The sequence below is a fragment of the Plectropomus leopardus genome, chromosome 1 (genome assembly GCF_008729295.1).
Source record: "Plectropomus leopardus isolate mb chromosome 1, YSFRI_Pleo_2.0, whole genome shotgun sequence".
Lineage (NCBI taxonomy): Eukaryota > Metazoa > Chordata > Actinopteri > Perciformes > Serranidae > Plectropomus > Plectropomus leopardus.
Genome location: NC_056463.1, coordinates 4,704,651 through 4,776,739, shown reverse-complemented (window position 1 = coordinate 4,776,739; position 72,089 = coordinate 4,704,651). Strand labels below are relative to the sequence as shown.

General features: G+C 37.6%; 1 protein-coding gene across 2 annotated transcripts; it reads right to left on the bottom strand.

Moving 5' to 3' along the window:
* Positions 1 to 41,874: 41,874 nt before the first annotated feature.
* On the bottom strand, positions 41,875 to 67,555 carry hsd17b12b (hydroxysteroid (17-beta) dehydrogenase 12b). Of its 2 annotated transcripts, none has more exons than XM_042490729.1 (11): positions 67,238 to 67,555; positions 57,637 to 57,683; positions 55,873 to 55,948; positions 55,031 to 55,138; positions 54,658 to 54,722; positions 53,869 to 53,913; positions 53,027 to 53,061; positions 51,235 to 51,316; positions 49,542 to 49,607; positions 48,185 to 48,344; positions 41,875 to 43,976 (listed from the first exon to the last, which is right to left on the bottom strand). In XM_042490729.1, the coding sequence occupies exons 1-11, from the start codon at positions 67,413 to 67,415 to the stop codon at positions 43,888 to 43,890; spliced, it is 951 nt and encodes a 316-aa protein (XP_042346663.1). In that variant the 5' UTR covers positions 67,416 to 67,555; the 3' UTR covers positions 41,875 to 43,887. The 2 variants fall into 2 exon arrangements, with proteins under 2 accessions (XP_042346663.1, XP_042346655.1); XM_042490721.1 differs by having other exon boundaries at positions 48,195 to 48,344; positions 67,238 to 67,554.
* Between the last annotated feature and the right edge of the window lie 4,534 nt (positions 67,556 to 72,089).

Genomic DNA, 72,089 nt, shown 5'->3' with positions numbered 1-72,089 from the left:
CACCTTTCACATACGCCTAGTCATTTAAAGAGTTGAGCCAAACACAAAGTAAAAAGTATTTATTTGTGCAAAACAAAAACTTTGAACAACTGATTTCAGGCCTATAGGTTTTTTACTTAGAATTTGTACATAATTCATTTAAAGAACATAATTTTATGCCCACTTTAGAAGCCTGCAGGAGGTAATGGTTACTAAAGAGATTATCTGGATCTGTGTCTAAAAATGAAACTCAGTCAGAGCAAAGCAAATTCATTTTTCATCAAAATTAAATGAACACAGCGATTCAAAACATTAGGCTAATCGTCTCATTATTGCAATTTACTCTCTACTCTCTTCTTATTGTACTTACACAGTGCATAGGCATTATTTAAGGATGAGCAGTTACCACAATCAAGCTTAAAGCACTGAAGCATCTCTATATTCATATACTTGACCCACGGGTCGTGCAATTTGTAATTCCGATCATACAGTATATTAAAACAGAAAAACGTTTGGGTGCATATTTTCCAAAAACACATCACAATAACTGACACCGGCGCTGTACGAATGACAAAGAGCTTCATTGGTCAGACAAACTTAACTTTTTTATATCATTACAAACATATAGATGTAAACTGAGAGTTTTCTTTTTAACTCTGAGTCAATTTATGAGATTTTGATTAAAGTTTATTCCCATCTTTCACACCCAAATTACACTTCTCTCAGACCACAGTGATTTCTTTGAATCTGTTTTTAGCACAGTAAATCTATTTCTCTTGGTGAATGTTCTGGCCTTGAGGTGCTCATGCGTAAAATTATCACTGCTGAACCCGCTCTTTGTGGTTATCTTCCAACCCGCCCAAATTCCCTTAGATATTATTCACACTAAATTCCTCAAAGAGGTTATAGGGGCTGTGGGCTCTCGGTTGCTCTCTATTGTGAATGTCTTCCTCTCCACTGATGGCATTCCTGATTATTTGAGGAAGACAAGGGTTCAGACTCTCATGCAGCAAAAGCAGCATCCCCCGATCCAAGACCTTGTGATCAGTATACAGCATTTTCAAAGCTGCATGTATTATCTTAAAAGCTTTGGACAAAGGCAATGGCAAATGTATTTATATAACACATTTCATTGCACGAAAAAGTCAAAGTGCTTTACTTTGGAAGACAAAAAGCTCGGACAGAAAATGGAAAAAGGGCTTTTGGGTACTCTGCACCCTCAGCCTGGAATTTGTTGCAGAATCACTTGAAACGTCCTTTTGTAATATATGTTGGTTTTTCCAAAGCAGGACGTGTTGATAAATACTTAAATGAGCTATATGTAAAATCTGGGCATAATTTTAGTCATAATTATATTGTGACAATATTGCACAGCCAATGACATAGAAACTGTTGAGCTGCGTAATTCTCAAACACTGTACTGTTAACCAGATTGTTGAACTTTTAAGGTTTTACTTGTCTTAAAAAAAGGCGATTGCTAACAAGTGGCTAAATGGGACTACAGTGTTTGTTGGGAACATTAGTCGTCATCACACCAGACACAGAAACACATTAAATAATCCAGCTTTACAGCTTTACAGTAACAGTTACACTCAAACTTGTAGATTTAACTGTTTAACACGTTTTTACAGTGTTTGTAGTTGTGAAGTGTAAGTCGTGCAACCACGATGTAGTTCCTGTAAAGCCTTACAACAGCTTTTTACTTCTGGCGATTTCATTTAAGTTTCGAAACACATAAAAATGGTCTTTATCTGTGAAGATTATAATGCTGAACAAAACATGTAAGTCTCATAAATGTGTTAATCAGAGAGCTTATTTTTGGCGATAATCGAAAATCCCATTCAAAAATCCCTTAAGGTTTTTGACGAGGGAACCATGCAATGCTAACTTCCTGGTTGGCCGACAAAAATACGTCATCCCTTCACCACTCTATAGGACCCACGTGACTCGAAAATGATTAATTTTCAGGTTTTGAAAAAAAGCGGAACTGGGTCCTCAATAGAAACAGGCTTCAATCCCCACCACTCTCTCACCGAGCGAGACGAGTGACAAGGATAACTAAGTTTATAAAAAATGAAAGGCAGTGATGATACAGATTTGTCATATACCAAACGTATATAAAGCAGACCTGCTGATGCGCATTCAACCCACGCCGGACAGTTCATATGAGTCAGCCATCCCATCACTCTGTTTGCTGTGAGTAGAAAACTCAGTCTGCAGTGTAGCTCCTACACTTCACTGATACACCGGAGATTTATACACTAACATTCATAAGAAACTAGCACGTAACACTCTGTGCATAGAGCACCGAGTTGCTTTTGAATGTGAACGCTGTTGTGATGGATTTCAACTCAGCAGGCAGCTTGTTCCAGAGAGCAGGACCACGGACACTGAAGGCACCGACAGGATCTAATTCTGGGTACAGAGAGAGGACCTTTGCCTGATTACCTGAGAGGCCTGATTGGGTTATAATCAGCGAGCCAGCCAGACATGTACCGAGGAGCCAAACCATTTAGTGCTTTAAAGACTATTAGCAGGGTTTTGAAGGTGATTTTGTATTGTAGCTGGAGAATGTATTACAAAGCAATGTCGAGAGGTGATGGAATGAAATAACTATTGAAGAGTGGCTCTTCACTTCATTTTCCCTGTCAAGAAGATAAAACGTCTGAGTCTCCAATGTAAAATCGGGTTTTCTTTTCTATTTCAGCGTGTGTGATGTCTCCAGATTTCCTTTTCAAAGTGCAAATCACCTTCAGACCATTAAACAGTAGCTTTTATCTCCTCTGGCTAAATTTAAAACTGCTTGTATGATATTTACGGGCTTTAAACACAACAAATGCAGCTCTTCCCTCCACGTGATGACTCACCACATAATATCTAGGATGGAAGAAGAGAAGATTGGTCTTAATAAATGTTTAACCCTTTATAACCCAACCTGGTTTGTTTTCTTTCAGAAACACGGTGAAAGGCGATGACCAATTTAACAAGCTTGACCCAAAAATTAGCAAGAAATTAGTAAAAAGGTACTGGAAATTACCTGAGAAGAAATCCAAAAAAGTAAGAAATATGAAAATGACCCCAAAAAATTCTGAAATGCTACACATGCATGTAAAGCACTTTGAGCTGCATTTTATATATGAAAGGTGCTATACAAATAAAGATTATTATTGTTATTAATATTATTACTGTTTTGAATTGCGGCGATAAGTAAATTCGGCAAACTTGTTTACTTCTATTGTCATTTTCAGCTACGTTATGACTCACTACATAATATCAAGGATGGAAGAAGAGAAGGTTGGTCTTGATAAATGTTTAACCCTTCATGGACTAACAAAATTGGTTTAATTTCTTTCAAAAACATGGGGAGAAGGTGACGACCAACTTAACAAGCGTCAAGTTTTTCCTTAGATAATGTGAGGGTCTAAGGGCAGAGGGATGCCATATGTCCTAACGCCCTTTGTTTTGAGATAATGGGCTTTATAAATAAAACTGAATTGAAATTGAATTGAATCTCTGTTGGTAAGGGCTGACTTACAGCAAGGTTAAGCAGTGAAAAAAATTCTAAACCATACATAAACTTATACTGATAGAGATTTTTTTTTGGTTGACCTTTTCTTATTTGATTTAAAACTTATCAATTAAGGCAGAATTTGTCCAGTGCTGTTTAATTACAGGTACGTGACGCAGCGATTTTGTACCCAGAAGTCACTGTAAATAAAAATAAATAAATAAATAAATTCTGTCAAAGAATCATATTTGAATTTTTATCCTTCATTTTATAGTCTGTTAGTATAGCTGATGTGGCCTAGATTAATGTCCTTCACTGGACAATTAAGTCCAGCCATCCATCTATCCTCTTCTCTGTGAAAAGGCCCCAGCCTCTCATCTCTGCATTTCTGTGCTCTGAATCTGCATGTGCACTATAGTCGGCTAATAACGATGAACCTACTCAGCCCTATAGAGTCTGCCTCTATAATAGAATCTCAACAACACCGCTCCCCCTCCACTTTTCTATAGCTCAGAACAAAGATTGCATAGTCAAGGATGACTTTGTGGAAACTCGCTCGTCATTGACTTGCTCATCCTCTCTAACCTTCACTGGGTTGATTGGATCCCCAGCGCCTCCGCTTCATGTGGCTCAACTCTGAGCACTAACGTGGTCCACCTAATATTGAGCTTCAAAAGGCTCCATATTCACTCTAGCATATCTATGCCTCACAAAGTCAGGTGAGGAAAATTAGTCTTTAACTTACAGGATCCCCTTCAATACTTTGTTCCTCAGAGAAATCTCTCCGCTGATATCATTTAAAGGTTTAAACTCATGTTCAATTAAATTTAAGGATCCAGACGGCTCTTTCTGAATACCAAGTGGCTGCTAAACCTCGGTGACAGTCATCTGCTGCAGACTCACCTACTTAATTGCACTAGCCTCACTCAGTACATTTACATGATGTTAGAAAAAAGCTAACTATTGTGTTAGTCCGAATACAAATTGACTTTTAAACGGACATGTTAGTCTGACTAAAATCATACTAAATCAAATTTCTCAAAGTCAGATTAATACACCAGGACCATGTGACTCGAAGTTGATTTCCTCCATTATGTTAACACCTTAGTCTGACTTCCACTGGACTAGGTGTTGTGCGCATGCTTCTTGTCACTGCGACGGCCTCCCTTGGTGGTTAGGGATAGGAAATGTTGGTTTTTTTATGAGAGGAAAAGGGGTGCTGCAAAAAAGATAAAAACAAATTTTTAATTTATTTTAAATGAAAAAGTCGACCCCTGAGAAATAAAGTACACTCCCACAACACCGGCACGGGAGCTAAGCGATGGGGCTGCAGCAAAACATGTTTTAGCCACATAAAAAAAAGAAAATCGATATATAACACTGCAGTAGACGAGCAACTCCACCGTTCCGTGGAGTTTTGAGTAGGCCCAGTTCTCCTAAAGCTGCCAACAGACTGCCAACATTCCCAGTTAGAGAAAGATCGAAAATAAGGCAAAGTGCCTGTGGCCCCAGACCCCCAAATCACTACATCTGCCCCTGGTAATTATAATGAGAGGGGAAAAGATTAACTGAATTAAACAACAAAAAAAATAAGATTAAGTCAGTTAGAGGTTATGAATATTGGTTTCGATTAATTTTCAATTAACTGCCCAGCCCTAGCTGGAGTCATTTAACATATAGCTGATCAAAATCTGATTCTTTCTTCACTGAACTTCACTCAGCCTGTTAGTGTTGCAGCACTGCCCTCTTTAATGACCGCCGCGCTCTGCACTGCATGCATTTAGCTCCATATGGGAGTGAAAATTAGTTTTAGAGTTTGTGTGTCGTGAAAAAGTGGGCCTTTTTATATGAAAGGGTAGGACCTTATATGTGAAAAGAACAAAATGAACAAGTCACATAGAGCACTTAAGGCAATGGACATGGTATGAATTCCTCTCAGTGTTCATTATATAACTCCTGCAGTGTTTATCAATGTGTTATCGTGATCCTGTAAAATAACCTCATATTCCCTGGCATTATCTACCCATACAGAAAGAAATTATTCCACATAATAATGACCCAAGCTGGATGACTGCCCATATAAAAACTATTACATATCCAACAGCATGTATTAATAGCTGGCAAGATACACCATAGACTAAATGAATTCTTCGGCTTTCTCCCAGTGTGAACCCTTTCTTAGTCGCCTCATATAACACTTTAAAAAGGAAACGAAGAAACATATAAATGTAGCAATAATCAGAATGTTAATGGATACTTTTTACATTCCTTTTGCTCCCATTCATACCCGCACAAATATCAGTCTGGATTCCAACATGCTGTTTTGATTGTGATAAAGATTGTGTTGCTGAAGGAAAAAGATCTTAACTATGACATGACAATATGTGCCAAAGTCAAGGGCTTCACAAACTTTTGAGGATATATGCAGCTTAAAATATTGTCATTAGCAAGAGACCATCTTTCCACCGGAAAAATTACAGTGGCCAAGTTTTACTGACCAAATTGCTACATGATAACATGATAAAACATAAAAGTGATGTAATAAGAAATATTATACAAGTAGTTCTGACCATCAACCTGATTAATCAACAAGTTATTTGAAATGTGCTCAAATCAACACAGCAGCACAGCTTCCTCATCACTAAAAAAATATTACTCCACCATTTCTGAACCACTGCACTTGCAGAAATTCTACAATCATGGTAATGTTTATCAGACATGGACAAGGAGAGCTTCAGAGCATGTTAATGATTTTAAGTTGCACGATGTCAGAAAAAAACAGCTCCATGTGACGCTGCTGAAATACAGCTGATATCATGAAAATTAACAGCCAACTCACTTATGATGTAAACTCTGAAAGTCACTATGCCAGATAAGCAACTTTGGAGTCATGAAAGCTTGCTGTGACGTGGCTGACAGACATGTCAACACGTTGGTCCATAAACAATCATTGATGGTCATCTCTTAACATGTGCGTGATGTCAACGGATTATTATTGTCCCGTCCTTCATTATTATTATTATTATTTCAGTCAATGTGTATGTTCATGCCCCAGCTGAAATGGGGCATAAACATCTAAAGACCTATTTTTTCCACATGACCCACAGGGTTTTCAGCAAAAACAGACGGTAAAAATGGTCTTTTGATAATTATATTGACTCTGTACAACCTTTTACTACAGTTTCAATGTCCTCATCTGTCACAGTCTCAAACTTTCCTGTTTCTGTTTCAAAATAAAAGCCCTCTGATAACATTTATGCCCTTCAGTTGTTGACACAAGGAATTTACCTTCAAACACTTTTCCATTACTTTTTTTTTGACATGCAGTAGCTTGAACAGCTTCATAAATGAGTAGCTGCTTTTAATTGTGGAAATATAGTAGTTATAACAGCATGCAGCTCTGCAGCAACAAATGCTGCCAATGTGAACACACACTGCTTCTGCATGCAGTGTGGGATGGGCATAACCTCCACGCAAATCATTCTCAGATACAGCCTCTCCAGTATGAAGTTAATAGAAAATGAGGGTCCATATTTTTGACGGTATTTTAAATCGCACCATAGGGATTTCTAAATACTCTAGTAAACCCTAATACCATGATATCATCCATGCCTAGACCTGACTGCATCGCTGTCGTGCCACAAGTGATGTTAAAACACACCTTCAAGTGTAACATTGCCTAACAGAAAAACCTCAAACCCTTCTCCAACAGAAAACGTAACGTAAAATAAATAGAGATAAGAAGCCAACACCAATAAACTGGACTATAGAAACCATATGACAATAGAATGCAGCACATGTACGTTTGTTATGACAAAAATAAATTGCAAAAAAATGGCTGGTAAGAGAGGTTAAATAGAGTTGAAAACCCCTGGTGCAGAAAATGAAATCAGAGGGTATGTGATATGACTGTGTGTTTGCAAGTGTGTATTTGTAAGTATAGGTGGCTGAGTGTGTTTCTTATAATTTAATCTCCTATCAAATTCATTTGCATTTTGTGTTTATCTAGGAGTCTTTCATTAGTTTCCACATTTTTTTCATGGTGATGTGCTTTTATAAGCCCTGTAGGATTTCACACACACTTGATGGAAACCAGGCGCTGCAGAAAAACTCCCTTCCTTTGTATTTGCAGTTTGCACCACGGTCACGACACACAGGTGAATGAAACAACAACAGATGAGTGTGAATGAGCTTTATAAAAGACATTATCATGAAGGTGGGCGTCTGGAGAGGAGCTAAGACACTGGAGCTGTTTGGTTTTTCAAGGCGGCTGTCTCAGAAGGTGTTCAATCAAAAGGACCAGAACAAAACAAGACACCTCATCAAAACATTTGCTTAGTGGGAGGTAGCCATGGGTACATGAATGGGGGAAATGCCGAAATGGCTCGAGACACAACAAGTAATTGCAAGTCCACAACAAAAACCCACATTTTTGTATTCCCTCTGGTCGATGCACAACACACGGCAGCCTCAACCAGAAAATGCAAACTTTACTAGGAGGGAATCTGACTACATGATTTAAGTGGCGATTTATAAAATTTAGAGGGATCTGTTATCTTGATAACTGCTCATTTATCCTTTCAGTGTTGTGCACATTTATCAAAATATTACAGAACAAATGACCCCCATAGGGTTTTTATCATTTTAAAAATTACGATTACAGTACCAATATCAGTACCCTTAAAGGGATAGTTCACCCAAAAATGAAAATTTAGTCATTATCTACTCACACCCATGCCGACGTAAAGTCGGGTGAAGTTTTATAGTCTACAAAACACTGCCGGAGGTTCATGGGGAAAACAACTGAAACAATTGGAGACCAGGATTCAAATGTTTAAAAAACTATATAGTAAAACCACAAAATGTCTCCATACTGCTTGTCCGGTGCAATCCAAGGGTCCTGAAGCCCCAGCATGCCGAGCTGTTTTGAAAAATGTTACTGGCGCCTCAAAATCTGCACTTTTGAAAAAAGTTTTACGGTTGGAAAATAGAAAAAAACACAGAAAATGACGTTTTAAATACGACAAAAGTACTCGTTGCTTGCTGCTAACTCCAGAAGTCTCTGTCTCTGTGTGGCGGAGGCTTCCAGGTTGCATGTAAACACTGGCGTGCAGATACCGTGAGCTCTCGTTGGTTTCATGTCAGCATGTATGCGTGAAGCAGCTCCCACACTAGGAGCTATAGGCTACACCAAGACTAAAAACATGACGCCAGTGACGTTTTTCAAAACAACTTGTCACGTCGGATTACTTCAGACGAGCACTGTAGAGACATTTTGGGTTTTATGATGTATTTTTTTAATGTTTGAAGTCTGGTCAACATTTGCTTCAATTGTTTGGGAGATGGGTGCAACACCAGTGTTTTGGGGACTATAAAACTTAATCTGGCTTTCCACCTGCATGATGGTGAGATAATAATGACTGAATTTTCATTTTTGGGTGAACTATCCCTTCAAAATACCTATACCAGTAGAGTGCTTTATGTGATACCTTTATTCCTTCTTTATTTGAATACACTTTACCAAAAAGTGTTTTGATTGTAACTGCTGTCAATCACATGTTGCAATAAATGGAAGTACTCTTGTGGTAACAGACTGAGTAAAAATGACAAAGAAATTCTGTTTTTCCAGATCTGAGCACAAAAAAGGGTTGAATGGAGGTATCCTTTGACCGGCGAAGTACATATTATAGAATTTATTTTCACAAATATCATGTTGGGGGTTATTCTCACTAGCACAGCGGCAAAAAAAATCTTCTTGGTCAAGTGGTCTCATCAGCATTCATGGTTTGTGAGCTTGTTGGCATTGCTATTGTTGAAAACCTATTAATAATGGCTGAAATCAGGATTGGTTTAATTATGATCATAATAATAATACAATAAACCAACGTTAAATGTAGGGCTGGGCGATATGGCTTTTAAATAATGTTGTGATGTTTTAAGGCTATATCGTGATACAGAATATATATCACCATATTTTTAGATGTCCTTTAAACTAATGTTAACTGCTAATTTAAAAAAGGAATAAACTGAAGTTACAGTTAAGTTAAATAAAGTACAATACAGTTAAATTAACTACTGTCAAATAATACAGTTGAATACACTACTGTTAAAATAACATTTAATAAAATATAGTTATAAGGAAATTAAATAAAGGACTTTTATAGTAGTGCTCCAAAATGTGTGTGTCTGTGAGAGGCAGAGGAGGAAATGAAAAATGTCAATGCAATGGGTGAATTGAAAACTACAACAGAGCAGTACAAGACGTAAGTGCAGTGTCAGGAGCAAGGTACAGTGTAACTCATTAAATTAAAAAAAATAAAAAGAGAAACAAAAAATGATGAGAAATTATAGGAAAGCCTTTAATTGGAGATTACTCTTCAAAAGTGAATAAAAAGAAGATACTGATGTAGTGAGAGGGATTTCTTTAGGCAGCTCATTACACAGCCGAGGAGCTAAAACAGCAAACGCGTTCCCTTCAGTCTGTAATCGTGAGGTGGGACCAGGTATTAATTGATCTGCTGATTATTTTAAGATAGGAGAATCCTTATTTGTCTTGCAGTGGCAACATTTTCTTGATTAATCCGCTATTAGTATATAATGTGCAAAAACAGAATTAAACCAAAATTTACACTAAACGTACCTTCATACATGGCGACTTGGGGATAAATATTCTATAACTATGACAGCCTTAAAGAACACCTCAATTTTGAGGTAGATTTAATGATTTTGTGTTAGAAATTTAACTAGAACAGCAGCTTTCTTTGTTAGTTTTTGTCTACAGCGTTGTCAGTGTGGACATTTTTCCACAGTCTTTAAAATATTCATATGGAAAAGGTCACCGTTTTTCTAAAAATGCACACATTCTCCCACCAGGTTTCTTTATGAAATCAAATCTTTTACATTGAAAGGAAAATCATGTATATCAACTCATTTTTGTGCACACATATTGTTTGAGGCCCCTGGCCATTAAAAAAACCCTGATATGTATCTATTCCCTTTGGGATGCACTCAAACACAGAAAGGCTGCATCGTCTGTTTTAACCCTTGACTCTGCAGGTCCCTTGTGAAGTCGCTGCCATAATTCGCACCAGCTGTTATCCAACATGGGCTTAAACAAGGGTTGTTTTTTGTTGTTTTTTTTTATATGGTGCAAACAAAAATGTAAAGACGGCTTTGAACTAATAAATACATTTCTTACTTTTGGCTTTAACTCCTATTTACATATTTCAAACATACAAATTCATGTCAGTCTTGTTAGTCTGACTCACAAAATGTAGACTGCAAGTGGAGGACTACTACTGACAGAATTTTCCCCTTCCGCTGTCTCCGGACACTATTTTGTCAAGCACAATTGCTGCATACTGGCCTTTGTGGCACCCAAGACAACTGACCTATTGCTAAGGCCCGCCCTCAAACGCCATGAGCCAATCACAATTTTGTGCAGATACACAATGCACTCGGACATCCTGCTCGTAGATCTCTCTATAAAAAAGCATCAGAAATATTGATTTTCCTGCTGTTTTATTTAAGTTTATGCAGTTAAAACTTAAGGATGTGCATGGGGTAACATTCGGAGACACCGGCAGAGACACCATCTGAGACACCAGTGGAGAATGAGAGCGGAGCGGACATTCGGAGACACTGGCAGAGAAACTGCCGGAGGATGAGAGCGGAGACACCAGCAGCGACACACAGCCCGAGGGTTGACAGGAATCATAAATAAGATTTCTTTTTCCATGTTTTATTGGTTTATTGGACATTATTTTGATAAAAATTGTTCATCTTCCTAGGATTTATGAAATTTTCTACTGTTACTTTCTACTGTAAATAACAGTATAAACTACAATATGGTCTCTAACTTTTACTCAAGAGCAAAAAACAACCTTTAACCCTTTGAAACATGAGCAAATGGGCTTTGACTTATTTTAAAACTATGAATGGCAATAAGAAACTAAATGAGAAATGGCCCAAAAAATAGCAACTAAATAGAAAAAAGTTACAAGAAGATCAGCTGAAAATAAGAAAGAAAAAGAAAACACAAAAAGAGACAAGAAAATGACCTTAAAAAAGTGTGAAAAATAAAAAAATAAAATAAAATTTTAAAAAATCTGTAACATAATTTTAAATTTATACTTATAAGAATTATAAATATAGTTTTCTGGACATGTTTTTTTTCTTTTTTTTAATATAATATCTAATAATGTCCCCACACCTTATTTCAAGTTTTACCTTTTTTTTTTGTTTTGTTTTTTTTTTCAGGTTCTTTCAGGTGCTTCTGAATACAGCAAAAGAAAACTGATGTCATTCCAGGTTCTTAGGGGTTAAACCTGATAATTATCCATATTGACTGATACGAGAAATTTTAATTTTTATAGCATTTTTAGCAATATCTTAGCCCTATATAGGTCAGGCTATGCAAGACTGCACAAAAATACCAATACAATAGATAATAGTTGTAAACAATATGTGGGTTTATCACTAATCAACTATTTAGTGGCTTAATTCCCATCAATTATCTAATCCCTTTGATAAAAATGCTGAATACCAGAGCCAGCGTTAACTGAGGAAGCAATACTGCATCCATCACTTCCTCCATGATAATCCGCTCCCCACATGTTAGAGTGGATTTAAACTCAAATAACTTCACTGCTGTTCTCTCTGTCCCTAGTCTGTGCATCACCATTAGGGTAATGGTGTTCAGCTCATATGCACGCTAAAAAATGGATTTAGGATCCATTAGCTTATTAGGCGCAAAATGACATTATCTCCCCTCAATGTGAACCCCGTAGCAGCCACTCGAAGATAAATTATGCCGTAGTAACACCCCCTGATCTGTCAATCAATCCTCTTATCAGTTTGTCTCCCCCAGGGATTGCAATCACCCATTCACAGCATGCTTTAAACGAATGTAAGTGCACTGGCTGATCCATGCAGCATGTTTGTAGAAGGATTAATCTAACTGAGAAAGATATTCTCAAGTATTGGAAATGCTTGAATAGAGATAAAAGCCTTGTCGAGGGTGCATGGACTAGACTACATTTTTGTCAAGTGCTTACAGAGTTCAGTTTAACCAGTTATCAGACATTGAACTTATAAAGCATCATTATTCTTGAGTGCAAATACTAGGGCTTCAGCTAATAATTATTCTCATTAACAGTTAATCTGTTGCGTATTATCTAGCTGTTAATTAGTCTAAGCCCAAAATGCAGTGTTTATACACTGCACGTTTAGTCTGACCCAATATTCACTTGTATTTAATTTAAAATGAAAAGAGAGCAGTTATTGCTCTTTCATGGAAACAGGTCTGCAAGCCGAGTATGGGTAAATGGATTTCTGAATTAACTGCAATTCTGCCCTTTGAAAAAAAAAAAAAAATACGCTATCAGAGGGAACCAATCACTCTCTCACAATATCTGGGGGCCCCTCATGTGTTATCTATCAAGGACAGACTTAGCCCACATGATGGAAGCAAAGCAAAGGGGGCACATACCATAATTTAGCCTCTGCTATATCCAGATCTGATTTAATATTTCATTTCATCCATTTATTTATTTATTTATTTATTTTATGTATTTATTTATTCTGTTTATTTATTTATTTATTGTGTTTATTTATTTATTTATTTATTTATTTATTTATTTATTATTTATTTATTTATTTATTTATTTATTTTGTTTGTTTTCAATCTTATTTATTCATTATTTATTTATCTATCTATTTATTTTTAATGTACCTTTTTGGGCTGGAGGCAGAGGTGGATTATACACGTGTTGAATCTTCAGTCATCGCACTGAGATTTTGTTAATATGTCCAATTTTTTGGTTTTCTTTGTGTATTTGTACATGTATACATGTACTGGACTGGTATGTTTATATGTGTATGTCCTTGTTTACTGTTGTTAAAATCAACAGACATTGTTGGGGGGGGGCATAGTGTTATTCAACACCTGATATTCAGTTTTAGTCTTTGCCTTCAGATGAAAATTTACTTTAGTTTTATTCAACTTTAGGTCTGTTGATTTCTGTTGCTTGTTTACTCGTTCACAAACAATGTCCATGTCACTGTGCACTGCTAAAACAACAGACTGACCCTCCTCAGTAAATCCAGCCATCATTATAAACTCCGGCTGTTAAAATAAACCACTGTCCTTCCTGCTCACATAATATCAGCATTCCCATTACTGCAAAATACTCTTCACTGTCTGGGTTTAGTATACTGCTGAACTTCATATTTTTCAACCTGGACCAATTTTTTTCCATGTTTCTGTGTCTAAGTGACTAATGGAGACAACAATTTTTGAAAATGGTTCAGTATTTAGAGAGTGCTGCAGCCGAAAGCCACAAAAACGTCTGCAATGTAACCACTTGGGGCAATTATGTACCGTCAATGTGCACATTTTTGCCACTAACAGGCCCAGATTGCTATTATAAGTATCCAACAACAAAAAGGGAAAGAGAAAGATACATATAGCTTTTTTCTTCATCTTTCGCTTGATCTGTCTGTTATTGTTATATAGTGTCACAGTATATAATTTAGTATATAATGTCCCCTACTTCCAAAGCGTATGAAGAAGGGAAAAAATCACAAGTGGTCCAAAGAACAACTTTAATTCAACACCAATGCAATTAAGCTTGCAGCTCTATATTAGTTTTGTTTAGTTTAGTTCAGTTCAACTGCACACAATCCAAAAAACTGCATAAAATAAAAGACAAATAAAAAACTAAATGTGTCAGAAAAGGTCAAGAAGCTAGAGGCTCATACAAAAGCAAAAGTTTGTGGCCCTGACGAAGGCCACATGCTGAAACGCTTTGCACTTTGTCAAAAAAGAGCTTAATAATCAGCCATGACATCAAAAATCTTTTACATATAACCAAGCTACATTTTCTGGACTCCAAAATATCTCTGATTAACGTTTCCACTGTTGTCCTTCTGCAATGAGTCATCTCTAGCAAGATTTCAAAATGAGACTTTTATCTTTTATCTTTGTAGGATCCTTTCCATGACTTTTGTCAGACACTTAAAATAACAATCTAAGCCTGTCAGTGGCAAAAACAAGCACTTTTGGTGGATGTACATTGACGATGCGTTGTTACATAGCTGCTCTTTGGCTGCTGTCAGCTGCAGTGCTCTCTCTAAACACTGGATCAATTTTAAAAATTGTTTCCATTAGTCACTTAGACACAAAAACATGGGAAAATAGGGTCCAAGTTGAAAAATGCCAATGTTTTCTTTAGAGAGGAGAGGTTAAAACATCAGATAATATGGTGATACTTCTTTAGAGGAAGATTTATGGTTAACAGCCAACATTAATCCTGGAATTTAGCAATTTGCTCAGATCGCAATACAAAAGATATTAACAATAACCGTCTGACACCTGAGCACATTGGCTTGATTTCTTTAAAAAACTTGGGAAGAATGTATGAGCAATGTAAGCAATGGCTCAAGAAAAATAAAAATATTAAAAAAAAGAAAAGTAAAAAAAAAACAGAGAAAGAAAATTACCTTCAAAGTGATATATATATATTTATATATTTATATATATATATATATATATATACTTCTCAGAGGCAGTTATGTCAGACGACTTTGTCGACAGAGACAGAATGTCTTATATGTTTCTATTTATTTATTTTATTTTATTTTTTCGATGACATAAATTTAATTATACAATCAGAAGAACTACGTAAATTGTTTTTTGGACATTTTTTTCCTAGCTTTTTGATAATATCTTAAAATGCCCGCTAGCTAATGTTCAGGTTTTTGTCACCTGTTACTTTTTTTTTTTCTTTTTTTAAAATAATTTGCAGAACATTTCTTACAAGGTTGCTCATTTTCTTTGCTCCCATGTTTTTGAAAGAAATCAAACCGATTTTCTCAGGTTTCACAAGTTTAAATGTTTGTGAAATGCGTCCAAACACGGTACTGATGTCGATGCAGGTGTTAAAGGGTTAATGTTACATACCTGCTAACGTTACATTGGTTTACCTTTTAAGTCAGCATGCCACCTGCATGTTATCATAGTTTGTCTCTGCTGTTTTTTTTCTTCAAATCAAATTTTAAATCAGTTTCTTCTCAGAGGCAGTTATGTCAGACGACTTTGTCGACAGAGACAGAATGTCTTTGAATGCAAAATGCTTCTTATTAACCAAAGTGCAACACGTCAAAAAGGCTAAATTATCTTCTAAGCAAGAGATATTTTTGGCAGCGGGAGATACTGTTTTACTAATCAGGAGCTACGGTTTGTGATTTTTCAGATGGATGCAGGTTGATGGATAAGCATCTGCACTGAAACAAAAAAAAAATGTTCAATTGAGATTATTGTTTTGTTTTTTATTCTTTGACGAAAAAGAAAACATATTATGTCAGTTTTCAAGCAATTTACTTTTGGTCATGACAAATAGGTTGACAACAAATACTTGTCATCATTTTTTTTATTTTTTACGAAATGACTCACTGTTACAGAGGAAAGCATCCCATCTTCACATTTCAGAAACTGAAATTAGTAATTATTTGGGATTTTTGTTGTTTTGGATTAAATTTCTGTTGATCAACTACTTTGTTTCAGCATTAGCATACTATAAAAACCTTCCGTATATTTAGTGCTTTCAGAATTGTTTTACCCCAGTCAGTAATCTTTGTAAATATGGTATTTTGTGGCTGCAGATTTACTATATAAATCCGTACATTCGGAGGTGGTTAAACCAAAACTTCCAGTGTGGCCTTGGAAGGATAAATTAGGAATGAAATTGTGTGCCTCTGAAGGGTTAGCCGTACTCCAAATTGGAATCTCTCGTCTCCTTGCTTCATTATCACAACTTTCTCTTTGTGTATGCTCGGAGGCTAATTAAGGGGGGACGGAGAGAGCGAGAGAACAAGACCTCACTGATGGAAATCAAATGAGAAGGACAGGAATGGGAGAGTAGAGGAATAATCGCCTGATGAACACTTACGGTGCCCTTGATGAACAGCGCCAACGCCTTCCTAAAACGGACAAGAGGCAAGCGAGACAAGTACCAGGGACAAACTGGACTTTGTTTTTGTAAATAAAAAGAGCAGTGAGCCGAGTGTAGGAAGAGACCAGAGTAAATAGAAACAGCTTAATTCACTGGTTTGAGTCTTAATTATGTATCTTACCCCCTCACAGACAAACAACACAGCAAAATAGCGTATTTTTCCTTTTTTCTTAATTTACACTGCTGTTCTTACACAGAGTAAACATGCAATTTACTGTAAGTTATACATGCAGAGCTGCAACTAACAATTTATTTCAATGCTTATAAATTTGCTCTCCTTTTTTAGCTGCCTTATACTTATATTTTAAAAACAGTGTTGCAGGGGGATGTTTTCAGATATGTATTTAATTTTATCATGATTCAAACATTTTAAAAAAATAAATAATCATATTTGAGAAGCTCAAATCATGCAGAGAAAATTTGGCTTTTTCAGCTTGAAAAACAAATACATGCAATTATGAAAACAGTTGCTGTCAGTCAACTAATTGTTTATCTAAAATCATATAACAGACAAAAAATCAAAAAACACTCAAGCAAAAAACAGCAAGTCTTTTGTCTGATAAATGGCAAAAAAATGTGGTTTTGTTTTGCAGAATCTAACAACTGACAGGCTGTTACATGTTTTTTGGTCTGAAAAAATAATTATTTTCATTAATCTCATGATTATTTTCTTAATAACTGGTAAAATACAAGATTTAAGTAAAATCCAAATCAGCCCCTCAAAAAATGGAAAAATGCAATCATATTTTTCTAAAGGATAACATGATGTCTTCTCATGCTTTCTTCTGTTTGTTCATTTTTCCCACCAACAGTCCAAAACCCAGAAAAATGTTGACTTTATTTTACACTTAACACAGTGAAAAGCAGCAAATCCTCATGACTGAGAGGCTAGAACCAGGAAAAGTTTCACTTTTTTGGTTTTGAAAATGATCAGGCCGAGTCAATAATCAAAGTATCTAATGATTCATTTTGTTAATTGACAAATAGCTAAATAATTTCATTTCATTTCTGCATGTTTTGACAGTTGGTTCGACATTAAAAACAGAAGAGCTGTGTGTGCCTCTCTCTCTCTTTCTTTCTCCCTCCACTGACTCCGGGAAGTCAATCAGTTACTTTGAGTTTTCCTTTAAATCTTTTATGACAAGTGACCTTGCAAAATGGCTTTTGTCAACATCTCTGCATTGTAATTCATGCTAAACGGCACAGCCATGACTGTGCCAGTGCAGCATCATTTAAATTGCTCATCTAATCTAATACAAAAGTCCACTTTATTAAATAAACCATGTCTCATGCCATGGTTGAATGGAATCAAGTCTCTAAAACAAAAAAAGAAAGTCAGATAAGTGGGAGAACTCTTTTTAGTTTGAGGTCACTGCTTTAAATGCACAGCGGAGCGTGTAAACTTCCCCGGGATGGCTATAAATTTCAGAGCATGCTCCCATTTGATTAACATGTAGATGGATGTGCCTGTTGTCTCTATTCCTCTTAGCATTCACAGACATGATAAAAACTCAATCATGCCAAGAGCCCGGGAAGTCCGTCTCAAAATCTCAATTCACTCAGCCTCCGCTCTGATAATTAAGGGGATGCGCATGAAAACGAAGAGTCAAAAGGTTGTGCACACGTCGCTGGGTTTTCTGTGACTGACAAGACACAATGGCTGTGTACTGGGGAGTAAATGGTCACATTTACATTTCCTACATGAACTACAGGGAGTAGAAAGGGTTATTTGTTACTGACAGAAAGCAGAAAGAGCAAAAGAAGGGGAAAAACAAAGCAGTGGCTTTTGTCCGTCGACACAAATGTTCCCTCTTCAGAGACAAACCTGGCAAGCCGGGGAGAGTGCTATTTGAATGGCATTACAGTTTGTTTACTGCCTCCGTACAAACACACTATCAGTAGATGTTCTTTGTAGGTATTATTCTAATCTCTTTGAAACACAATTCTACAGAAACACACAATCTCTGATGAATAGACGGCTGTCATGTAGATACAAAGAGCTGCTGCACTTTGTATGGTAAAAAAAAAAAAAAAAAAAGGGGGGTTTTAAATGAAGGCAAGACAATTCACACTGTCACATGATGTTTAAAACACCACGCTGGCTGACAGGAAAATGTGTAAGATGATGCTGAACACACACACACACACACAAACACACACATCCCATTTTAAAACGGTTATGCAATGACGCAGCTAATAAAAATAGCAGCTCAGGTTTGGGAACACTCTTTATAGACATATTTCAAGCAAAGTAACAAAAGTAGTGGGAAGCAACAGAATATGTAGTTCAGATTAAAATAGAAATGTAATTGTCCCACAGGGAATGTGTTTTTTGTTGGGTTTTTTTTTTAAACTTGAGAAAACAAGACAAGACCAAGGTGTGCAAACTGTTTTTGCATCCCATGAAAACAAACAAAATGCTTAAGATAGGTCTAAGGATGGTATACAGGTCTTGACAGCCAAGCGTTTTGCAATATACATTTTGAATGATGCATTATGCAATTATGTTGCTCTTTTTTTACCAAATTGGAGGAAGAAATTAAAACAGCTGTTGTGAGATTTCTTGCCAAGTGTGGGGCTCGGGCATGTTGTGTGATTCATATCAGTTTGGCAGGTGGACGACCATCTCTGCAGCATATTGTTATGTAATCCCTAAAATCATGGAAAGGGGTTTTAAATGTATATCTGACTGCACCATAATGCACACAATGGTTTTCTTTTTAGTATATGAAAAAGGAACAAGAAAAACTACAGCATTTGTTGTTTCTTCCACTTCTCAAAAAAAAATAATGTATATGTTTACGTGACAAGAAGCCAAACTACATTTTGTTAGAGTTTTGAAAAAATACATGACTCTACAATAATCCAACAAAGCATTAAGTTGTTCTTCAAGCTTTAAGGTTCGGGTGGCTGGAGGGGACAGCAAAATGCATGAGTTGAACATAAGAGAGGGCCGTTAGTTTATCGTGTCCCTCCCACGGTAAACACGTTTATCTTCTGAGCAAGATCACAATCTTCCCATAACTTTTCCCCAATACGGCTTTCACCCAAAATCCAGTTTTCCCACACATTCATTTGTGTCAGACCGCCACAATTAAACCACTTGCTCATCATGCACTCTAAATTTAATTCTCAAAAACACTGAAACCACAATCATTTTCTAGGCTTCATGAAGTAGCCCAGATCACAACAGGTCAGATGAATTATTTACAGGGTTTCCCACACATTCATTTATTTGTAGCAGCCTGCCGTGATATCATTTGGAGCTGGGGCTGTTCATTATGTGCACACAAAATTCAGGGTACTCGGTGCGGCTTAATGCGGGAACTCTGAGCTGCAAACGCCACCGCCTCGGCGCACAGAGCAGAGAGCCGGGGATGACGGCGGGCGGAAAGGTGTCAGATCTGTGCAGAGTGAAAACACAGACCATCACGGACAGTCTGATAGAACATCCGAAACGCAGCAAGATGCATACCGAGCAAAATAACTGTCAGAGGACAAGAAAAACATTAAGACCTGTGTAAACAAAATGTAAGGCCCCGCGGTCTTACGTTTGCTCTGGTTCGCTTTTCTAGCAGCTTGAACTGATCTGATCAGATCAACTGATCAATTATCCACACAGTGACTCAAATTCCACACCTGCAAAAAAACTCAGAATTTAGAGGACGACGCAGAATGAGAAAAAGGGACAAAGACACTCAAACGCAGGTTCTAATTCTGCGGAAATCACAGATTTAGTTATGATCGTCTGTAATAGTTTTGGAAGGCACTGGCAAATGCCGATATACTGCTGATAGGGGCATGAGATCAGGGAAGGGTTGTTTTGCAAAGCAATGACAAACAGTGTATTTTCTTTTTCTGTTTTCAGGCCAAACAGACAAGAGACAGGAGTCAGAGTGTCCCGTTTCCAAATATTAAAAACTAATAAAGGGCACTTTGTGAATTAACATTTGTCCAGCCAATGAGCTGAGACCACTTTGCCTTGGGCGGCCCAATCAGGTGCTTGTGCTGAAAACAACTATGCTTTTAGGGTCACTGAAGCACGAACCCCTCCACCAGGATGAGATTTCAATTCGTTGCAACACCACTTTGATTTGAACAAAAAGGTACTTTGATGTATACATCAAAATAAAACACTTTGAAGGGGAGCATCCGGAGTTACGAGGGGGTCTTTTTAAACATTACATCAAATTTCATCAAAAAATCCAGACAGCTGATACGTACCCAGATGTAAGGATATACAGGATCAAATACAGGCTGCCAAATTGTAATAATCAGCTCTCCAGAGTGTGACTATTTTAGGCGCACATGCGAAAACCTTTCAAGTGCGACTAAACATTTTTTCATTGGTCACGCTGGTGCACCTGACATTTATCACACTGATGGACATAATGCGGAACAGAGTTTACATGAGCGACGTCCAGAAACCTTTGGTCATACGTCATTAGCAACATGTGCTGAGGTTAGGAGGAGGAAGAAGCAGGTTGGCGTGTGAACGCAGATGAAATGGCAAAGCCAGAAGAGTGTGGATTCCCGGTCAGCTACAACAGCGACGGAGAGAGATGTGTGTCGGCATTGCTCCACCACTAAAGAGCGTGTGAATGTAACCGCACAATCAACGTTAGCAACTGAATGCACCGATCACAGGAGCAAGGAAAAAAGTAAACCAGAGCCCATCTTTTTATTCCTTCTACTTTCATGTAGGGCTGCTCGATTGTGGCAAAAATAATAATCACGATTATTTTGATTGATAATGAAATCACGATTATATAACGTGATTACTCACCGGCCTCCAGAACATCATGCAGTTACTGAACATTAACTGATGTTTATTGTTTAACACTGGATGTCCTTTAACTTTAAATACAAGTGAACTGAAAATCAATGAAGGTTTTGTGGTGCAGTTTGTATCAATAACAGCAAAATAAATTTTGAAGTGGGATTAATGTTTCACTAACTCAGGAGAAACTCAGCAGACGGATATTTCTCCATTAACTGTTCAGAAGCAGGTGGGAGTGTCACTACAATGAGAAAAGCTGGTCCACCTTAACAGTCCACCTTAAGGAAGACTGGTCAGTTTTTCTGCCAAACAGCCTCAACTGTTTGACACATCACACCGCCACGTTTCACGTCACACTCTCCGCTCCCCTCGCTGCAGCCTCACTGTCACCATCACCGGCACATACACGCTGCTCTCCCCGCTCATGCTCGCTGTCGCTCGCGCTCTCTCTCTCGCTGCACGCACCGTCTGGATCCAAAATGAGACAGCAAAGTTTCAAAACAACCAGAGAGGCACGAGGAAAGGGTGCGCTTGATTTACAAAATAAAAGACAAAATGGGAGCAACAACGTAAGACTCATCATGCTGCACATAATCTCGATTATCAAGGGAAGCCAAAATCGTAATCGAAATTAAAAGCCAATTAATCGCCCAGCCCTACCTTCAAGCAGCCTTTAGACACAAAAGCAAACAAAATTTTGAAAAAACACTTAATTGGTCTTCACATTAGCATATAGCCAAAGTGGAACTAGTTGAAACACTAATGCACAAGTTTAAATTTGTATTAATCTATTTATTATTTACTGTAAAATGTCATTATATAAGATATGATTTTGAGTTTTATTGTGACCTTTTGGGAAAGTGTTCGTGCAGTGTTCTTACGGTTTAAAATGGAAAAGTTCGAAATGTTCCCTATTTTTATATAGACCATAGTTTACCAATGTTTCCACTGAACAGGAGGCACTCTCAGTCTCAAGCAACAAGATTTTGTCTGTCACCTGCAGGACAGTCTGTTCTAAATAAATAAAAAGAAATGGTTCCTTATGCATTTACTTTTTCCCACTCTAACAAACTTGCACTGAATCACAACTTTTAAACCATTAAGGTGTGAACCAAACCATGACTTCTGTATACTGTTACAGCACTAGATAATAAATGACCAATGTGTATGGAAACTGGCAAAAAGGTAACGGTGAAAACGTTTGGGTGCACCTAAAGTATGTGCTGGTGCACCTAACTGTTTAAGTGTAAAAAAAAATAAAATAAAATGTACCACTTAAAAAGGTTACTCTGGAGCAGTGCTGTCACCATACTGGAGTTTCTAACTTTGATACAACACATTGAAAAGTATCGATATTTGATACAGTTTTAGATATCACAGAGAAAATGTGACACTGATCGTGTGAAATATAAAATTTAAATAAAATCAGAAATATAACAATCGTGTAACATGATAATGATGGTGATGGTGACCATTTTTTCCTGGTTAGTAGCAGACAGCAGCAGAGCGACTGTAGTAAACATTTACCCCAAATTTGAATCGACAGTGTTCTTGTGCTGCTTTTAAATGCATTTTGCTAGCATTTTTATTTCTGAAACCTGAGAAAATTGGTTTGATTTCCTTCAACAACACGGGCAAAAACAAAAAACAAAAAAAGAAATATCCTCCAAACTGCAAAAATAAATTAATAAAAAGGTGACTAGAACAATTTATTAGATATTATCCAAAAACAAGAGAAAAATGTCCAGAATACTACGTTTATAATTCTCTTACTTGTGTTAATATTTAAAATTATAATTAATTCAAATTAAAATAATTGGTTAATTTTAATGTTTTGCTTTTTTGTTTTTTGTTTTTTACTTTTTTCTTATTTTCAGATAATTTTTTTCTAACTTTTTAGTAATTTCTTGCTGATTTTTGGCCCATTCCCTTGTTATGCTGCTTGTCATCTTCTTCCCATGTTTCTGAAAGATATCAAACAAACTTGCTCAGTTTTCAAAGGGTTACCAATAAGAGGGAGCAAGAAAGTGCAAATGGTACCAGTGCATTGATGCTGTGGAATAAAAATATTGAAACTGTTTCAAATATTCAGAAAAAATGATAAGTAAATTCCTTTATTTTTTTCACAACACCTGTCTGAAGCCTTGAATAATCAATAATCAGTATGATTTATCTGGGAGTTAATAACAGGGTTAATCAGCATTATTTATATTGTGGTTTCCTCCCCAGAAATTTAGATTTCTGCTTTTGAAGCTCAATTTCCAACCTGTGCTGCCTGTAGTTAAGTGAAAACTACCGATCTCTGAGGGGGCGTTGCAAAACAAGCGTGAATTAGTGTGTATAAGGAAACAGAGCCAGGAGGCAACTAGTGGGAAATAAAACAATAGACTATAACGAGGTTAATAAACTAACACAGCCCACAATTTCAACATGTTACGAAGACTAAAATGGGAAAACAGTCGTTAGCGTTTATGTTGCTCTCTCAAGACGCACAGAGTAAAGAAACATAGACATAGAATCGTTCCAAGGGCGCAAACACTAGAGAATAACACTCTCTATGCTACTGAGGCAAACAAAGATTACTAGAGGTGAACTGCAGATAATGTGGATGCATAAATAAACGGTGTGCTCTTTCAGTAAAGCTCAGTGGGTATACTTTTTCATTGATACAGCACTTTGTCATCACATTGAAGCTCTAACGATTTTCTATCTACAAAGTTGGCTCTGTGCTGAGGTAATGGGAGCGTTTGCTTCAATTTCTCTCGGGAATCCAATGAACGAGTCCCGGCACACTCAATACGCACCAGTCTCTTCCATTCATTATCGGTAACAATAGCCAACTAATGTAAGTTACCTGCTGTTCGCTCTGAGATCTCTTTTATGGCCAAAATGTGGAAAACAGCCCAGAAGCGCAGTGAAGATACATTATCTCGGATGTAGAAATATATCATTACAGGCCTTTTCATTGGTATTCTGTTGCGAGCGGAACAGTTTGTCCCTTGTTTATTTGCTGTCAGCTACTGCATTAACAAACATTATAACAGGAAATACAAAAAGGCCCATTTAGAACGTTTATGTTGTCAAGTTAGAAACGATCTATGGGAAGCAAAGTGACTCACGGGCTCCGAACACTACTGCACTTCTTCTCTGTTTCTTCTGTTTCTCGTAATCTAACAGTTGCCGGCTGATCAATTTGTTTGATTAATTTGAACAAATGTTTTTTGTTATTATAAAGACTGATACGTTGCAGTAAAGGCTATATACTACTGTATTATATACTACTATATTACTTGCTATTGTAAGTGTATTAGTGCACTCACACACACACACACACACACACACACACACACACACACAGTGCACTTATAATCCTCACAAAAGCAAAAAGGAGAGGGGGGACGGAGTGGTCTTGCCTCTGAGACAGGACAGGAGGTCGTAACGGCACCATAACGAGACAAAACGTAAGGCGGGAAAGACGTGACCACGGCCGACACGGGTGTGACGTTTTGATGATGCGTTTATGGGTGAGACCGCGGCAGATTTAAAAAGCAGCTGTTAGCATAGCACAGCACAGAGGTTTTTATTTTTATTTAGGCTGCATTATGATGCATTCAAGCTCTATTCGGTAAAAGTCAACTGGAATGTTCTCATGATGTGTTCAGTGTCATTATGTGAAATTTAGCTTTTGATGAGAAACTTGAAGAAATAAACAGTTCGAAGGAGAAATTTGTTGATGTTGCATACAAAATTTCTCCTTCGAACTGTTTATTTCTTCTAGTTATATATATATATATATATATATATATATCATATATATATATAGAGAGAGAGAGAGAGAGAGAGAGAGAGAGAGAGAGAGAGATCTATAGATAGAGATAGAGAGATCTATAGATAGATAGATAGATAGATAGATAGATAGATAGACAGATATAGCCTCGAAGGTTATTTTAAAGGCCGGGAGGAGGCTCGCCTTGTGCACCAAATATGCTAGAACCACCACTGCTTGAGAACTCATGTAACTAATTTAGAAAAGAAACATACACCTTTGCATCAAAGCCTCATGCATGTCATGTGCCACGCGCCGTGTTTTGCACAAATGATTATCTAAGTGGCACAACTGGCTTACGCTGTTGACAGCTGACGTGATTTGAAGGCACAGAATTATAAAATGGCAGAAAACAGAGAAAACAGCAGAGCGCAGAAAGAAGAAAACAACAGAAACTATCGTTTCAAAATTATTTCAAGCTGAAAAAACAACAAACTCTGTAAATTCATCAATTGTAAAACCAAACTATGGTGCCACAACAGTACAAATTCTACGCTTCACCACTTCAACAGAAAACACAAGGTAAGCAACACAAGGTGACCTTAACGTCCGCATTAAATGTAGATCAGTGTTATCACTAGTTGAGTATCGATAATACGTTGTGTAATTGTACTAACATAAGCATCTGATTTCACACACAGCACCGCAAACTGAAAATATCAGAAATTCACTGAATAAAAAATGCTTTAAGTGCACAGCAGGACCAAAGATACAGGGAGAGGGAGGGGTTTTTTTTAGAATGATTTATTAACTTTTTTATTTCAACCATTGTTGCTCTATATGCTCATAGTTAAAATGGGAAGCTCATGGTGAAACCTCCGATATAATCAGTGAGCTCACAAACTTAAGATTGGTGTGTTCTGAATTGCGGCCTCCGCTTCGTTACAGTTATCCCTGGAACATGATCTCTCGATCTGAGCGCAGACATCGGTGCAAACATCACAGAGCTACTGAAAGAAATCCAGCTGTGCAAAATCTAACAATAAACTAACTTCAACTTAATGCAGACTCTCTTATCGAACTAAATTTAGCCTGACCGGCGGTACAGCAGAGACTTTACAGCTGACTGAGCCTTTTATCTCGACTTTCCCCCCTAGTAAAAACTCTAAAGGTTTTTTGTTTTGTTTTTTTCGATCGATGTCCCCCACCGAGCGGAATCAGAGGGATCGTGACGCATCTCCTCTCATGATCAGTTTAGTTATTAGCGACAGTCTAAACAGCCATTCAAAGCTTTAATACGTGGCTGTTTGAACTCGTATCTCTGCCCATTTTCCCTAAAGCTGAATATATTTCTTCTTTTTTTTCCTCCGGACATTAGCGTAAGTGCTCTTTAATTTAAGAGAGGCTGAGAGTCTGTACTACAAAGCTCTGCAGGAAATGTTGTTTTTAAAATGGAAGCATATCTGTCCAGTGAGGCAAACAACTGACATGTATCAAAAACACTTTAATGTTTCATAAGAATATTTTGCAAAATACATTTTTTGTATTGTCCTGTTTAGGGCTGCACAATTAATTATTAATCACAATAACAATTTTGGCCTCCCACAATTGAATGATCAACTGCAATATTCATGTATAAAATGTATAGAAAACTCATATCAAATCACATATTCAATCAAGTGCTTCTTAATCTAACAACAAGCCTCCTTCTGCAGAGCTGTCGTGCCGCTGCGTGTGCACCCTGCAGCTGCACGCTGTGAAAAACTTCCCAAATGCTGCAACTGCAGACAAGCAAAATGAAAATAATCCATTCATCAAACGTCATCATTCAAAGTATCAGAGTAGTAGTACAACTGTCTTGTAAAAACACCACAAAGTGCAGTACGATTGATGCTGCAGGCCACTAAGAATTAACATTGCAACTGAATCTCGCTCCTTGTCCAGTGTCAGGGCATCAAAATGATGCTGTACTAGGGATGGGCAATAAAATAATATCACAATATTTCAGGGTATTTTTGCGCTAATAATTTTCTTGAAGATATGAGAAAGGATTTAAAAAAATATTATTAATTTCAAGAACATACATTCGCAACAAAAAAAATTATTTCATCATAACAGTTTGCCTTTAAATATTCAATAAAAACTAAACAAAATGATCTCTCAGTTCAGTTTTATTTGGTTGCATCCATTTAGCCTATATTTTGGGTACAATTTTAATTTAGATTTTTCATCTTGGAGATGCACTGAATTCAGGTGAAGAGCCTTATTTTAGGGGTCAAAGCAGCAACACACACTGCTGGAGCCCTATCGTTCTTGCTCTCATTGATATTCTTCTTTCTTTCTTCTTATTTTTGTCTGATGAAAGTGTTCATGCAGCAAAACCCATAAGACAAAAACTCACCAAAACTGGCAGGCTGGTTACAAATTCCACCCACGACAAAGGCACAAAAATGACACTCAATGACCTCCGGGTGGCGCTATAATAATCGATTCCATATTTCAGCAATTATCTTAAAAAAAACAGCTCGGCTCAGAGTCGAAATTCTTTCACCATATTAATCTCTTACTTCATCTACATCTTTACTCTGATGCTCTTCTGCTTAAAAACTGTCAATTTTTGCAACTTTTTCCCAATATTCTGGAAATCACACTTTTCACAAACTCATCCTGAAGTTACATCAAATATTTATGAAAGTAGATTTATATATATCAAAAGAGCATCACTGTATAGTGATGACGACCGTGAATAACTTCGAAAAGCATCAAGAGTTATGCTTCTTATTAATTAAAAACAAAACAAGCATACAAATGTTTCCAGTCTGCTCAGACCCCCATAATGCCAACTGAAGCTTTAAGTCTCGTTTTGCTGCAAAGATTTGCACACAGTAGAGAGAACCTCAAAGTGAAAGCAGTGCTCTGCTTATTTCAATGTGAAAGTGCAATAAAAATATTGTCCCTAAAATGAACGAACGATCATAAGAAATCTTGAGCTTGGTATTGATCTAAATAATCCTAATAATAATTATTAATAATTCTCTAATAATTATTTTTTTGCCGTAATATTGCAGCCCAAATCCTTCTATGAATAATTGCAAGCTGTTTGTTATGACGATCAGAGCAGAAGACAACTTTGCTCCTTTTCAGGCAGACATGAAATCATAAAAAAAAAAAATCACATGGGACCACTTGATATTTGAAGCGATGTTTTGTAGAAGTCTGAAACATTGTTAAAACATATGTTGCTTTAAAAAATAAATTCCCTTTCAGTTTTTTTTGTTTTCACTCCGCTTACAAGCCTTATAGTCCTGTTAGATTGCTTGCTTCTCTCCTCTCATCCAACAAAAAAGAATGGCTGATTGCTTTGGGGCAGACAAAGTCCCACAGAGTAGCTCAATTATTGACTTTGCTAAGTCAACCTTTAACGTACAAATCCTGCTCAGACTCTTGTCCTTGTGGTGGCCGAGGGCCCACTGAAGGCACGCATTCAGCTCACAGTCCAGCAGACATTAATTCCTCTCAATCTTCACACTCAATTTAGTCTTGAATGTTCCTGCCAATATGGCTGAGCCTTGGAATTAGAAGTGGTAAATTATACAAATAACCCCTTAATAGCATGCCGTGCCCGAACGAAGTGAACCCGCCAACGTGGCAGCGATTTGCAGCGTGGCAAGTGAAATGGAAGGGCAAGTCCAATCATGTACGTACATGTGCTCAGTGAGCACACTATGGAGGGATAATGAGGATTGGTGCCCGAAACACCCCGAGTATCCACGGCGTCTGTTTGTTTGTCATTATTTTCGGCTATCCATCCTCACAAAGCAACAATCCAGCGTCTGTGGCAAGGAAAAATCGATTTGGCGCTTCTGTTTGACCCCGTGACTGTGTCAAGACACAAGTGAGAAATATTATAGTACGAGAGCACAGATTTTCGAAAAAGGGAAATAAAATGTGGGTCAGGGTTAAACTATGAGTTGCTGCAAATACATACGAACAAGTCGGGATATGACCAGAACAGTCTGCATGAATCAGGATTTTAACAGTTGCTTCGGTCATTTAAAAAGGTCCAGCGTGTAGAATCTGGGGAGATATATACTGGCACAAATGGAGTATAATATAATGAGCAAGTTTTCGTTAGCGTATAATCACCTGGAAATAAAAATCGTTGTGTTTTGTTAACTTAGAAAGAGACATTTACACGTACATAGGGAGCAGGTCCTCGTCTACGGAGATCGCCATGTTTCTACAAAAAGTCCCGAACAGACAAACCAAACACTGACTCTCTCGCACCATTCACATTTTCGCGGCAGCCATTGTTTAGTGGCCCCTTAGAAACTGCTGTATTCAGTGTTTTGACCAGTTTAAATCCCCAGGTCTGTTTGTTTTGGAGAGGAGGTGATAATTGCAGATAATTTGGCCTCCAGTAAAAACCTCTTGAAAGTCTGGATCTTAAGTCATCAGAGATTTCAGAACCAGAAAGATTTTACTGATCCGCAGGGGTAAATTTTAATTTGTCACAGTCGCTCTAATCATCCAATAATCTGATTTCATTTCTGATTTTGTGCCGCATGACAAGTCTACCAGTGCTGCCCGCATTTTTTTTTTTTTGTCTTTTATGTTGTAAATCAAGCGCACCCTTCTCCCTAAAGTCCTACAGAAGTTGCCAACTTGGCAACTTTGTGGTTATATTTAGCAAGCAGGTAAGCAAGAAATGTATACAGGTATAAAATATCGTATTTTATTGCCATGCATGCAGCACAGGACAGTACACGGCTGAGTCTCTCCTCTCTCTGCTTTTGCACAGACGCACTACATGCACCTGCAAGCGGTGGGGAGGACGCCGCTGAATGTCCTTCGTGAGCAGGTGCTGTTTAGCAGCACATCACGTACATGCCAAACAGCACAGGAGAATCACTGATTTCTGACATGAAACTGCATTATTCAGTGTTTTTACTACTTGAAATCACCTTTAAATCTCTGTTTGTTTTGGAGAGGAAGAGACCTCTGCAGATAATTCAGTAAAAAACCTCCTAAACAATGAACACTAAAGGAATTCTAACTGGGAGAAGTTTCAGCTGGTTGCAATCTGAAATCCTCACCCATAAATCTCTTTAAATCTTACGCACTGTTCCTTTCAACTGTCCTTCAGAGTTGCTAAAGAAAAGTAAAACATTTATTCATTTTTTAGATGTATAACTACTTTCAGGCAGCCAGCTCACGTAGAACGGATTCATAATGTGAATGAAAAGCGTGCTCAGAGTTGATATGTGGTGTAAAGACTCTGAGCTCGTCATTCACAGCCAGTAAACACCAACCTCAGCACAGCAGCGACTGGGGAGCAACGATAATAAAGTGGCCTCAGGGGAACCTCGACTCTGAGCCTACAGGTGGATGCTGGGGTGAATCTGGGGTGTATGAAATGCTACAAGAGAGCAGCAGTGGTAGGAGCAAGTTTTTTGCTGCAGTGTAACAGCAGAGTTAGCAAATTGGCCAACAGCGTCAACCACCGTGTTGCCATTCTCCTGCTGGGCACCTGAGACCACGGGGGGAATACACTTTCAGTGAATTGAGATGGATGAATCTACACCCAGTAATCCAAGCGGATATGCAGCAGCAGGCTCAGACACATCAGCTATGCAGAGGATAATTATGAATTTATACATATTAAAATCACAAGACCCGCAGGCTTGGAGCAGACAATCTCTTCATATCAAATATAGTGATAAGCAGACGACCATCATGGATATAAGGTTAACAATGGAGAAGCAGCAATGTTAAATGTAAAATAGGGGCTCAGCAGTTTAGATGCAATTATGATATGAAGAGTAGTATGGAAATGTGTCACACCAACCCATTTCACTGAGTTTAAATATACTGGTGGCTGCATGTGAAAGTGCGTGGAGGAATTCATGAATACGACTACATAATTTATGCTTGTGACAACAAAAGCATGTTCAATTTTCAATGAAGCAAATATTAATTATGAAAATAGGCTGTGGCCAAAACAACAGTTATGTTTATATCCCTAAAGGCCGTAAATGTTACTCTCTACACGGAGCCCAAGTTTGCAGCGAGCACGCCATACAAAAACAACAGGAACAACTAGTATAGGGCAAAATACGTGACAAAAAAAATCACACATGAGCAGGTCTGCCACACAGAGGCAGGGGCCCAAAATGTCAAAATGAGCTGCAATGTTTTATCAATAGCACTATAACTGTAGCCCCACACACACACACACACACACACACACTGATGAATGCACTGTTTAAATGATACAAAAGACAAATACCATATATATATATATATATATATATACACACATTCTATAAAATTCATTTTTTCCCTCAAAAATAGAGTAGACCTTACACTATTTTTTTAAAGCTGTATCTTATAACCTGTTATTCTCTTTTTCATAAATAATATGGTATTTGTCTTTTGTATCATTTAAACAGTGCATTCAGCATTGCATGTGTGGGTGAAAGAGACAGAAAGAGAGCATAACATCATTTGAAAGGTAGAGTTCATTTTAAATGTTTCATTTACTGCTCGGTATTTCTCTCTATAACCACACAATATCAATTATTAATTGATTATATTTTGTCTTATTAATCAAAGTCTTTAAAGAATTTCTCTCTGAGATGTATTCAATTCAATTCTTTATATATATATATATATATATATTATATATATATATATATATATATAAAGCCCAATATAACAAATGACAACTTGCCTCAGATGGCTTTACATACATAAATACAACATCTGTCTGTGATTGGACCCTCTCAGTGGATAAGGAAAACCTCCCTCCAAAAAAGCAATTAAACTGGGGAAAAGGTATAAACATGTTAAAAGGCATATATAAGAGTATAAGTTTTGAGTAACAATAAATGGAAATAATAAGCACAAGTTGGCCACTACTCCTCAAGCCCTAAAATTCTAGAAACACACCTGACAGAGACACAATATAACAACAAAAAGTGGCCAAAGAAAAACAGAAAATGCCTCCAAAGACACACAAACCCACCAAAATAGACACAAAATTACCCCAAAGACCAACAAAACAACTACAAACAGACATAAAACTCCAAATAATATGCATAACAACTACAGAGAGACACAAAACCACCACATAGTCTGTGTGTTTTGCTCTTATGTAGGAGAGGAGCAGGGACCTTTCCATATTTGTGCCCAGGGGCCCATTTTCTCATAATTCCCCATGCCCCTAAGTCTAAAATAATTATCAATTTTTCATTGCAGAATGAGAGGACAACATGCAAAATTAAAATAAGCTCAAAACAGCAAATTCTACAATAAAAAACGATGTAAATGCTGCACAAACAGACAGGTAGCAGGCGAACAGGTATGACAGGCAGGTAACAGCAGGTAACCACTGCAGCGTGAGCAGGCACACAAACCGCGTTTGACATCAGCAAAGACAAACTTACCCTGGAGAAGTGAAGCAGAAGCAGGAAGACGCTCTTTTTGAAGAGTTGCACTGTTGTAAACTCCCCAGCAGCACATGAAAACTCCTCTTTGGTGTCGAGAAATCCGTTAAAACCGGCAGTTCAAACGCCGGAAACTGATGTTGCGATGATCGCTGGGCTTGTTTCCGCGGCTAAAAACACGATTATTCCTCCACAAAAGCGTCCTAAAGCCGCATTACCGAACACTTAGCAGGTTTATTTGTATATAATGTGCTAAAAAAACAACCGCGGTGCGCACAGCAGAGTTTGTAGGTTAACCGTTCAGCTGCCGGTGGAGCCGCGTCCCCCAGTTTGAAAAAACCGCCGCCATATTGAAAAAGGGGTGTTTAACCAACAGAGGGGGTGGTCGTCACGTGACAGGCTCCCTCCATTTTTGGGGCAGGTGTGTTTTCAGTTACCTTAAAATTGGACAATAAGGTCCACCATAGCATTAACTTGGAATTGTTTGTCTAAATTTGAATGTAACATTAACAAAAACAAACAAAAAACATGGGGTGAATTTACTCAAGTATAACCTTCACTGTACACTTTTAAAAATAAACAGTTTGTGTTGATTTCAAAAAGTAAGCATCTGGGCTGAGTTAACCATGTAAAATTAATTACTTAAATTTGTAACACATAATTAAGTTTTCTCAGCTTGATTTCCAAGAAGTTGATAACTTGATGTGAAAAGAAATGTAATATGTGTTAACAAGTAATTGCTTTGATTTAATTGCAATTATTTGAAGTGGGTTTGTCAGTGTACCTCAGTGTCATTTTTAGCAGGTTTTGCTTCATAAAGCAAAACTTTTGCTCACTTTCTCTTTTCCCTGATTTTAAATTGACCTCTAGATAGATAGATAGTTGACACAGACCTTAAACGTCCAGTGCGTATTATTTAGGGGCATATTTTGGTGGAAACCGAATATAATAGGCCTATAAGAAATAGCTTATAGGCATTAGTAAAGTGGTTTTCTTTAGTGTAAATTCACCTGAAAATAATCAAACCAAATCAATGCCATTGAGTATGGAGAAATAAGAGTTTCATGAGGGAGAAGTATGAAAAGTAAAGTGCATACATCAGTGAAGTCTGTCATGGGATATGCATAAAGATACATGTGTGCATATCTGATCAGAAAGACATATCAACTGCTCAAGAGCCACAAAATGACTACAAAGAGACACACGGTGACTACAGAGTGATGCTTTTTTTTTTTTTTTTAAGAGGCAAAACCACAAAGTCACACCAGCTGTTGGGGCCCTTTGCATATCTGTGCCCAGGGGCCCATTGTGTCATAATTCACCCATGCATACTACAATGTCCATGTCTGTTAATAAAAGAAAATTAAGTAATAGTTAAACACATCTGACACATACACAGAATAGAGACCTACAACATATAATAGCTAAAGCACTAATATTTTTCTCAGTATCCACAATTATCTTCAATAATCTGATTATGCAAAAATTGTTTTCCTAAGCCCTCTAACAAATAGTCAGCACTTTAAAAACCTTATTAAATAATATTTTTCTCACATTATGACATAAAGGAAAATATAAAACGAGGTGTATTTATTTTTTTATTTTGTAGGCTCTCACAACACAACCTTTATCTTACTTACAAGTCAATTAAACTATTAAATGTTCAATTTGTCCACAACAGACTTTAACATGGAGGCAAAGGCTCACTGTTAGCTTGCAGTATGTTTCTACTTTTGTTTATGCTCTCCTGCCATGCAAATGACCAATTATCTCAGAAAATGTAGTTTTTGCATCTTCTGTGTTTTCACAATAACCTGTTTGCAATGGCATAATCACTCCACAGAGCTTCACGGTAGGAGGGATATCCTTAATCAAAAGAGAGATTTTAGCAGTTTTCTTACAGAACCCCAATCTAGGACAGAAAGCTTAAGAAACCCTGCAGCATGCAGTGTGTTTTCAGCTCTGTGTGTGTGTGTGTGTGTGTGTGTGTGTGTGTGTGTGTGTGTGCGCCTTTAGTCCTGCAAGCAGAGATTTGGGGTAGCAGGACATCTCAGGACACTGAGCAAAATCTTTCTGAGTAATGCTTCCATAAAAATCAATATTAGTTCTGTCACCTGCCAAACCAGGATGTCCTGAATCTTAAACAAGCTTCCTCTATGTGCACCGTTTTCTCAGAGTGTGCACTTTATCTTTGCATTCTTATGTATTTTTAAACGTCTCCCTGTTTTGTGTTACTGTAGGACTCTATATGCCCCTGCAAATTGCCCCCCAGGGGAAAATAAACTGTTTTGAACTGCATGACTGTTTTGTCCAAATTTGCGTGGGTTTCTTCCTCCCACAGCCCAAATACATGCAGGTCAGCATCTCTAAATTGCCGATAGATGTCAGTGTAAGTGTGGTTGTCTGTCTGTGTTAGCCCTGTAATAGAGTAGTGACCTGTCCTGGGATACACTCCAGAAACCTCTTGCTCCTGGACAGAAATGTGCTAGTACAGAGATGGATGGTGAGCATTGGTAAAAAAATAGCACCGCTGAAAATGAGAGGCAAACTTTTTTTTTTAGATGTACAGTGCAATGTGAGAGTTACTTGAGGACAGCTGAGTCTCAAGTAACTGTCCGGTCTACCTGGACCGGACAGTAGCGCACTGCTGTTCAAGACCAACAAATTTTAACAACAGGTCGGGACATTTCTACTTGTGTTTCTAGTGACAAAAGCAGGTAGTTTTAAAGAGTTTGGGACGTTTCCAGTTGTGTTTGTAGCAACAAAAACTATTTTTCGATATTCGGTATTTTTCGACTACAGGTTGGGACGTTTCTAACCATGTTTGTAGTGACAAAAGCTGGTATTTCTGATGACAGGTTGAGAAATGTTTTGGCATATTTTCATGTCAAAAGCGAGTATTTTAATACAACAGGTTGGGACATTTTCAGCCATGATTGTAACGACAAATGCAGGTATTTTTTCACAACTGGTTTGGACATTTTCAGCTGCGTTTGTAGCGACAAGTGTGTATTATTTTTAACAACAGGTTGGGACATTACCAGCCATGTTTGTAAGTGACAAGAGCATGTATTTTTTGACAACAGGTGGGGAAATTTTCAGCCATGTTTCTAGCAACAAAACCTGGTATTTTTGATGACAGGTCAGGACATTTCCAGCTGTGTTTGAAGAGACGAAAGCAGGTATTTAACAGATTTTAAGCCAAACATGATCTTCTAACCCAAACTGGGTGATTTTTGTACCATTGCACCACAACTACAGCATTGTCATGACATGAAAACTGGAAATGAAAACTCATGAAAACTGAAAAGTAACAAAGTTTCAACATATCTGCTACATGTGAAATGGGTTGGAGAGGAAATAGCCTCAAATAGCTTTTACCTGTGTATTAGTGCTTAACACTGAGGATGAATATTTGTGGATATCCAGGCTTTGACTTTCAGTAAACATTAACAAAACTCTTTTATCTAATTAGTGTTTGAAAAAAAAAAGTTATGTAATCTTGTTGATTTGATGAAGTAGGTTTATTCATCAGTTAATTAAATTTAGATAAGTTGTTTATAAATAATTAAACAAAACATTGGTGGACTCTTGTTGGACTGCACAAAGCATTGAAGGAAAACAGCCTCGAACTTCAACACCACTGCAGTGATCACTGAATAAACTGAAGAAAAAAGCAAAAGACTTGTTCTCTTGCACATTTAAAAAAAAAAAGGCTCTTTCACGGAGAAGCAGACATTTCCATAACAACCAAAAATTAAACAGACTGCAGCTGGCATACAATATCTGTGATTGAATACATTTATGTGGCAGCCATCTGCATCGAGTATTTTTCAAAAATATTTTTGGCTATTTTCTCAAAATCATCAAGAAATTGAGAAAATGCAATCCAATATTTCCGTGATTCAAACAACTGCTCATTCATCCTGTAATGGCAGCTTCGTGATTGTTTGCTTTTGCCTTTTAAACCGAAAAGCATCACGTCCTTTAGTGTGTGAAGATGATGAGACATAGAGCTTGTCTGTGCAAAAGCCGCCTTGATGATAGCAAACATGGTGGGAATGAATTGGTCACAGGGGAGGGGGTGGGGGTGCAGAAAATAATCCACACAGTTAAAAGGGTGAAATTTTGTTTTTATTTCGAGGCCTTATGAGGGCATTGTGATAGCTGGGGGAATAATGTGTTGCAGTCTTGTGTTGAGGCTTTATGATTCATAACTGTCTTTTGTTTTTGTTTCTCTGAGACAGTCAAAGGTAAAATAAACTCGTGGTTCAGTTAAATCAGAAATAACAGGGGGAACATACAGATTGCAGGTGTTGAAAATGCAGTCAGGCTGGACTGAGAGGAGGGATTGTTGTGTGGTACAGTATAGCGTGTGCTATTTAGCTCAAGAAAGTGTATCAATAGTGCCACCACATGGAAAGGCTGGAAAGATCCTAATGACTTTCTGTGAGGCAGCATTTCACTTGAAAATACAAGCTTTTAGTGTTAGATTTCAGGCAGCATTAAGGGGATACACAGTATTTATACATGTATAAAGTGTGTGTAACCCTGTGAAACCTGAGCATGTTGGCTTCATGTCCTTCAAAAGATGGGACAAAGGCAATTAACTGTATGGGGTGTGCAGCCCAATGTGCTTTACAAAAGTGCTTCACATCAAATCACAAAAGACAAAAAGACATAAAACCTGCATTAAAAAATAAAATAAATCAGAATAGAATACATAGCATCTTCAAATGGATAAAATCCTCTTGATAATAGTAAAAGTAAGATAAAACAAGGATAGAAATTTAGTGCACAGAATGCATAAAATAAAATGGAAAATAAATAAAATATAGCCTGCTGACATTATTAATAAAATAAGCATAAAAACAGTATATAAAATGCATAAAACCAAGGAAAATCCAACATCTTAAAGATGTAGAGAAGCAGTACGCAAGGGCAAAGCAGAATGCAAGGCAGCTGAATCAGAGCTAGTTAAAGGCTAAAGTGAAGAGATAAGTTTTTAGTTCTTTTTTTAAAAAAAATATTTAGCAAGTTCGCTTCTCTGCTATCTATAGGCAGTGTGTTCCAGAGCTTCAGGGCGTAATGCAGCATCCCCAATTTTCTTTTTTGGGAATCTCCAATAAACCAGCTGCAGAAGATCGCAGTGTTCGTGAAGGCAAGTAAGGAACAAGGGAGTTATTGATGTAACTTGGTCCTTGCCCCTTTGTATGGTAGTAGGAGGACCGTAAATCTATTCTAAAAGTTACAGGACGCCAGTGCAGAGCAGCTAAAACTGGATTGATGTGCTCTCTCCTCTTGGTTCTGGTTAAAAGCTGAGTTGCAGCGTTTTGAATCAGCTGAAGCCTTAGTGAATTTTTTCAGTAACCCAGTAAAAAGTGCGTTAGAGTAATTGAGTCGGCTTGAAGCAAAGGGATGAATCAGTTTCTCTGCTTTTTTTTTTTAATTTATAAATTTATATACCTTACCTATGTTTCTAAGGTGGAAGAAAGATGTTTTTGTCACCTTGTTAATATGGGACTGAAAGCTCAAATCTGAATTGAGGATTTAATCTTTTGGTAAGTTGAATGGTGCAAAGGTGAGTATAATCAGGTTGCAGGTAAGTAGGGACAGTAATCAGTTCTGGGGTCGAGCAGAGCTCGTAGAGAGACTGAGGTGAGCTCACGTTCACAGGTGTTAGTTCAGAGCTTAAGTGGAGAAATTCGGAACGTGGAGCGGACTGCCAGGTGAGAGTTGGCGTCAGGCAAGCAGGAAGCGGAGCAGACGAATCCAGTAGGAGCAGGCAGCGGGATCAGCAAGGACAGGCAGGGAATCGCTGTACCATCAAAACTATAAACACCAGTGGGCACTCACACGAAGGAGATGTTTCGCTCGGCAGGAGGCTCTGAAGACGGCCGGAAGCATCTCTCGACAGAGCCGAAGCAGTAGAACACCGAATAGCTACAGACAGATGAGAACTAGGAAGTAGACAAGCAAGCTCATGGTCTGAGACAGAAGGCTGTTAGGTTTACCAGGGCAGCGACAAGGAGAGGTGATCAGAGCGAGCCAATTCAAAACCAGGATAAGAGTCCGAGAGTGAGAGCTGGAAGGTCAGGCATGGAAGGAAAGACAATCCGGAAAAGAGTGAGTGGAGTGAGGCTGCTTAAATACTGGCTTGATTGGAGCTGAGGAGCAGCTTGGAGCACCAGGTTGACATGATGAGGCTGATGAGGACCGGCCGGGTGGAGAGAGGTGGGGGTGGAGTAAGTGGAAAAAAATCCCACAGCAGCAGGAGAGAGGCAGAGCAGACTGTGACATTATCAATGGAAAAATGAATTACTCAGAAATTAGCACCAAATTAGTAATAAGTAAAAGAAAATTAACTGGAAATAAGTAAAATAAATTAATTTTTTTTTTTTAAATGACCTGGGAATTGTAAAATTATTATAATTTTGTGACATAGTTTTAAATATGTAATTATGATAATTATAAATCTAGTTTTCCTCAATTTTTCTTTTCCGTAGACATTTTTTCCCTAGCTTCATCTTTTTTTTTTTTCCTTAGACATTTTGTGGAATATTTATTACCAAGTTGCTCTTTGCCTTTTTCCCATGTTTTTGAAAGAAACTGCATTCATTTGCCCAGGGTTCAAAGGTTTAAGTGTTTGTAAAAGGCATCAATTTTGAAGATTTTTGAGGAGAAGGACCACCAAATAAATGTTAGAGCATCAGCTTTATATATGACATTCAAAATCTCAACAGCAGGCAATAAGAAAAAAAAAATTGTGTTCATTTTATAACATCTTCTTGGCACAGGGAAATAGTGCTTAAATATAGTTATTGATATAGTTTTCCCCTCAATTTTTTTCGCAGAGACATTTTCCCCTAGCTCTTTTAAAGACAATTTTCTAACTCTGCTAGTTTCTTGCAATTTGTGGAATATTTTCTACCAAGTTGCTCATTGCCTTATTTCCATGTACTGATTTTTGCTTAATTTTACCTTGAAAAAGAAAAAAGGGACCACCAAATAAATGTTAGAACATCATCTTTATATATTAAATTCAAAACCTTAGCAGCAGGCAAATGAACAGTGAGAAAAAAAATGCAATCATGTAAATATTACAATATCGTCTTGGCAATGGTAAAGTAAAGCTTTGCAGAAATTCACTATACAACAAACCATGTTGACTTTGAAAATATACAAAAACATATGGAAAACTGGTTCGTTGCCAGCTTTTCTATGACAGGACTAGCTCTCGAAAGCACTCCATAACAGTCTCTTGACTCATCCACGACCATATATGGTGTCCACCAGTGGTGACCAAAATATCACCACCGACACAGCTTTTAAGTCAGCACAGTCTGCATCCGCAACTCTGTAGACATCTGTCAGTCTCCAAACTGGTTGCAGGGAAGCCAAATAGGTCAAACAGTCAAATTGGAGGAGCTCATCTGGTGCTCCTCCTCAGGCTCTCCACGGTCTGCAGGAAGGAGCGCAGAGCTTGGTCCTCCTCCAGAGTGGAGCAGTCCTCCTCCTCCTCCTCGATGATGCCGCACTGCACGCAGCGGAGGCGGGGCTCGCGTTGTCCGGCCCTGCAGACGCACGCTGTGGCCAGAGACTGGGGGAACTCCTCCATCACCAAAGGCAGCAGATGGGCAGGGAGCGTGTCCATGCTGGTCGCCATGGTGAACGGTGGCCCAAATGTGAGGATGATGAGCTGGTGAAGTGAATGTAGAATTTGGAGCCTTTTTGTCAAGAAATTGTGGTGTATCTGATCACCTGGCTCCACAAGTGTTGGCAGAGATGAAGCAAAACCAAAAATGTGAAACACAATACTCAATCAGTGAGAGCTGTTTAATATTCAGTCCTGAGGGCTCTGCTTGATGGGAGATGATTTGAGAGATCCTGTTTTGTTCTTTCTGCTCTTCGCTCTGAAACTCTGAAATCACAGAGTGTGTGTGTGCGAGTCTGAGCAAGCTGTGGACTGTGAGCACCACCGAGCTCCTCTTTATATGCATCTCTGCAGCCCACTCGTTTCTTCCTTTGGGCATCCCTCCACACACACAACTCCTCTCCCCTCCTACATTCACAGCGGTGACACACTTCCGCAGCTTCCATACCAGTGCACCGGAATAATCTCCCAGAAACTGTTGGCATGGGAACCGGACGGTGATGTTTGGGAGGGAAGAGGCACAATGTGAAAAAGCATTTGTGTGGACTGTGAAAATGACGAATAATGGAAAAAAAACACAGAAGGAAGTTACACGAGCTCACTGATGGGTTGTTAACATAAAATATGGATTGCTTGGCATTTTCATCACTCAGGAGAGTTTGTGGACTTTTTCAGTGAATGTTTGGATGTGATGGTATCTGACAGAGATGCCACCAGGCACATAAAGAGACTTAAAGACATTGTTCACTTTTTACATGTGATATGAGACTCCAAGCGTTATAGAATTCAAAAGTCCATTAAGAAATTAAAATTAGAACTGTTCTCTTATCAGGCCTTTTCAAGAATTCAATATAAAATAGCCTAAAATGTGTCTCCTCCATGCTCTAAATCAGGAGTCTTCAATGTTTTTTCAGGACCCCTTAGCTGACAGAGATAAGGAGCGGCATTTTATACAACTGAGATGCATATTAACCCTTTGAAACATGGATCGACATCACCTCTCTCGTGCTAGGTCCAGACCTTTCAGAAGTATTTAAACCTTTGAACACTGAGTAAATTGCTCTGATTCCTTTTGAAAACATTTGGGAGAGGCAATGAGCAACTTGGCAAGAAATAGATTTAAACCGCTAAAAACAAAGAATTAAGCAGTTTCACATTACAAATCAGTGTTTCTCCAATACTGTTTGGGATGTCGGAGTTAGGCGTCACACCCACGACCTGCTAATGTTTAATCACCTTTTGAGGTTTTGCCAAAAGCCAAATTATCCACAGAGGTCTCCTCCTCTCCAGAATAAACAAACCCTGTGATTGAAAGCAGTAAAAACACATAATAAAGCAGTTTCACTTTGCAAATCAGCAACTCTGACTCTACTCATTGTAGATAGACTCCTAACTACGGTAACTGACACATAAACACAAATGGCTCTATCTAGAGCCAGTGTTTGGTTTGTCCGGTCGATTCTGTAGTAGATATGAACGGCTCTTTCTAAGGTAATGAAAAGATTCTTCTTATTTTTAGGTTATATCTCCCTAAATCCCACAAGCTGGACCTTTAAATTGTTCAACGATAACTTTGTAACTCTCTTGGTAACTGACGATCCCCTAGGGGTCGCAGATCCCCAGTTGGGGGACCTAAAAAGGCCCTAAATCTTATAGCGATGTGATTCAAAAAACAAGTGACAAGAAAGGTGAAACTGAGCATGAGAAGTCACAAAAGACAGATGACTGAAGTTATTTGAATTGATATTTATTGATGGCTGGAAGGACAAATGCAATGTTCTGCTTTCAAACAGCATGCACTGCAGGTATTAGGGGTACGTCCGATACCTAATGCCATTACCCTTGAGAGAAGCACTTAGAACTAAAGTCGGTCCCCTGCTGCTGCAAAAAGTTAGCATGAGTGAAATGTCAGGTACAACTTTTACAAAGAAGTTATTACAGTATGACTTAAAGCTGGCGTCTGAGCCAAGACAAGTGGAATATGAGACCGCTACTCTATGAACACACAAACATACATGTAGCTTTCACAAGACATTTCATTGGTTTGGTTTGACATTTTAGTAAATCCAACAATAGACTGAATCACAGTGATGTTGCACTAACAACAACTATCACTTCTGGGTAGACAACTGACAATTTGTTTCCATTGCGGCGCTATGTGAAATCAGTTTATTTCTGTTGTCATTTTCAGCCGTAACTAACATTTAAAGATGTAGTGTTGAACACAACCAATCTGATGTTTCTGCTTATTTTATGTATTCTGTTGCTTTGAAAACACCTTTGATAAACCACATCTACCAGCGCGGAAGCTGCAAAACGGTTTTAAAAACATCAGTATTATTGGAAGCGTATGCTATATTTGAATATTTTCTCTGCTTTATCTTACAAATTAACCAGCAACTCTCTTGTAAAATTACTGTTTTTGTCAATGGAGCCTGGTGGTGTTGATATAAAGGCTTCAATTCCCCACCGGAAAATGCGGTCTGATGCCAAAAAACTGTGAAAATATTCTAAAAACAGCAAACACTTAAACTGATAGTGTTTTTTTTTTTTTACTGGGCCTTTTTTAGGTGGCTAAAAACTAACACAGAGGCAGTCTTTGCTCAGCTGTGATTGATTTTAAATGACATTTGCAAGGATTTTCTACCCAGAAGTTATTGTGAATAAATATTGTGATTGGGTCTAAACAGGTTAAAAAAACAAAACAAAAAAACAAAAAATGATTAACGTAGATGTGACACAATTACTGTCACACACAAACAATCAGCCAACTCATTATACCGGGATCAAGTGTATTTTGAAAGGATTTTAAGAAATTGTGGCTAGAAAGTTGTGCCAAACAATAACAGACAGATGTAAGAATGAATCTGAAAAGTTCGTAAACAAAGCACACATTTTCATACCCCACCGAAACTTCTCCTTCTTTGCCGGTTATTAATCTACAAAGACTCCCCTCTATTTTATTTATTCATTTTTTTTATTTTAACAGATAAAATTCAGTTTGGTTAAATCAAACATGCAGTCCCTTCACCACAACATCAATACTTAGGAGAAATATTAAGATGAAAAAAACAGAGTTGAAGAGGAAAGATGTAAAAGAGAGCTTTGAAAACTTTTGATATGAAATGAAAGCAAAAAATGTCAAAAAAGGAGGAATTATGGAAGCTATTAATATCACAAAAAACCCATTTGCACCTTTTAAATCTTAAGAAAACATTAAGTGCTCCAGAAAGTGTTAACAGCGAGTTAGGTACCACCTCCAGTGTTCTACTAAACTGTTTTAAGCTCGTCAACAGAGCTAAAAGCTGGTCCACACACTCCCAGGACGCCCGAACATACACACAAATTCACCTCCGACCTCGCATCCAAATCATCTATATCCTTAATTTTTGATCATGTTTTGCAGACAGATGGGCAGCTCGGGGAATCGTTTTTAGTTTCCATGTTAGTGTTCCATTCATTAAAGCTGATCACTCGATGCAGAGCGCCACTTTGTTCTGTATTTTTCACACGACTGTTTTGGACTGAATACATGTAACGGCAACCGTGACCAGATGCTGCCTCACATCATCTATGACGGGGAGTATCAGAGGGAAGAGGGACTGAGATGTTTGCCCAGAAACTGTCACATTTTCTCTTCACGGTCCATGATGATGGTGGTCGGACGAGTCGTTAACACAGCCGGTCCCCCTCTGTCTGTTCCCGCCGCTGCTGATCTGTCTAACCCTGCTTCTGCTTCTTAAGGTAACGAGCGCGCTGGGACAAACCCATCCCCATCACGTGGCTGTTGAGGATCTTGGCAGGGAGCAGAGCTGTAGTCACCCAGCCCTACAGAGGGAAATTACATGGTCAGCTGGTGGCATTTACAAATAACAGATTAGCATTCATTATTAATTTCCAACCCACAGGAGCAACAACTGTGGCAAGTGAGTTCGTGCAAAGGAAAATTCAGGGGATTGGGCTGTTTTAGTGCCTCTAACAGCCATTCTGGCACACACAGTAGCTGCACATTTTACAGGTACCTCTACAAATAATTTCTATTTCCAAACCTTATTTTAAAGGTGTACAATTGAGCAGAAATTGAATATGATGTAATAAATTTGTTCTCTCTAGTGTATAATCTCCTGAAAATAACAATCACTGTGTTTTTATAACCTGAGAATGAGCTGCTTGTATCTAAACAGGCAGCAGGTCCTCGTCTACGGGGATCGTCATGTTGAACCGCCATGTTTCTCCAGTAGCCCAGAACATTTTTTCACATTTTTGCCAATACTGAACGATCAGGCTATTGAAAATGGGTGCACTGTGACCCTGAACTTTGCAGCCAGCTCCAGAACAGCAGAAATACTTTGATGTCTTGTTTCAAGTTCTCCACAAGCAAATCTGGCAGCAAAACATAATAATAATCTATTATGAACAATATTTTACACATTATATATGATCTGAGTATGATAAAAATGCTTACACGTTTGTTAGCTTTGTCTAAACAGGGAGCGATAGAGAAAAGCAGACACACAAGCAAACAGAGACAGAGCTCTACATGTGATCGGAAAAGAGTAGAACCGCAGAACTGCTGACCGGCGCAGAGATAGCGCTTCTGGCTTGAACAGACAGGCGACTGCAACAATTGAAATATCGAAGCACTTTAATGTCCAGTGTAAACATGGCATGATTTGGCTCCTGGTAAAAACCTCCTGAACACCTGGATCAGAAATCAGGTGAGTGCACATTAGAATGTGCTAAGCTAGCGGCCCAAACAGTGACAAAAAAACACTAATTTGTAACATGAAACTGCTTTTCTTCAGTGGTCTTACCTGCTTAAATCACCTTCTCTGTTTGTTTTGGAGAGAAAGAGACCTCTGCGGACAATTTGGCTCCCAGTAAAAAAACTCCTGAACAATGAGCACTGAAGAAATCCTAACTGGGAGAAGTTTCAGCTGGTTGAAATCTGAAATCCTCACCACTAGATTTCACTAAATTCCCCTAAATCTCACACACTGCTCCTTTAATCCTTATCTTAGCGATGCTATCAAAAGCTGTAAAGTAGACCCCACACACCAAATGGACTTGAACTAACATGCGATATATAACAATTAGCGATTATTTTCCTCATGCAATTGGTGTAAATATCCTTTTTAACTGCTGAGTTTTCCATCATGTTATTTTTAATATTTATATTGTTCTTTTTGCTTTGTTTATCTGGTACATACCTTGCTGCTGTAACAGTGTAAATCTCTGTGTTGTGGACCTAATAAAGGATTATCTTATCTTAAATTCACCACAATACTTTTTTACATATTGCACATCAGCCGGTTTCAAAACAGAGCCATAAAATCTTTTCTGCTTTAGCCATAATGTCAGTTAACAAGAGCTTCCCATAAACACTGTGGCAACTGATTTTGTTCTGAAGAATCTCCCACTGTTTTTAATCTTTGTAAGTAAGGAGCAGTTTTATGAAGCATCATAAATGGTTCTTTCATTGACTTACTATTTTTAATTAATTATCAACAGATTTCCTATTAATTTTCATTTATCTTGGTAACTTACTTAAAAGCTGAATTTGATTTTTTTTTAATTAATACACACCAATCAGGCACAACAATTTAAACCACTGAGAGGTGAAGTGAATAACATTGATCATCTCATTACAATGCAATGTTCTGCTGGGAAACCTTTGGTCTTAATTAGCATAGGTGATCGCCCCACAAATCCCTATAAAGGGCATCAGACTGCACACACACAGAGACTGAAGATGAGGAAAAGTTGAGAGAATTAATTCCCAAGTTAAAGTCTGAACTAGACTTCTGTTCTGAAGTGAAGGTGCTTTGGCAGGAAGTGGACACCAACCAAGTTGAAATATTTTGTAGCTTCACGAGTGGATTTAAAACAACACAAAAAGATGTATGGGATGTCAAACATGCGTTAATCAACCACCTGACCTGCAAAGTTTGTGCTTTATAGTTGCATAATTATCAGGACTGAGGACAGAGAAAAGTGCCATCAAGGAGGGCATGTATGTGTTTCAAGAGAGAGACCGAGAGAGGGGGAGAGAAGGTGAAGGTGGACTATTTCACACATTATTTCTGTAACCTATTAATAACTTACTTTGAACTCTGATTTTCTGACTTTCTTCTGATGTATTTAGACAAATAACTTAATTTAAATAATGGTAAATCCATACATTATATTGTATGTTCCCCTTTTAGTTAAAATTAGGAACTACATAATGTGGTGCATCTTCCCTTTAGGGTCAAGTATGGTTTATCGCAGAGTGATATGACAGACATGAAGTGACGAATCACCTTACTGTGTGTTCAGTTGTTGTCCTACTGATGATCTTTAAGTGACCTTTACTTCTATATCAATTTACTTTTATTAATGTCGATCTTTTATGATGAAATCTTAATTAAGCACCCCAGAAAAATAGAAACAAACAGCGCTACAGCCAAGATGGAAGGACATCTGTTGCGGTTTATGAGCACATAGAAGGTTTCAGATTAAATGAATAAAAAATGGTGTATTGTGGATTATAACTGGATTATGACTGGGAGATTATCAGATAATGAGAGCAGATGTTACTGGTATGCAGTTTGTGATTTGTGGTGAAATGTAAAGGTAGCTGACAGGGAAGATCTGTGCCCAGGTAACGCCGACGGCAAAATATCTGTCGGCTGCGCGGGACGCACAAAGGCTTTCACATCCTGAACGATTTATTGACCACCTGTATTCTGTAACGGATGATGTTGCTATTTATATCAATAAAGGTGATTGTTGATATTCAGGTCACACAGTTCAACACAACCTGGAAGGAGAGAATGACTGTAATTCTGTGTAACCTCTTTAAAATGAAGACACCTCCTGGTAAAATTCTGAACGTGCGCCTCTGTGTCATTTTTTTTTCGGATGCTCGTGTCTCTACAGAGTAATTACAGTGTTAGGATGCAGGCAATACTGCAGGGTAGTGGAGCATCCCACTCCATTATTTCAGAGGATGTTTACCTTGTGATAGATGCTTTAGCAACTGTTGACACAACATTAATTCAGTGAATGGAGATGAGCATGTTGGAAGCTCTTTTGTATGAAGTGAAATTGCAGCCTGATGAGGTTTCTGTCCTGTTGCCATGACAGACCTCGACTCTTCTGTTACTGCTCAGAGAAACAGGTCGTGTTAAAATGGTGTCACTCTTATGTGTTCTCCTACCTTTTACTGCCTTCAGATACTCAAAGGTACATTTTAGTTGCTCATGCTGGTTATATAAATTGATGATAATGTGCAGAGGAAGATGCGGCCTGCAGTGGGACTTTAAGTAGAGCTGAAGCACTTTCAGCAGATCTTGAGTCTGAGTGGTTAGTTTAATGTACATGCATATGATAAAACAGTGGGCAGGTTTCCATGACAGAGCTGTGCAAAACTTATTTTTGAAATGTCGATAAAACACAATTGTGATATGACTGCGTTTCAAATGAGAGATGTTTTGCAACTTCTGCTCTCGCGATAACTTTCCAAGAAGCATGGTGACAGATGTGCAAAACATTAGCAGGTTTATTTCTATTGCAGCCACCGCACGAGCCGCCATTACTTCCAATTGAAGGTGATGGCGTGTTGTGTGAGCGATAATGGAAAGGCAAGCCCCTTATATGTGGGAGCAAACACGTTTAAGGGAATTTTGTGGATAAGTTTTACATACAACTTGAAAAACAAAAGTTGGATTATTCTGCACTACTTGTGTGCAAGTTTGTAAACAAACATTTTGACAAAATTTTGCTGTTAAACACAGCAGCCTATGACTTCAATTCAAGTTTTGTTTTTTTTCACTGTGAAAGACTGCGAGAAAAACAAAGTTTCATCACAAATTCAGCTTAACACAGTCATTTGGGGGGGGTATTTGTTAAGTTTGGTTGACGGGTGAATATCTTGTTATTTTAGAAACAGGCAGATACTTTTAGTGAAAGTCAAGACGAAGTCCAAAGTGAAGATTGAAAAAGGATACATGGCATGTATTTCCATTAGACTCTTTGCTCCTAGCGTTACATACCAAGACTTACCATAATGGCATGCGGCAGGTAGCCATTGGTCTGGGTCTGTAGCCCCACAGTGTTGAGCTCAGCTGACACGTACCGCTCTGGGCTGGGTTTGTCCAGCGTAGCCCGCCGGATTTTACTCAGCTTGGTCGCAACAAAAAATGGTAGAACACTCTGAGAGAGAAAACAGGAAAAAAAGAGTTTATAAAGTATATATCGAAAAATCTGTCTAGTTTCATAACATACATGTCCAGTGTGTAAGATATAGGGAATTATATTGGCAAAAATGGAATTTAATATAATAAGTATGTTTTCTTTAGTGTATTACTGCCTGAAAATAAGATTTGTGGGTTGTTTTTTTTTACCCTAGAATGAGCCGTTTCTGTCTACATAGGGAGCAGGTCCATGTCTACAACCTATGCACATGCATATATATTTGTATATGTAATATACTTCTTTAAAATGTAGACAAATGAGTTGGGGAGAATATTTAATAAGTGCAAACTTCTTCCTGCTCCTTTTCGGGCATGTCAATGCTTATAAATGAAATAATTGGAACATGCGTTTCACTTTATTCTGCATATTTGTTGGAACTGATTTAACTTTTTGTTTGTTTATTTTTGTCTTTTCACATGTAGATTTTCATTCATTCATTCATTCAAAAGAGGTTGCCGTGTTTCACTGCCATGTTTCTACACTGGCCCAGAAAAGACAAACCAAACACTGGTTCTCGAAATGGCCTTTTGCATTTTCACATTGGCCAAAGTAGTTAGAAGCCTTTGCGATGAGCAGTGTCCGAAACATGAAACTGCTTTATTTAGCGTTTTTACCAGTTTTAATCACCGGTTGTATTTGTTGCAGAGAAAGAGACCTCTGCAGATAATTCAGATTCTGGTAAAAAGAAACCTCCTGAATGTCTGGATCAGAAATAAGGTGAGCACAAATTAATTTATCTGAGAAAGAAGGAGAGCACTCATGGCAGGCACTAGGGGAGCTGCCTGTTCACAACATGCAAAACAGCGTAGAAGAAACACTGATTTATAATGAGAGGCTTTGTTTATTTTTTTAATTGGCTTTAATCTCCTGGTCTGTTTGTTTGAGAGAGGAAGAGACCACTGTGGATAATTCAGCTCCCGGCAAAAACCTGCTGAACTACCAACACTGAAAGAACCCAAAGTTTCAGCAAGTTGCAATGTGAGATCCTCAGCAACAGATTCCACTAAATCACCCTAAATCTCACACATTATTCCTTTAAAATATCAACACAGTTCTGAGACATTTATTTTTCTTGAGCCTTAATTCTCAAAAAAAAGGACTTTAGTTACGAACAACTAAACTGGGCTTGCAGCAGAATGTTGTTCTTTGATTTACCTGGATAATAATGCCTTTGCGCTTGTATTCAGCCTGCAGTCCTCGTGAAAAGAAGTCCACAAATGCCTATAAAAGAAAAGTCAGCTCATTAAGGCCAAAGCTAGAATTCCAGTAAGAAAAGCATGGCACCAAACATCCAAACGCCAAAAAAATCAGAACATATTCAAGACAAAATCTGCAGAGAAAAAAGTAGCAAAAAAGGAAAGATGCACAAAGAGTTCATGTCCATTGTGCTTTCACAGTGTTAATGGTAGGTGTAATGACCTGAGATGATCGTTAAATTGAGCATTAAAGTAAAGATTTACCCTAGATGGATTTTAGATGCTCTTGTAGCGGAGACACAGGGACTTAGTAGATAAACATGACCCAGTATTAAGACAGCAGCAAATTAATCAGCTGAAAGTGTGAACAGCAGGCTGTTTTTAAGCTAACAAACACACATGAGACGGTTATAAAACATTATGATGCCACATGCTCCTATAAACATTTTTAATTGGTGCACTACCTCGGGACCTGAGTTAGTCATCGACTTATTTATATCCAACAATTAAAACAGGAAATATGAAAAAAAGGGCAATGCAAGTTGAACTATAGTGTCCATCGTCATCAGCAGATAAATTTTGTCCCGTATGTTGGTGGATTATTACCAGTGGTTCCCAACTGGCCCAGCCACTGAGTCCAGCTTTCTCCTCAGTCATTACTTAAAAGGTCAGCACATAAGAGGAATTACCACATATTCCATTGAATTTGATAAAATATATTTTAAAAAAAACATGGGCTTACAACAGAATAAAGTAATACATATTGCAAGAATAAAGTACAATTAGTTAGGCCATCTCTATGATTTGAAGACATTGGGAGCACAGCCCAGAAAAAGAAAATCAAACATTTTTTTTTTAAAAAAGACATACCCGTGGGTTTAAAAGGCATGTGATCTTTAAAGAAATTTTGGCGATAAAAAAAAAAAAAAATTTCTCTGAAAATGTTTTTTTTTCCGATTTTTTTTTCTCCTTTCAACATTTGTTGCTTTTTAAAAACTTTTGGCAATTTTTTTTTCTTTACATTTTTGGTGATTTATTTTTTCTTTAAAGCTTTTTTTTGGCTATTTTATCTTCTCTAAAAATGTTTGGCAATTTTTCTTCTGTTTTCTTTTTTAAAAATACAACATGACTTTCAAACCTGCAAGCCCACCAGAACAAAAGAAACTGCCAAAATGACACCATTTATCACAGCCAGAAACTGCAAAAACATAGATTATTGTTGGATTTAAATTTCCTTTCACGTGGAAAAGATATTTGTAAAAAGATATTTGTAGCTATAGGGATAGAGGGGAGAAAAAAGACAGAGAAGAAAAACAACCACACCCCTCCTCTGATAAATAAAGAACAGTCCCTTAGGCATAATCGCACTTCAAGATAAAAGCTCTGTGCTGCACATTCACTGCACAAAATAAAGTGTGTTTTTCACAACACTGACATGGTGACTAGTCACTTGTGGTCCACTCGGAATGGACACGCGGCCTACTTTTGGACAGCAACGCACCAGTTGGGAACAACTGGATTATACAGAGCAACACGTGGGCATAGATGTATTTTTCCACACAATATTAATATAGTGTAAGCCGTTTATGATGCCGGGATGCATCTACAGATAACACTTGAAGAGAAGGTCATTTGTCATGTATTGCAATTACCTTGGAGGCAGAGTAGACAGTGAGGAGAGGGACTGGGTACATCCCGCTGGCAGACGAGATGTTGAGGATGGCGCCCGTCTTTCTGCAAACACAAGGGAGACGTGCAACAAACACTTCAGCCTGAAATCAATTCCACAATCATACAAGAACATGGTACCATATGGGCTTTCTGAGCTGAAGCAAAACAGCTCTTGTTGTACATCAAAGAAAAGCTGGGGGATATTGATCAAAGATACTGTAACATCAATACCTAAATGTTTACAAGCTGACAGCACTTTTTGCTCTGGCCTGTGGCGCTTTCATAGAATATTCAATCTAACACAGAGGTGGATGATGTTTTGAAAAAAATATATAATTTTCTTTGTGTATGTGAAGTCCAAGAAAGTGAAGGCTTTCAGTCTTAAATCCACTCAGCTACAACAACAAAAAAACATCAAAGAATCGTATAAATCAGCTGTAATGCAGACTTTAAGATGTGCAATTCCATTCACAACAACAACAACAACAACTAAATTACAGGCTGTGAAGAATGCATCATAAAAGCGATTACATTTCCCCAGAAGTATAATAATTCTGTTAATTAAAACTCCTCTGTTGTTAAGAACTATTGCAAAAACAAACTGTGTGAAAGTCAAACATGTTATATTCATGCACACATCAGTTTCTCCCACAGAATTATAATCTTTGTGTGGCGGTAGCTGCAGATGAGGAGTGTGGGTTTTTTTTGTTCTTTGTTCCACGTTTGCATCTCTTTGTAATATTCTGTGTTTCTTTTCTAAATTTGGACATCTTAGAGGAAGAACATCAGTTCTTTTTTTCCTCAGCAGCAGTTTGTGGGGTTTGAGTTGCAGGGTTGACAATTAATCGGTCAATGAGGCCAGAGCTGATCAGATCAGAGGCGAGTGAACGCAAACTTTTCGACCCAGCAGCACTATGAACGGTTAGCTCCACTTCCACCGTATCTGGCGCTCTGCAGCTCCCTCTGTGCCCAGAGTACACTCTGTGCTCCAAAAGTGTGGTGCAATGAATAACCTAACAGTACGTATATTCCAGTTGCACTATAAATGAACGGTTCAGCTCCAAAAATGGAAAATAAACACATGGTTGCAGATGTAGCAGGCTGCGACAAATTAATGAACTTATGTGTGTGAAATGCTTCACATATTTCAGTGTAAAACTGTTAAATTATAGGTAAATTTTGTCAAAAATCTTTTTTGTTCACTGTCAACTGATGTTTTATGTGCTATGACTAATAATATAGCCTAAATCAATATCACTATATTATTAATATTAGAATTTCTTTTGCAAAATTTATATCAAAATTATAAAAAAAATACAACATAAAATATGATTTAAAGAAAACCTTTCTTCTGTGCAGTGATAAGGCTGGGGATGTAGTTTGGTAGAGAGAAAATAGTTCCTAAATGAGACAGCTTGCAACAAGGTCCATGGATTATCTTTTGTAACCAGGTCATGATTTCTGGAAACACTGCTGTTGAATTTTTCAACTGCTCTTTTGGCGCTTTGAGCAACATAAGCGAGTATCATCAAGTTCCATTATAGTGGAGAGAAGGCAGACATCTCTACAGCCGGTATCTCCAACACTCGGCAACTCACATCAAAAATAATCTAGATTGATAAATGGTACGACAGGGAAGACTAAAAATGTGTCTTTTTAAATTTGGGTTGAACTGCCCCTTTAATGCCTTTGTGCTGATGTTAATTACGGACAATTCACAGACATCAGTAACATATTAACACATTAGTTACTGCTAAAGTCAAACAAACTTACCTCTCCACCATTCGAGGTAAAACGATACGCGTCATCTGCAAAAGCAACAGAGAGACGAAACGAGAGAGAAAGTGACAAGTGTGAGGAACAGAGTGAAAGCATTACACAGACAAAAGTCTTTTTTAATCTGTGTGGGTGGTGGACAAGTGTGCGGAGGTGTGCATGAACATTTGTAAACGAGTGCGTGCGTGGGTTGTGTGTGGAGAGTTGGTGGTCCAGGAGGGAAGACAAAAGAGAAGGGGAATGATAATGATAGCAGAGGGAGCAGTTCAGAGAAATATTGAACGACATAAATTAAGTGTAAAGAGAGTAGGTGGACTTTAGCTGTTGCTCTGGGAACCGCCGAACGCGGAGACGAGGGACAAAAGTGACTTACTACGCTTTGTGTCACTGTGCTGCGTGTGTGTAGCTTTATTGGTCTGCGGGACTACCTGACACTGCAGCTCAAACTATCTCAGTGTTTTGAATCCACTTGGACAAACTTAATTACTCGAAGGCAACCGAGACATCACCGTGAGACATAGGACAAACATTTACAAGTCAATATCCACAGAGTCCACGAGTCCATGATGTGCAAACTGGAACACTAGGGGTCTCCGATTTGAGTATTTGAGAACATTGTCACACCTCTTAAACTTATTATTTAATATCATTATTTTTGAGGAAAAAATGGTACCATTGCAGTGCCAATATTCAAGAAAAAAATGCCAGATTAATAAATAATAATAATAATAATAATAATAAATACTTCTGCATTATCATATGTTTTCTTCTTTGACATCCTTTTCTTTGTTGAATCATAAAGTCTTAATTAAATAAACATTTGAAATAATAACACTCACCTGGCACACTGACGTTATGTTGATGTTGACCATGGTGTCGATGAACTGAAACAAGACGATCAGGAGCATTACCACGACTTGGTTCATGTGGTTGTGTATTCACTAACACACATCATTATTAAAAATTGTTACATTTATTTGTTCAAGTAACGACTGCAGGCATTAAAGATATTATCTTGCAATTTGTTAAAGCACGAGATGGTAGAGAGAAATTATTTGGTGAAACTTCTAAAGGCTGTGGTGGCTAATGTTTGATAACTTTGGGTATAATTACAATACTTAAGGTATTGTAATTATGACTCGGTCTGTAGTGGAGCTTGATTTATCAACTGAAATGCAATACAATACATGTTATGCAGTGTTCCTACAGCTTAAGGCATAATTGATTTAAGATTTTTTAAGACTTTTTTTAAAATCTGAATGAAACTTAAGACCAATTTTACAATAATCGAAAAAACAAAACAAAACAAACTAAAAAATAAAAAAACTGGGGATTATGGACAGTTTTGCTAAAATGTTTATTTCAATTTAAAACCTGATTTTTGTTGGTTCCTCTTCCCTGATTTGCCTAAAGTTAATGCGAGAGGCATTTGGTCTCATTTTTAGATTAATGAATTCAATGCCTTTTAAGATTTTTCAAGGATCTGTGGGAACCCTGTTATGGGATATGCTATTATTGCCACTTTTAGTCTTTTTAGACAAGCTTATAAATGTTTCAAAAACATGCTTGTATGTTATCATCATTTTCACATTCATGAAAAACAGGATAATAAAAAACCTTCAACTTACAGTGTCGAGATTGGGGACATTGAGGAAAAATTCAGGGTAAGAGTAGGATATTCCAACATTGTTCACTGTTAAAAAAGAGAAAAATAACATTAAAAATACTGCATAATGTGAAAATGATGGATGACAGGAAGATTACATTTGTGTAATGTGCCGTTCAGAGTGTTATTCCTCCTTCCAATCTTAGGAGGGCAGCAAAGGGCTGGAAAAGCCAGGATAAATTAACCTTCATGATTACATGAAAAACTTAACACAGTAGACTTTACAGCACTGCTGATGTCTGTAGGCGCTGATTTCGACTGAATTTGCCATCTCATGCCCAACTGATTAAATTTGACAAAATGTGACGTGCCCTAAGCACCTGCGGCAGTCTTACCCAAAACTCCAATCTCCAGTCCTGCAAGTCCATCTTCAATCTTAGAGTAGATATCTACGGCGCTGAAGTCCGCTGCGATGGTTTTGGTCTCCACGCCACATTTGCTCGCTGAGGGCACAAAACATTTGCATAAAATATAAATATATGAGAAAGAAGCAATGAAATACAGTATATCTGTGCCTACTTATTTAAAGTGTTTTATGAATGGCCACACGGTTAACAAATAGTCACTTGGAAAGGGAAGACCGTAGCAGAGGAAAAAATAATTAAACCCTGAAATAATCCTTCTTCATCAATGAGGATATCCCTCCCTTAAGAGGAAGCTTTCATTTAATTGGACAGATTCACTTTCAGCTCCGGCAGGAGGCTTTACTGCCTCATAACCGAGAGCAGAGGAGTCCTGCTGACTCTTCGCTCTCTAAAAAGCTCACTTGTGGAAAACACGCAATTCAGTGCAATATCATTTAGTCATTTCGGCGTATTGGATGATCACACGGTGCAATATGGATGCAACGTTTCCGGTTCAGGATGAATGAGGCCGAACAGCAGCATGGATCATTAAGACTGAACTCCGCTCCCGCAGCCGTCATACTTAACACATGAAATACATTCGTCTTGTGCCTTTGGACCACAGGTACTGCTGATTTCCCCCGACTGCAACATGTAGGATTAGTTTCATTGATGGATTAAATATATTGAGCTACAGTATTTCACCATGATTTATGTGCAACTCATCTAAAAAAATCTTCCTTTTGTTTTCATTTTCAATGTCAGCCAACATGTTTGTCTGCATTTACGCTGCATGATTAAATAATAAATTAATAAATATTCATACAACGCACCGATGGCCTTGGATACGTCATCCAGCTTCTCCTGAGAGCGGCTGATCAGCACGATGGCAAAGCCTCTGCGGGCAAGCTGCAAACACACAAAAAAACACGTCAACAAATGTGTGCACATGGACTATTTTAGGAAAGACTTTGCAGATATTAATAGAGCAGAAGTGGCATTAAACAAAAGTAGTATGCTTGAAAAAAAAGAGTTTTATCACTGTGTGGTCCTAGAACTGTAAACTTGTAAACTTGATTTGTAGTTTCTGTTGGGAGCATTTCAAACATCATAAAGGTGTATTTTTTTTTGAGTCTAAAGATTTGAGCGTCTGCCTCTAAAGTGAACTTACTTTACAAGTTTCTGTATTCAGATTAATGCCTTTAAGATTATTTTCACAAGCTGCAATGTGAAAAATCACATTTGGTCCGCCTGCACGATCACGCAAAAATGATGTTACCCGCGAGTCTTTGGAAACACTATGAACACAGTCGAATAAACAACCTCGTGAATAACCTACTGATCAGTTCCCACTAAAGACGGCTCTGAGCTCTCCCAGCGTCCGACAAACAGTATAAATGCTGGACTCTGCAACCACCACTAAATCAACAAAATACATAATCTGGATCATTTTTCTGTCTGGTGTCATGCTCACTTTTTTTAAAGTAATCATTTCAATTATTTTAGAAGATATGCACTATGTTTGTTTTTTGCTTTTCAGACATTGTTTTTTCTCCTATTTATTTATGTACTTATTGAACTTATGTATTATCAGTATTATTATTACCATCTATTTACCTATTTATTTACTTCTGATTTACTTATTTCTCCCTCCTCCTGGTACAAATCTGCACATTTCTCACGCTACATTTATTTATATATTAAAGGGACAGTTCAGGATATTTGAAGTGGGGCTGTTTGAGATATTTATACCGATCAACCAAAACATTAGAAACAGTGGCTGGTGTAGTGAAATTATCACTGATCATCTCACATTACAATGCAATGTTCTGCTGGGAAACCTCGAGTCCTGGAGTTCATGTGGATGCCACTTGATGCCATCCAATGCCAGACCGCAAAAACTGCTCAGGAATGACCCGAGGAACGTGACAAAGAGCTCCAGCGCCCCACCTGGCCTCCAAATTCCCCAGATCCCAATCTGACAGAGCATTTATGGGACGTCCTAGTACCCCAGAGGTACCCGTGATACTCAGCGGGGCCTCCTTGGATAGGAGTTGGCTTGACATGTCAGGGCATGGACACGGGACTCCTGGGGGTGTCCTGTGGTGTCTGGCACCAGGGCGCTGGTGGCATATCCTTTAGGATCTGTGGATTACGAGGAGGGGTACCAGCACGTCCCATGGATGCTTGATCAGATTGGGATCAGGGGGCCTTGGAGGCCAGGCAGATGGGTTGAGCGTGTCCGGTGGCATCCACATGAATTCCAGGACCCAGAGTTTCCCAGCAGAACATTGCATTGTAAAAAGATGATCACTGAAATCAAATGAAGCTTGAAGGCATGAATGCTCAAATCTGTGGAGCGCAGTTTACATAAGGCTAAATGTCCAGGCTGCAAGAAACAGATATTTCAGGTAATCACAAAAACAAACTTCAATGTTCATGCTCACTAGGCCAACATTTACAGGCACAAAGACTTTATGAATGATTTAATATTCTGATGTGTTTGAGAAAGTCCACTAAACTCCCTCTCTCTCTCTCGTTAGGGTCAGGGGTTGATTAGGATTAGAGCCTCTGTTGTTTTAGGTTAGGGATCTTACCTCCTCTGCATAAGCTTTTCCAATCCCATCTGTGGCTCCAGTCACAACTAAAAGGGAAAACAGGACAAAGAGAGACTTAATTACAAAATACAAAGTATATTCTGTTCTAAATCAAATATAAAAACAGTGTTAAATACAGAAATAGTGTATTTTTTGTATTCAGAAAAATTCACAGAAATACAAGCTGCTGTATAGATTCTGTGCATGAACGTAAAACCGGGGCTCAATTGGTCCATTCATTAAAACTGAGTACAGGAAGTTACACTGTCTTTGTGCATTTTTATACTCTACATAAATTACAAATAAGCATCAGGATGAATCCATAGCACAGGATGAAAAATTCATATGGATGAATTGATGGAAAAAAAGACCACAGACAACAAACGGTGAGAGAAGCAATATACTGAACACAAAGAGGTCATTAAACGCTGAATATTGATCGTTTGTCACTGAAAAGTGGTCAGTGGCCAAAAGTATGTGGACACCATCTGATTGCTGCACATTAATACCTCAACAAAATCATTAATCTACTGCTGTAACAGCCACCGCTCTTCCAGGAAGATGATTTTTCTTTATCTTTTTTGGTGTTAAATGAATGCATTTATTCATTTAACTATTTATTTATTTATTCATTTAACCTTTCTTTAACAAAGTTGGTCCCATTGAGATTAAGACTCACTTCTTCAAGGGAGACCTGGCCAAGACAGTCACAGTGAAAACACAAGTCACAAGAGACAAAATACAATTCACAAGCACTAAAATCTGCCTTTAAAGAGAATTATCTCTAGGTCAAAAGAGAAAATCCTGGGAGTCTGCTGTGCAACCAGGCAGCCAAAAACATCAACATCCTACAGAATCTGCGGCTAAGTCTTTCACTTTAAATTTAGAAACATTTAATGACATCTTGAGTTTCAAGAAATCAAGATGTAAGCAGAACAGTAGGAGAAAGAAATTTCTACACTGCAGAAAAACTGAGCTTTTCCAGCCTCCGATCATAAGAACAGACAAAGAGCGCCACCTCCAGGAGGCTTTAGCACCACAGACGTCAGGTGATAAAGATGTCAGAGAGCAGTTTGACGGATAAAGTCATCTCTGGAAAGTGCAGCAATGATGGCCGAGCACAAGAAGCTTTAGAAAAATAAAACGCACTGACTTTCAAGGGTAAAGGGCTGGATGTCAGTGCAGATAGATGTACTGCGGGACGAGGTACACGGAGAGCAGTCGAGGTGAATAAGGAGGACAAATAGAGAGAGGAGGAGAGGGGAAAGTTAGGTCCTCTCTGTCATCGGTGGCAGTCGAGCGAACGGATGCCCTGGAACTGCCTGGCACAAACAGCAGCAGCAGCAGCGGCCTATTTTTAGCAATTCCCATCTTTCAGAAGGAACTATTCATCACACCTCTGGCTAAATATAACAAAAAGTGGATGGGAGTGGGATGGAGAGTCAGGGCGTTACGATACGTCCCCGTGTAACCTGGAAGTCCCGGCTTAAAGAACATCTTACGTAAACTTATGCATCGTTGCTCCTCGTAACTTTTTAGGTGGAATTGTGTGTTTTTAATGTTCTGTTCTCAATTTATGTTATTTTGTTCCTTTTTTTTGTTCAAGATCTACTTGTGAGAGCAAAGTGCATTTAACCCTTTGGAACCTTAGAAAACTGATTTTATTTAAATAATAAAAAATATATATATATATATATATATATATATATATATATATATATATAATAATAATTAAAAAAACAAAACATGGGAAAACAGCAATGACAATTGCAAGAAATTAGTAGAAGGTGACATGAAAATGAGCTGAAAATTGGGGTTTTAGGAAATTATCAAAAATCTAGTGAAAAATGTCCAGAAAACTTTATTTATAATTGTGCTAATTTTATATACTTAAAATTATGTTACAGAAAAAAAAGTAGAAAAAAGGTAGTTATATGCACGTAGGTGCAAAGCTATCAAAAAACAGTGTACAAGAGGAAAATGGCAACGCCTGCACACTTTATGCCACACAAGTTTACTCCAACAACTTTTTGATCCTACTTGGATCTTTGTCAGGTCACAATGTTTGAAAAGATGAAACCACGCCTATATTTATACATAATGCATACCAATAGGCCGACAAGCTCTATGGTTGCAAGTGTGGTTAACCATCTGAACCAATAAAGGTGGTAAAACAACTGACAATCAAGAATTAAATAAATTACATAGAAAATACCGAGAAACATGTTAGATCTCCAAGAAGAGGAAAACTCTTCTACTCCAGACAGTTTCTACATCTTCACCCCCTGAACTCTGACACCCAGAGGTTTAAATCAAGAACATGACATTAAACATTTCCTCTAAAATAAATGAAAATGCTTTATTTTGAGGGCTCTTATTGTGTATTATGTTTTTGTAGACTGACACAATAATATATGTGTGAATTTCTTTAACATAAAGAGTTTGTTTGTTAATATAACAGGTGTGTGTCTCCCCTCATTGAAATGTATATTTTCCTTTATTGGAATCTGTTTCTTTTTCCTTTATTGATATTGATCTGTTTTTAAGATGCCTTTTTGTAGGCATGTATTGGAGATCACTTCCTTAACCTTAATTTAATGCAGCTTTGGGCGTAGGTGATGTTGGACTTGTGACATACTTTTTTAATATAAAGAAGAATTTCGTCATGAAGAACTTTGATATAATGTTTTTATTAATTGCAATTGTTTGATGTTTTGTAATACAGCCTTGACATCACTGTTTTTCTTTCCCTGTGTATTTTTTTCTATGTAAGTTATGACATTTGACATTAATTTTCTCTTTTTATCATTGTTGCATTTATAACACTATTTGAGGTTAGACAGGACTATGAAGAAAAAATGGAATACATTAAGGCCACGTTTAAAAAGACTGAGTATCATGATGACTATGATTGTGTTAGTTTTCTTCTTTGGTAGTAGTGTCTTTGTTTTTTTTCTTTAACTTGTTTGTGGCATGTTGATGGTTTGTGACGTGTTGGTAACACGGTTGCATCATGTGTGTATTATTTTAATGTCACGAATCTAATTTTTATTCTGATGGGATTTCTTTTATCATGATAAAGCTGAAACAAATCGCCGAGCGCTACACCTGAACATGAACGTTTCATGAAACCGTTGCCGCAACGTCTGATACAAATAATCCTGGCAGAGAAGTTTATTTTAGGCAAATCTTTTGTTCTTTTGACAATACTATAAATTCTTTTACGCGTCTGTCAATCTACCCTTTGCTGTAGCCGTGTCCCCTTTGTGTGATCCTCCTAAGCACAGATGATACTGAGGTGCCGAGCATCCTCTCGGGCTGCAGCAGAGCCAAACAGAAGGGAGTGGGGGAGGAAAGAGGAGAGAAAATGACAAACACGAACATGGGGGATCCTGGGGGCAACTAAAAATAGCACAGAGGAGAGGAGGGGAGAGTGATGGGGAGTCTGCAGGCACAGTGATGAGGAAAACATAGGCTGGGTATTTTTAGTTGTTTTAAGAATGAACTGTTTTGCAGTCGGAAAAAAAAAAAGCTTTTACAGCTGAGTGCATTGTTCCCTTCAGTCAAATAAAACAAGGTCTATTTTAGGAACTGCTGTCTTTGGCGAATGTAGGTTAGACTGGCGAGGTGTTCTGATGATGGTGCTACTATGTGTCGCCATTTGGGTGTTTGGTTTAACGGCCAGCATCGTTTTATTGTTTAACATAAGTAGGTGACTGTAATTAGGTTTTTCTTCTCTAAAACTATGGTGCAACCTTCTCATGTTGAAATCTGTATTAAAGGTGAAAGAATTACGAGCCTGAAATGTCAAGCTAAAGCTCAAAGGTCCCTAAAATGATGTAGATCCACTCTTTATCAGCACGAAACCCTAAAAAATGATGGATGCCCCTGATGTTTTTGACGTCTGTTCTGCGTTTATATTTTATGCTGTCATCAACCTAAAAATATATATTTTTAAAAACAAACTTTTTTTAAAATCCTTTAACAAAATCCTCATTTTGAAAAACGTGATTCACCAAATTAAAACATTTTTTTTCATCTTTCTTATGAATAAATGTAATTTATGATGCTAGTAGATCGCAGCCACAAGGGAATAACTCGGATTTTTGTTTTTAGCATAGGAGCTAACTATCAAACAAGAAAAGCAGATCATATCACCGATGCTTTTTAGTTATCACCACTATTATCATTATATGGGCTCCCATTGTGGGTAAATCTCGCAACTGTGCAGAAAAAAACAGAATGTATGGACATGCGAAGAGTGTAAAAAGCCGGCTAAGAATTCAAACGTCAGCTTTGAGGCTCGTGCGTCATGTACTTTGGAGGTAAGTTTCCTAAACCAACTTTCTCCATTTTTAATTAAGTCATCTAGAGTTGACTCGATTGAAATTTGAGATGTAGTTGATAGAAAGTGGACAGAACACCTTCCTGCGATGTCCGCTCCATGTCTCTGCCGATGTCTCTGAATGTCCGTTTGGCTCTCATCCTCCGCCAGTGTCTCCACCAATGTCTCTGAATGTTCGCCCCGTCCTTATTCTCCGCCAGTGTCTCCCCTGGTGTCTGCTCCACTCTCATCCTACACCAGTGTCTCCGAATGTCCGCTCTGTTCTCATTCTCTGCCAGTGTCTCCGCCGATGTCTTCGTTTGTGTCTCCAAATGTCCCCTCCGTCCTCATTCTCCGCTGCTGACTCCGTCGGTGTCTCTGAATGTCCGCTCGGCTCTCATCCTCCACCAGTGTCTCTGCCAGTGGCTTTGCCAGTGTCTCTGAATATCCGCTCTTATTGTCCTTCAGGTGATCTCAATCTCCTCTAGGACACCAAAATGTCTTGATCCGGCCCTGATACTGTCATTTATTACCTTGCTCGCTGCTTACAGTAACCGCTGAACACCAGTGTCAGCGGCCGCCGTCTCCCCCCTCCCTCCTTCTGCTCTGTGTGTGTGACGGGGACATGATAAGAGGACGTGATAAGAGGACACGTTGGACGCGGTTTGAGTTCAGGTGTAGTGAGTTTCCAGCTCGGTTATGCTTAAAGAATAAACTGATATCTGATGTTTGATTCCTTCCAACAACAAGCAGAACAACATGTAAATATGCAGAGATCACAACAGAGCTGTTATTTAGGGACTGTTCTGTAGCTGTGCTGCTTCCTGACATTTTGGGGAATGTTCCTCTTTATAGTTCCACTATAACTCAAACAGAATATTATTTTCGGCATTATTTTTGTATATATCTCACTTAGGAGTCAAAGGGAACCTTTAAGCTTGACAGAAAGAGTGATTTGATGTATATCATGATATATATCGATATTGACTGATATGAAAATAATTATCGGGATAAGACTTTTTTGACTTTTTTAATACTACAAAAAGATCATGAAAATAGTCATTAGTTGCAGCCATAAAGCAATGCAACACTGCACTGTGCAGTACTAGAACAAACAGAATAATGAAATAACTTACTACCATAAGTGCAACTGCAAAAGTGAGAATTATTCTAACAAATAAAACTCAGAAGATTTTGTTTATATTTACATTGTGTCCTGTACTAAAGGGTTTACACTGGATATGATGTCATTATAGAAGCACTGATGGGATTTTAAGGAATTAACCCTTAGCTGGACCTTTTGTTTTTAGATACACATTAATGTCCTATAGCCTGATTTTATATACAGTTATTACATTATAAGACAGCTTTATTAAGAATAACAGACGTATTGTCTCACATAGCAAGACGCCATTTCATGGGGACACCACTACAACGGCTCTCTGTTATACGGCCACAAACTCTCCTTCTCTCGCTCGCTCTCGCTCTCTCACACATACCAGAAAGTGAGAAGTGGGTTCCAGTGAACCTGAATCCCGAGGATCCCGCGCCTCATTCATGAATGGCTCTCGTCCTCCTCTTATATAATCTGGCCGTCCTCTCAATCAAGTCCACTTCACTGAGACAAAGTTTGTGAATGGAAGCGGCAGCAGCCAAGGCCAACGGGCTCCTTTGCCTCATTGGATATTCTGAATCATTTCCAAAAATAAAAACCCCGTCTGACGCGTTTTCCATTTTTAGCTGCACACGAGAAGATCAAAGGCAACTTCAGCACGCATCCCAAAAACATTTGGGTTTCTCTGGCGGGCTGATGCGACTGTGACTGCACACATGGGCCGAAAAAAGACTGCTCCGAATTTTTAGTTGTGAATCTAGACTCTGATAAAAATGGTAAAATACTATATATGTTTGTTTTTTTATCTTGTCTTAATTTTCTGTTCTAATTCAGACTTTAATTGCATTCAAATGTCCTTTTATAATGTGTTTCTTTTGCACGCTATATTGTCTTAATGTTTTTGGTGTTTTATGTAAGACACTTTGAATTGCCTTGTTGCTGAAATGTGCCACATAAATACATCTAATATAATAGTTGCAGATTGGGTAATAGAGGCAACAAATTTAAATAAATATAATATAATAATAATAACAATAACAATAATAATAATAAGGATATTTATTATTATTATTTTTCTCTTTTCGTCTGTCTTTATGTGCACCACGTCCTGAGACTGGTGGGGACAAGAGAATGAAGGCTATCTTATAACTTCCATAACGATTCTCCTGTGTTGGCTGTTAAATAACTCTGAAAAATCAATAAAAGGAATTGGAAAAACAAAAAGACTCGTATACTTTAACTATAATTCACAAAACTAACAGGTGTGGCTGGTCTATCAGCATTTTTTCTGCGTTATGCCGTGAACCTTGCACACACTCGCAAACATGCAGCAATCCCAGCAGTCTGTTCAAACTTCAAGGTTCAGCCAGCGAGCGGGCCGGACAGATGGACAGGATTCAGTCTGATTTGATAATCCCCTCGAGCCATAATCCCATCACACAAGATTTACTACAGTTTACACCCGATGACAAAAAGGCTGATCATTCTCTGCCCATTCTTTATCTGCGGTGGAAAGTGTCTCGGACTGACACGGCAGGCTGCTGTTGCCGGGACAAAGAAGCCATAGTGTGAACAGAGTATATGGAGAAGTAAAGTCAGGCGACTGATAAGTCAGTCAGATCAAATAATGCAAGACAGCTGTGATACGGCTCAGCAGCGCAGTGCAGGGTGTTCATGACACGCAAATCTGCACAATTTAATGTGACAGCTGTACTTAAATTCTATCCTTACAAAGTTTATAATGTTTATTTTTGTTGACATAAATTTGTAAAATCAAGTATATGATTATTTCTGAGGTCATAGTTAAAGTGTTGCTTTGTTATAACTGTAGTTCCCAACCTTTTTCTCCTAAAGCGATCCCCCCCCCCCCCCTTTTTTTTTATCATTGACGACCCCTGACTTAGTGACAAGGGATTTTTCATATCATGTGCATGCGTTGCATAACAATAATAGCATTTAACTTTTGGTATACTACTAGAATAATATAATTAATTGATTATTTCAGTCACTACATACATTTTGCTCCATTAAAAATGACTGTGAAGTGAGATGAACAAAGTTGTTGACAAAGTTTTCCTTTGAGAACATAATTTGCAGTTAAAAAGGTGATAAATCGCAGTAAGCCACAGTTGATTTTATTGCAATACTCAGCATATCATAGCATGTTTAAAATGCAATAATACTGTATTACTACATATGTATCGTGATAATATAGTATTGTGGAGCCTCTGGTGATTCCCACCCCTAGAATAAACCTGAACACAATAACTGCAGTAAAGTTTGTGTAAAACAATACATTTGGATGAATTTTTTGGGCAGATTCTTTTCTTTCACAAAAATGAATGAAATACAGAGATGTCACGACCCCCTGTGGAGCTTTGGCGATGCCCAGGGGGGCCGGGACCCGTAGTTTGGAACCAGTATACAAGAGTGTACTGAAAGGGGGTTTGTAATTTCTTTGTACTTCCTATTTAAACGCTTAGTGTGCAAAATATTTGTAAATTTGACTAAAATATAGTTAATTCTATCACAACTATTGCTCTCAAATTCCTTATGGAAATAAAACTTAGAGCTGTAGACACGCATGAAGTGACAGGAGGTGTAATCCAGTTTTATTATTATTTATTAATTATTTAACTATTACTATTACTGAAAATGTTTAAATTACACTGAGTCAAACAGTAGAAAATCTATGTGCTCTCATGCGTAATGCAGCTCTCTCCTCAACTAAACTGCACATGAAGTCAAGCAGTTAAATAAAGGTCGCACAATTATCAACAGTCAATTTACATGCATTTGTTTTTGTAGCTTTTTACACATTACCCGCCCTTTAAACAATGTATTGAAATCAATTTTTAACTTAATTTAGATTAACTCAAATTTATGAATTGTGACTCTTACAATAGACGTATTCTGTTAAAATCAATAAAAAGCAAATTCAGAAAAAAAATGCGGATTTCGTAAAAAGACTGCAAAGCAACAGGAGCCCTGTAAATATTAAATTACGTATGAGTATAAATATTAAAAGCAGGTGGGTTTTCACACGTGCAGCCCCTCTTGCGGGTCGGTCAAAGGCTTGCAGGCCTCCGTTACTCAGTGGCCTTTTATCTGTGGCTGATAACCTGAAACACTAAAGGAAAAGTGTGAGTTTAAAAACTATTCAATACAAGGAGGCTGTTTGCTGTAGCTGCAAAAGATTAAACACTGAATCACAGTGTTACTGTTGAATTCGGCTGAAGGCTCCTGCACTGATGTGGACAGATGCAACAGACTAACTTTCAGCCAGAAGAGGTCAGTGAACAACAGTGAATTCAAAGCTTCATGTTTCTCTCTCACAGTGACACAAAATGATCCGGGCAAAGTTTTTAAAGCGTGACCATGGAAGGAAGAAGGAAATGAGTGAATGAATTAATCAATAATTTTGAAGAATTATATTTAGGCACTGTATATAACAAATAAAACGTGCTGGAGAATTTGATAAAAAACATTTTTTAGTACCAAAATCAGTCGACCGCTATCCTCTACAGCCTCTGCAGATTTGTCTTGCAACATATCATCGCCTTTAAATGGAAGCATGTTCGACCTCCCGCTCATGATAGGTGCTTAAGAGACATTTTACTGTTTACTGAAAGGTTCTCTTCACTCTTTTGACAAAGAAATTGGAGACCTCTCCTAAATTACACTGTTTCTTTGACCTCCCTGCCTCATTGTAACAACTGAGCTTTTTATTATTATTATTATTATTATTATTATTATTATTATTATTATTTTTGCTTGTCTGTTTTCAGTCATTGTTATATAGTTTTTCCATTTTTTTGGTAATTTTTAACCAAATATTTATTCTTTTTTTTCCTCTAAAGTGGTAAGGTATTGGGAATTTAGGTATCATGAAAACCCAGAAGTAGGAGGAAAAATAAAAAACAATTAAAAAAAAAAAAATGGAAGAATGCTTTGGTGCTCTGTGATTTATAAGCCTCGCATTGTTCTTTCAATAAATAAAATAAAAACAACAAAGTCGCGCCCCTCCCTCCTCTGATAAATAAAGAACAGTCCCTTAATTTCCTCAATGAAAACGTCTTTGTTTACAAAAGCTGCATTTCCGGTTTATATAACGAAACAAAAACATAAATATCTTAGACAGCTGTTGTCATGCAGTTTCTCACCTGCCCATTTTCCCAGCCTGGTCGGTGACACGAGCCGTCCGTTGCCCAGCACCCACACCCTGAAGCCCGCGACCAGCCGGCACGCGGAGCTCAGCGTCAGCCAGGCCGCGGTCAGAGCACCGAGCCAGAACAGCGGAGCCTCCACGGCCCGTAACACCGCCTCCCCGCTGGACGACATGACTCAGCCTCACACACCACCGGCAGTGTCAGCTAAAAACTGTTTACGTCCCAAAACGTTTGCTTTATGTTTTTAAGGAGCGCGGAAGCTGCAGATACATGCGTCAAAAACGGTTGAGAGAGTTACTTCCGCGTCGGACGCTTCCGTATCAGCGTTTAGCTGTCTGTGATTGGCTCCTTTTCTTCTTCGGTTTTTAGTAGCACAGTGATTTAGATCTGAGCTTTACTACCACCAGTGTTTAACACCACAGTCCTCCCTGTCATCAGCCCCGTGTTTATTAATGAAAAAAAAAAAAAAATAACATAATACAACACAGTACAACATAACATTACATATATTAAAATAACATAAAATAAAAACACAATACAACACAGCACAATAAAACATAACATAACAAGTATCAAAATAAAATAAAATTAGAAATAAAACGCAATGCAACACAGCACAACAAAACACCACACAACACAACATGAAATAAAGTAAAATAAAATAAAATATCATAAAATAACACAACACAACACAGCACAACATAAACATAACATAACATAACATAAACATAACATAACATAACATAACATAACATAACATAACATAACATGAAATAGAATAGACTAAAATAAAATTACACAATACAACACAACATAACATAACATGAAATAAAATAAAATAAAATAAAAATAAAATACAATACAATACAAACAAAAAAAAAAAAAATGTAGTATAAGATAATTGTGATATGGCATTGCATGAATTTCATGAGATGTTATTTTGTTTTACAATGTATTATTTTCTTACCACTTTTGTTATAAATGTTTTAGAATAATTTCTTTTTATGATAGTTTTAACTCATGAGAGCACCATGAAAAGCTTTAAACTAGACTCTGTTATAAGCCTGGGAGATTTCTAAAACAGGATTAAGGACGTTTTGACCACTGAATGCACTTGTCAGTCTACTGAACACTGCTAATTTAAGCTGTTTGTTGTAAACTGTCTAAATGTTATGAGTATTTTGTTTGTTTTTGTGTGTAAAAATCTTATGCTGTTTTTTTTATTTACTTGTGATGTGTTTACCAGGATTCTGCCTATTCCTTGTTTAATGAAGGTTAAATAAAAAAAGCACTCTCTAAATAAATGTTATTATTATTATTATTCATCATCATCATCATCATCATTTTGAGCTTGTGTTTTACTTATTCTTTTGTTTTCTTTTGTTACCTTTTTACATCTGTCTTTGTTACTCTTTTACTGTACAGCTGTATCTTTTATTATGTTTTATATTTTAATGCACTCTGAATTACCCTGGTGAATGAAGTTTACGATGCAAGTAAAGCTGCCTCGCCTTAAAATAAAAATTATAATATCAATTTATCCAGTTTTATCTTGCAAGGTTTGACAGTGAGGTTTGAAGTTGGTTTTATAAATTGGTTTAAAATCCCTTGTTTGAAAATATAACAACAAAAATCCATTATAAAATCCCATCCGTCCACAATTATTTATATTTTTTATATATATATTGTGTTATATAATACTGTTTGCTCTATATATAAAAGTTAGTGCCCTGTCTGATTTTACACCTCTGGTGTGTTTTAGTGGATTTTGCATTTGCACTAATTAAAATATAGCTAATTAAATTGCAACATTAAGTTTTGCTTTCCTTCATATTTTATTTGTTTATATAAATAAATACTAATGTGGTACATTTCTTTTTTATTATTTAGCAGTCATAAGCACTATTCATTAACTATACCGCCAGTTTCATGAGAAATCCATTAACACAAACTCTTAGCATGTATACTATATTCACCTTAAGAATTTATACATATTATATTAAAGTGCATTTTTACAAAGTGGCACAAATGGAGTTTTAAATAGTAAATAAATAATAATAAATTGTCTATGAATCAGTCTGATGCAGGATTTTTATCTTAAATTAGATATTGTTGTTTGATTTAGCCACATATGATGGCTGCTTAACCTGTTTTTTTCTTCTAATTTCTTTTTACTTTATAGAAGTTGATAGACATGATTGAATCTAATTTACACACACACACACACACACACACACACACACACACACACACACACACACTGGGAGTACGCAATTCAGCCAAGTGGAGCAGACAGCAGTGGTCCATAATGTGAGAGTGAGCGTTACATAAGAGCATTGCGTCTAAAAATAGAAATGCAGCAATGGTAAACAGGAGTCTAAACTGTTGGCTCTGAGCTTTCAAAGGAACCTGAATGAAATTTAGATTAAAGCGTCATCTCGGACATAAATGGACCAGCTGCTGATCATAACCACGAGAGCCTGCAGGCGAGTGTAGCGGGCCTGACGTCCACGTGTGAGTGAGTGTGAATGAAGACTGAGAGTTCAAACTGCTGCACTGATGAATGATCAACAGGGAAGCTGACGTGTGACTTTAACAAAACATGCATAAAAACTGTTGTTTAACATTTATGTATTAAAGGTATATGGATGTATTTTAATCACACGTTGCACTGCAGCCAGTAATTCAGCACCATGTTTATGGACAGCTCCTTCTGATTATTTATGTCTTTTTTTGTTCTGTTTTTGTTATCTGTAAGAATGGACCTTGTTGATAAAGAAAGTTGGTGAGATTTACAGCTGCGTGCATTAAGAAATAATCTGTCTGATACTGTAAAAACACACACACAAGGAGAGCACATTTATATAAAAATAAAAAATACAAATTATGTACTTATTGAACTGTGGATTTTGCAGGACAATACACACTTTATTCTGTATTTTCTTTGCATCTGTCAGAATCAACACACGAAAAAACAGCGTACATCATCTTCACAGGCTTTTATTAATGCAAAACATTACAAATGCACACACTTAATACATGTTTAATTTCTTTTTCGACATAATATACCAAATGCTACACATGCAAAATCAATAAGGACACATCATGTAGGATTTCACATCGCTTTTATTATAAAGCTGCTGAAAAAAATGTTTAAAAGCATAACTGAAATTGAAACATTTATTATTTTCTAAATCAAAACACACACAGTTAACAGCTACAATAAAACTGCAAGTCTATCCATAATGACATCATATGGGGTGAATTTACTGTTTACATGTTCCATCATTGTTGGCATATATTCATGATTAGGGTTCCTTTTGGAAAAGAAAATCTATTTCAGTTTAAGTAACACAGTCTGTAGACATTCTGCCATATTTAAACAAAATAAAAGGAAATTTTGTTACAAAATAAGACAGAATGAGGTGAAATGTAAATGAATGTTAAATCAATTTTCACAAAAAGAAAGCCAGGAAAGCAGACATGAAAATAAAGACATAAAAGTGTGAAGTTAAAGGTAACACAGACACACACACACACACACACACACACACACACACACACACACACACACACACACACACACACACACACACACACACACCATCTGAACATGATAATAAGGACACATTATGACTCCTTGCACACAACTTGCTCTCTGTGTCTCATCTGTCTTTGTCACATATTTCTAAATTTAGAAAAAGACCACGCAGCAAATATACGGAGGAAAAGGGGGAGTTAAGCATTTTAAAGTTCCACATTTTGATCATTAAATTTTTGAAGACCTAACAGTTGAAGTGCATCAGTATGTTTTCCAGTTTAAAAAATAAATAAAAATATTTGCTCAACCTTAAGAGCATGAGACAAAATGGTTGCAGATTTACGTTGAATCAGTGCAAACTGGCTGCTCGTCTGAAAACTACAAACAGCGGGATCAACTGCTTTCTGAATGATGCTTTGTGATTTTATCGAAAACATTTCTGCCTAAATGCCTAAATGTATATCTGCCTACAAATACAGGAGCAGGACATGTGTATGTGTCTTGCAGGTGCTTGCTGATATTTGCACATTAACATCTGTAACATTTCAGTAAATAATCGTATAGTTTGAACAGTCATATATACTGTAGACTGATGTAATGTGTTTCTACATGAAGGACATACGCATGCAACATATTTAATTCAAGACTGTCTTTTGCAAATAATTGTAAGGGCTTTCTTTTTATTGCTCCTCTCTCTCACACACACAGACACACACACACCACACATATCTGCAAAAGTAACACTTAAGATAGACGCACATTCACTCCATATACACATGTTGCTTTGTGTTTCTTGCCCGTGTCATAGTATTGTCACAGCAGAAAAATAAAATAAAGCACAGACAAAATTAAAGAAGAACTAAAAGAAGACACATTTTAATGTTAGGAAATGTCCGTGTGATGTCTCTCTGTTGTTAAATGTTAAATGTTTGTCTGGTGTCAAACACCATTACAAGCTGCAGAGTTCTGTTACACTCACAAACAGAGATGCAAAAACTAGATTTAAAAAACAAAATCTCCTTCTGATTTAAAGGAGAAAAATGTGTACAGCGACACACACGACGTGAGTCTGTAAAAAGAGCACACACTCAACGTCTTTGGTTCCTAAACTCTTAATACCCCTAAAATGGGATTTGTATTGGTCAGTGACTTTTTTCTTACTTTATGTTTTCTTATTGACTTTGTTTGCTTGTTGGTTTACTTTTCTCGGTTACTTGGCTTTTGTATTTGTTTATTATCCTCACTGAGGTGCGATTCCTCATGAGCCACATGGGGTTTCTTAATCTCACCTGCAAAACCTTTTCT

Coding starts and splice junctions, on each gene's coding strand:
- hsd17b12b (XM_042490721.1), bottom strand. CDS start 67,415: ATGTCGTCCAGCGGGGAGGCGGTGTTACGGGCCGTGGAGGCTCCGCTG. Junction 53,914..54,657: donor ATGTCCCCAATCTCGACACT/GTAAGTTGAAGG, acceptor GTCTTGTTTCAG/TTCATCGACACCATGGTCAA. Junction 51,317..53,026: donor TTACCTCGAATGGTGGAGAG/GTAAGTTTGTTT, acceptor TTGTGTTTGCAG/AAAGACGGGCGCCATCCTCA.